Raw genomic sequence first — 72,089 nt, 5'->3', positions numbered from 1 at the left:
AGAAAAACACACACACTACCAGAAACAACCTTACACACCCAGAAACAAACACAGTCACACATACACAGAAACACACACAAAGGCACACACAGACAGAAACAAAGACACAAATACGGAGAAACAATCACACAAACACCCAGAAACACACACACAAACACACCCCCAGAAAAAAAAACAACACACACTCAGAAAGACGCACACATGCACTCAGAAACACACACACACCCAGAAACACACACACAAACACAGACTGAGAAACACACACACAAACACACACCAAGGAACAATCACACACACGCAGAAACACACACACACAACCAGAAACACACACTCACACACCCAGAAACACACACACGCACACACACACACACACACACACACACACACAGCCAGAAGCACACACACACACACACAGGAACCCACCCACAGACACACACCCAGAAACAAACAAACAAACACAGACTGAGAAACACACACACAAACACATACCAAGGAACAATCACACACACGCAGAAACACACACACACAACCAGAAACACACATACACACCCAGAAACACACACACACATTCACAAACACACGCACACACCCAAACAGAAAAACACACCCGGCAAGAAACACTCAAACCCACTCTTGCACTGAAGGAGAAACACACACATACACAGTCAGAAACACATGCACACAGCCAGAAACACACACAACCTCACCCAGAAACACCCCGCAGACACACACACGCACACACACACACACACAGAAACACACACACAAACCCAGAAGCATACACACAAACAAGGAGAAACACATACACACACACCAAAAAGCACACACACACCCAGAAACAAATACACACCCATAAACACACACACACCAGAAACACATAGACACATACAGAAACGTACAAACACAACACAGACACCGAGAATCACAGACACAAATTTACATCAAGGAACACACACACAAACACTCAGAAAAACACACACACAACCAGCAACACACAAACACACACCCAGGAACACACACACACGCAAGAAGAAACACACTTACACTCCCAGAAATAAACACACACACACAAACACACAAACATACACACAGAAACACATACACACACACACACAAACAGACACATACACAGACACAAACACACAAATACGGAGAAACAATCACACACACACACCCAGAAACACACACACAAACACACACCCAGAAAAACACACAACACACAACCAGAAACACTCACACACACACCCAGAAACACACACACACACACCCAAAAAAATACACACACTACCGGAAACACACTTACACATCCAGAAACAAACATAGACACAAACACACAGAAACACACACACACACACACACACACAGACACCCAGAACCAAAGACACAAATACAGAGAAGCAATCACACAGACACCCAGAAACACACACACAAACACACCCCCAGAAAGAAAAGACAACACACACCCAGAAAGATGCACACACACAGACACAAACACACAAATACGGAGAAACAATCACACAAACACCCAGAAACAGTCACACAAACACACACACAGAAAAACACACAACACAAACCCAGAAACACACACACACTCAGAAACTCACACACAAACACAGACCCAGAAACACACACACAAACACACACCAAGGAACAATAACACACATGCAGTAACACGCACACACAACCAGAAACACACACACACACACCCGGAGACACACACACACACACACACACACACACACACACAAACAGCCAGAAGCACACACACACACACACCCGGCCAGAAACACTCAAACAGACTCCTGCCCTGAAACACCCCGCCCCCACACACACACAGTCAGAAACACATGCACACAGCCAGAAACACACACAACCTCACCCAGAAACAAACCCCCAGATACATACACACACACACACACACACACACACCAAGAAACACACAGACAGACACAAACACAAACACACACACACACACACACACACACATACACACTCAGAAACACACACACAGCCACTAACACACACAACCACACCCAGAAACATACACACCCCCAGACACATACACGCACACACACAGAAACACATACACAAAGCCAGAAACATTAACACAAACACGGAGAAAGACATACACACACACACACGCACCAAAAAACACACACACTCACAGAAACAAACACACACCCTGATACACACACACACCAGAATCACACACACACAATCAGAAACACACATACACACACACATACACACAAACACACACATACAGACAGCGAGAATCACAGACTCAAACGTACACCCAGAAACACACACACACCCAGAAAAACACACACACTACCAGAAACAACCTTACACACCCAGAAACAAACACAGTCACACATACATAGAAACACACACAAAGGCACACACAGACAGAAACAAAGACACAAATACGGAGAAACAATCACACAAACACCCAGAAACACACACACAAACACACCCCCAGAAAAAAAAGACAACACACACCCAGAAAGATGCACACACGCACCCAGAAACACACACACACCCAGAAACACACACACAAACACAGACTGAGAAACACACACACAAACACACACCAAGGAACAATCACACACACGCAGAAACACACACACACAACCAGAAACACACACTCACACATCCAGAAACACACACACACACACACACACACACACACACACACACACACAGCCAGAAGCACACACACACACACACACAGGAACCCACCCACAGACACACACCCAGAAACAAACAAACAAACACAGACTGAGAAACACACACACAAACACACACCAAGGAACAATCACACACACGCAGAAACACACACACACAACCAGAAACACACATACACACCCAGAAACACACACACACATTCACAAACACACGCACACACCCAAACAGAAAAACACACCCGGCAAGAAACACTCAAACCCACTCTTGCACTGAAGGAGAAACACACACATACACAGTCAGAAACACATGCACACAGCCAGAAACACACACAACCTCACCCAGAAACACCCCGCAGACACACACACGCACACACACACACACACAGAAACACACACACAAACCCAGAAGCATACACACAAACAAGGAGAAACACATACACACACACCAAAAAGCACACACACACCCAGAAACAAATACACACCCATAAACACACACACACCAGAAACACATAGACACATACAGAAACGTACAAACACAACACAGACACCGAGAATCACAGACACAAATTTACATCAAGGAACACACACACAAACACTCAGAAAAACACACACACAACCAGCAACACACAAACACACACCCAGGAACACACACACACGCAAGAAGAAACACACTTACACTCCCAGAAATAAACACACACACACACAAACACACAAACATACACACAGAAACACATACACACACACACACAAACAGACACATACACAGACACAAACACACAAATACGGAGAAACAATCACACACACACACCCAGAAACACACACACAAGCACACACCCAGAAAAACACACAACACACAACCAGAAACACTCACACACACACCCAGAAACACACACACACACACCCAAAAAAATACACACACTACCGGAAACACACTTACACATCCAGAAACAAACATAGACACAAACACACAGAAACACACACACACACACACACACACAGACACCCAGAACCAAAGACACAAATACAGAGAAGCAATCACACAGACACCCAGAAACACACACACAAACACACCCCCAGAAAGAAAAGACAACACACACCCAGAAAGATGCACACACACAGACACAAACACACAAATACGGAGAAACAATCACACAAACACCCAGAAACAGTCACACAAACACACACACAGAAAAACACACAACACAAACCCAGAAACACAAACACACTCAGAAACTCACACACAAACACAGACCCAGAAACACACACACAAACACACACCAAGGAACAATAACACACATGCAGTAACACGCACACACAACCAGAAACACACACACACACACACACACACACACACACACACACACATACAGCCAGAAGCACACACACACACACACCCGGCCAGAAACACTCAAACAGACTCCTGCCCTGAAACACCCCGCCCCCACACACACACAGTCAGAAACACATGCACACAGCCAGAAACACACACAACCTCACCCAGAAACAACCCCCCAGATACATACACACACACACACACACACACACCAAGAAACACACAGACAGACACAAACACAAACACACACACACACACACACACACATACACACTCAGAAACACACACACAGCCACTAACACACACAACCACACCCAGAAACATACACACCCCCAGACACATACACGCACACACACAGAAACACATACACAAAGCCAGAAACATTAACACAAACACGGAGAAAGACATACACACACACACACGCACCAAAAAACACACACACTCACAGAAACAAACACACACCCTGATACACACACACACCAGAATCACACACACACAATCAGAAACACACATACACACACACATACACACAAACACACACATACAGACAGCGAGAATCACAGACTCAAACGTACACCCAGAAACACACACACACCCAGAAAAACACACACACTACCAGAAACAACCTTACACACCCAGAAACAAACACAGTCACACATACATAGAAACACACACAAAGGCACACACAGACAGAAACAAAGACACAAATACGGAGAAACAATCACACAAACACCCAGAAACACACACACAAACACACCCCCAGAAAAAAAAGACAACACACACCCAGAAAGATGCACACACGCACCCAGAAACACACACACACCCAGAAACACACACACAAACACAGACTGAGAAACACACACACAAACACACACCAAGGAACAATCACACACACGCAGAAACACACACACACAACCAGAAACACACACTCACACATCCAGAAACACACACACACACACACACACACACACACACACACACACACACACACAGCCAGAAGCACACACACACACACACACACACAGGAACCCACCCACAGACACACACCCAGAAACAAACAAACAAACACAGACTGAGAAACACACACACAAACACACACCAAGGAACAATCACACACACGCAGAAACACACACACACAACCAGAAACACACATACACACCCAGAAACACACACACACATTCACAAACACACGCACACACCCAAACAGAAAAACACACCCGGCAAGAAACACTCAAACCCACTCTGCACTGAAGGAGAAACACACACATACACAGTCAGAAATACACGCACACAGCCAGAAACACACACAACCTCACCCAGAAACACCCCGCAGACACACACACGCACACACACACACACACAGAAAGACACACACAAACCCAGAAGCATACACACAAACAAGGAGAAACACATACACACACACCAAAAAGCACACACACACCCAGAAACAAATACACACCCATAAACACACACACACCAGAAACACATAGACACATACAGAAACGTACAAACACAACACAGACACCGAGAATCACAGACACAAATGTACATCAAGGAACACACACACAAACACTCAGAAAAACACACACACAACCAGCAACACACATACACACACCCAGGAACACACACACACGCAAGAAGAAACACACTTACACTCCCAGAAACAAACACACACACACACAAACACACAAACATACACACAGAAACACATACACACACACACACAAACACACACATACACAGACACAAACACACAAATACGGAGAAACAATCACACACACACACACCCAGAAACACACACACAAACACACACCCAGAAAAACACACAACACACAACCAGAAACACTCACACACACACCCAGAAACACACACACACACACCCAAAAAAACACACACACTACCGGAAACACACTTACACATCCAGAAACAAACATAGACACAAACACACAGAAACACACACACACACACACACACACACACAGACACCCAGAACCAAAGACACAAATACAGAGAAGCAATCACACAGACACCCAGAAACACACACACAAACACACCCCCAGAAAGAAAAGACAACACACACCCAGAAAGATGCACACACACAGACACAAACACACAAATACGGAGAAACAATCACACAAACACCCAGAAACAGTCACACAAACACACACACAGAAAAACACACAACACAAACCCAGAAACACACACACACTCAGAAACACACACACAAACACAGACCCAGAAACACACACACAAACACACACCAAGGAACAATAACACACATGCAGTAACACGCACACACAACCAGAAACACACACACACACCCGGAGACACACACACACACAAACACACACACACACACACAGCCAGAAGCACACACACACACACACACCCGGCCAGAAACACTCAAACAGACTCCTGCCCTGAAACACCCCCCCCACACACACACAGTCAGAAACACATGCACACAGCCAGAAACACACACAACCTCACCCAGAAACAACCCCCCAGATACATACACACACACACACACACACCAAGAAACACACAGACAGACACAAACACAAACACACACACACACACACACACATACACACTCAGAAACACACACACAGCCACTAACACACACAACCACACCCAGAAACATACACACCCCCAGACACATACAAGCACACACACAGAAACACATACACAAAGCCAGAAACATTAACACAAACACGGAGAAAGACATACACACACACACACGCACCAAAAAACACACACACTCACAGAAACAAACACACACCCTGATACACACACACACACCAGAATCACACACACACAATCAGAAACACACATACACACACACATACACACAAACACACACATACAAACAGCGAGAATCACAGACTCAAACGTACACCCAGAAACACACACACACCCAGAAAAACACACACACTACCAGAAACAACCTTACACACCCAGAAACAAACACAGTCACACATACATAGAAACACACACAAAGGCACACACAGACAGAAACAAAGACACAAATACGGAGAAACAATCACACAAACACCCAGAAACACACACACAAACACACCCCCAGAAAAAAAAGACAACACACACCCAGAAAGATGCACACACGCACCCAGAAACACACACACACCCAGAAACACACACACAAACACAGACTGAGAAACACACACACAAACACACACCAAGGAACAATCACACACACGCAGAAACACACACACACAACCAGAAACACACACTCACACATCAAGAAACACACACACACACACACACACACACACACACACACACAGCCAGAAGCACACACACACACACACACAGGAACCCACCCACAGACACACACCCAGAAACAAACAAACAAACACAGACTGAGAAACACACACACAAACACACACCAAGGAACAATCACACACACGCAGAAACACACACACACAACCAGAAACACACATACACACCCAGAAACACACACACACATTCACAAACACACGCACACACCCAAACAGAAAAACACACCCAGCAAGAAACACTCAAACCCACTCTTGCACTGAAGGAGAAACACACACATACACAGTCAGAAACACACACACACAGCCAGAAACACACACAAGCTCACCCAGAAACACCCCCCAGACACACACACGCACACACACACACACACACAGAAACACACACACAAACCCAGAAACATACACACAAACAAGGAGAAACACATACACACACACCAAAAAGCACACACACACCCAGAAACAAACACACACCCATAAACACACACACACCAGAAACACATAGACACATACAGAAACGTACAAACACAACACAGACACCGAGAATCACAGACACAAATGTACATCAAGGAACACACACACAAACACCCAGAAAAACACACACACAACCAGAAACACACACACAGACCCAGGAACACACACACACGCAAGCAGAAACACACTTACACTCCCAGAAACAAACACACACACACACACACACATACACACAGAAACACATACACACACACACACAAACACACACATACACAGACACAAACACACAAATACGGAGAAACAATCACACACACACACCCAGAAACACACACACAAACACACACCCAGAAAAACACACAACACACAACCAGAAACACGCACACACAAACCCAGAAACACACACACACACACCCAAAAAAACACACACACTACCGGAAACACACTTACACATCCAGAAACAAACATAGACACAAACACACAGAAACACACACACACAAACACACACCCAGAAACAAAGACACAAATACGGAGAAGCAATCACACAGACACCCAGAAACACACACACAAACACACCCCCAGAAAGAAAAGACAACACACACCCAGAAAGACGCACACACACAGACACAAACACACAAATACGGAGAAACAATCACACACACATCCAGAAACACTCACACAAACACACACACAGAAAAACCAACACAACACAAACCCAGAAACACACACAGACTCAGAAACACACACACAAACACAGACCCAGAAACACACACACAAACACACATCAAGGAACAATCACACACACGCAGTAACACGCACACACAACCAGAAACACACACACACACACCCGGAGACACACACACACACACACACACACACACACACACACACACACACACAGCCAGAAGCACACACACACACACACAGGAACCCACCCACAGACACACACCCAGAAACACACACACAAACACAGACTCAGAAACACACACACAAATACACACCAAGGAACAATCACACACACGCAGAAACACACACACACAACCAGAAACACACATACACACCCTGAAACACACACAACCATCCACAAACACACGCACACACCCAAACAGAAACACACACCCGGCCAGAAACACTCAAACAGACTCCTTCCGTGAAACACACACACACACACACACACACACACACAGTCAGAAACACATGCACACAGCCAGAAACACACACAACCTCACCGAGAAACAACCCCCCAGACACATACACACACACACAGACACACCAAGAAACACACACACAGACACAAACACACACACACACCCACACACACATACACACTCAGAAACACACACACACATTCACTAACACACACAACCACACCCAGAAACATACACACCCCCAGACACATACATGCACACACACAGAAACACATACACAAACCCAGAAACATTAACACAAACACGGAGAAAGACATACACACACACACACACCAAAAAACATACACACTCACAGAAACAAACACACACCCAGAAACACACACACACCAGAATCACACACGCACAATCAGAAACACACATACACACACAAATACATACAAACACACACATACAGACAGCGAGAATCACGGACTCAAACGTACACCCAGAAACACACACACACGCAGAAAAACACACACACTACCAGAAACAACCTTACACACCCAGAAACAAACACAGTCACACATACACAGAAACACACACAAAGGCACACACAGACAGAAACAAAGACAAAAATACGGAGAAACAATCACACAAACACCCAGAAACACACAAACAAACACACCCCCAGAAAAAAAAGACAACACACACCCAGAAAGATGCACACACGCACCCAGAAACACACACACACCCAGAAACACACACACAAACACAGACCCAGAAACTCACACACAAACACACACCAAGGAACAATCACACACACGCAGAAACACACACACACAACCAGAAACACACATACACACCCAGAAACACACACACACATTCACAAGCACACGCACACACCCAAACAGAAACACACACCCGGCAAGAAACACTCAAACCCACTCCTGCCCTGAAGCAGACACACACACACATACACAGTCAGAAACACATGCACACAGCCAGAAACACACACAACCTCAACCAGAAACACCCCCCAGACACACACACACACACACACACACAGAAACACACACACAAACCCAGAAGCATACACACAAACAAGGAGAAACACATACACACACACCAAAAAGCACACACACACCCAGAAACAAACACACACCCATAAACACACACACACCAGAAAAACATATACACATACAGAAACACACAAACACAACACACACACACCGAGAATCACAGACACATATGTACATCAAGGAACACACATACACACACCCAGAAAAACACACACATAACCAGAAAAACACACACACACACAGGAACACACACACACACACACACACACACACACACACACACACAATATACACACAGAAACACATACACACACACACACACAAACACACACATACACAGGCACAAACACACAAATAAGGAGAAACAATCAAACACACACACCCAGAAACACACACACACCAGAAACACATATACACATACAGAAACATACAAACACAACACACACATCGACAATCACAGACACAAATGTACATCAAGGAACACACACACACACACCAAGAAAAACACACACACAACCAGAAACACACACACACACCCAGGAACACACACACATGCAAGCAGAAACACACTTACACACCCAGAAACAAACACACACACACACTCACACACACACACATACACACAGAAACACATACACACACACACACACACACACAAACACACACATACACAGACACAAACACACAAATACGGAGAAACCATCACACACACACACCCACAAACACACACACAAACACGCACCCAGAAAAACACACAACACACAACCAGAGACACACACACACACCCAGAAACACACACCCACTCAGAAACACACACACAAACACACACCCAGAAAGACACACACATACACACCAAGGAACAAACACACACACCAAGAAACACACACACACACAACCAGAAACACACACACACAAACCCAGAAACACAAACACACATACACACTGACACGGCCTGAAGCACACACACACACATACACACACACAGGAACCCACCCAAAGACACATACCCAGAAACACACAGACACACCGAGAAACAAACACACCCACATTAATAAACACAGACAAAAAGAAACTCACACATACAACCAGAAACACACATACACACCCAGAAACACACCCAACACACACAGAAACACACACACATACACACACACAGCACACACTCAGAAACATTCACACACAGCCAGCAACACACACAACCACCCCCAGAAACACACACACCCCCAGACACACAGACACACACACACACTCACACACACGAAAATCCAGAAACATACTCAAAAACATGGAGAAACACATACACAAACACCCAAAAACAGACACGCACACACACACCAATAAAAAAAACACAAACCCAGAAACACATACACGCACACACACACACAGACACACACACAGACACACACCAGAAACACAAACACACACCCAGAAACACGCACAAACACACCCAGAAACACACACACACTCAGAAACACACACACAAACACATACCCAGAAAGACACACACAAACACTTCAGGAACAAACACACACACCAAGAAACACACACACACAACCAGAAACACACACACACACACCCAGAAACACACACACACATACACACTGAAACAGCCAGAAGCACACACACATACATACACACACACAGGAACCCACCCAAAGACACACACCCAGAAACACACAGACACACCGAGAAACAAACACAACCCCATTAATAATCACAGACACCCAGAAACTCACACATACAACCAGAAAGACACATACACACCCAGAAAAACACACACATACACAGACACAGCACACACTCAGAAACAATCACACACAGCCAGAAACACACACAACCACCCCCAGAAACACACACACCCCCAGACACACAGACACACACACACACACACACACACACAAATCCAGAAACATACTCAAAAACATGGAGAAACACATACACACACACCCAGAAACAGACACGCACACACACACCAATAAAAAGCACACACACCCAGAAACACACACACACACACACACACACACACCAGAAACACAAACACACAACCAGATGCACACACACACACCCAGAAACACACATACACACACACACACACGCAGAAACACACACAAACACAGGAACACACACACAAATAAGGAGAAACACACACACACAGAAACTCACGCACAGAACCAGAAACTTACATACAAACCCAGAAACACACCCACTCACACACAGAAACAAATACACATACACACACACAAACACACTCAGAAACACTCACCAACAGCCAGAAACAAACACAACCACTACCAGAAACACACGCTCCCCCAGACAAAAAGAGACACACACACACACACACACACACATACACACACACACAAATCGAGAAACATAAACACAAACACAGAGAAACATATACACACACTCCAAAAAAAAACACACACACACAGAAACAAAATCACACAACCAGAAAGAAACATACACACCCAAACACACACACACCAAGCCACAAACAAACGCACACACACAAACAGAAACACACACACACCCAGAAACACTCAAACACACTCCTGCCCTGAAGCACACACACACCCACACATAGAGTCAGAAACACACACACACAGCCAGAAACACACACAACCACCCCCAGAAACACATACCCTCCCAGACACATACACACACACTCACACACACACACGCAAAGAAACACACACACAAACCCAGAAACAGATACACACAAACATGGAGAAACACATACACACACACCAAAAAGCACACACACACCCAGAAACAAACACACACCCAGAAACATCCAGAAACGTAAACACACACCAATATCCAGAAACATAAACACACACACACAGAAACACACACACAGAAACACACGCACACACACACACACACACACACACCAAGAAACACACACAGACACAAACACACACACATATAAACACTCAGAAACACACACACGTAGCCACTAACACACACAACCACCCCCAGAAACATACACACCCCCAGACACAAACATGCACACACACAGAAACACATACACAAACCCAGAAACATACACACAAACACGGAGAAACACATACACACACACCAAAAAACACACACACTCACAGAAACAAACACACACCCAGAAACACACACACCAGAATCACACTCACACAATCAGAAACACACATACACAAACAGATACACACAAAAACACACACACACAGAAGATCACAGACACAGAAATACACCCAGATACACACACACACACACCCAAAAAAACACACACACTACCGGAAACACACTTACACATCCAGAAACAAACATAGACACAAACACACAGAAACACACACACACACACACAGCCAGAAACAAAGACACAAATATGGAGAAGCAATCACACAGACACCCAGAAACACACACACAAACACACCCCCAGAAAGAAAAGACAACACACACCCAGAAAGACGCACACATGCAGACACAAACACACAAATACGGAGAAACAATCACACACACACCCAGAAATACTCACACAAACACACACACAGATAAAAACAAAACACACACCCAGAAACACACACACACACACTCAGAAACACACACACAAACACAGACCCAGAAACACACACACAAACACACACCAAGGAACAATCACAAACACGCAGTAACACGCACACACAACCAGAAACACACACACACACACCCGGAGACACACACACACACACACACACACACAGCCAGAAGCACACACACACACACACAGGAACCCACCCACAGACACACACCCAGAAACACACACACAAACACAGACTCAGAAACACACACACAAATACACACCAAGGAACAATCACACACACGCAGAAACACACACACACACAACCAGAAACACACATACACACCCTGAAACACACACAACAATCCACAAACACACGCACACACCCAAACAGAAACACACACCCGGCCAGAAACACTCAAACAGACTCCTGCCCTGAAACACCCACACACAAACACACACACACACAGTCAGAAACACATGCACACAGCCAGAAACACACACAACCTCACCCAGAAACAACACCCCCCAGATACATACACACACACACACACACACACACACAAACACCAAGAAACACACACACAGACACAAACACAAACACACACACACATACACACTCAGAAACACACACACAGCCACTAACACACACAACCACACCCAGAAACATACACACCCCCAGACACATACACGCACACACACAGAAACACATACACAAACCCAGAAACATTAACACAAACACGGAGAAAGACATACACACACACACACGCACCAAAAAACACACACACTCACAGAAACAAACACACACCCAGAAACACACACACACCTGAATCACACACACAGTCAGAAACACACATACACACACACATACACACAAACACACACATACAGACAGCGAGAATCACGGACTCAAACGTACACCCAGAAACACACACACACCCAGAAAAACACACACACTACCAGAAACAACCTTACACACCCAGAAACAAACACAGTCACACATACACAGAAACACACACAAAGGCACACACAGACAGAAACAAAGACACAAATACGGAGAAACAATCACACAAACACCCAGAAACACACAAACACACCCCCAGAAAAAAAAGACAACACACACCCAGAAAGATGCACACACGCACCCAGAAACACACACACACCCAGAAACACACACACAAACACACACCCAGAAACACACACACAAACACACACCAAGGAACAATCACACACACGCAGAAACACACACACACAACCAGAAACACACACTCACACACCCAGAAACACACACACGCACACACACACACACACACACACACACACACAGCCAGAAGCACACACACACACACACAGGAATCCACCCACAGACACAAACCCAGAAACAAACAAACAAACACAGACTGAGAAACACACACACAAACACATACCAAGGAACAATCACACACACGCAGAAACACACACACACAACCAGAAACACACATACACACCCAGAAACACACACACACACATTCACAAACACACGCACACACCCAAACAGAAAAACACACCCAGCAAGAAACACTCAAACCCACTCTTGCACTGAAGGAGAAACACACACATACACAGTCAGAAACACACGCACACAGCCAGAAACACACACAACCTCACCCAGAAACACCCCGCAGACACACACACGCACACACACACACACACAGAAACACACACACAAACCCAGAAGCATACACACAAACAAGGAGAAACACATACACACACACCAAAAAGCACACACACACCCAGAAACAAACACACACCCATAAACACACACACACACCGGAAACATATAGACACATACAGAAACGTACAAACACAACACAGACACCGAGAATCAAAGACACAAATGTACATCAAGGAGCACACACACAAACACTCAGAAAAACACACACACAACCAGAAACACACACACACACACCCAGGAACACACACACACGCAGGAAGAAACACACTTACACTCCCAGAAACAAACACACACACACACACACACACACACACACAAACATACACACAGAAACACATACACACACACACACAAACACACACATACACAGACACAAACACACAAATACGGAGAAACAATCACACACACACACCCAGAAACACACACACAAACACACACCCAGAAAAACACACAACACACAACCAGAAACACTCACACACACACCCAGAAACACACACACACACAAACCCAAAAAAACACACACACTACCGGAAACACACTTACACATCCAGAAACAAACATAGACACAAACACACAGAAACACACACACACACAGACACCCAGAACCAAAGACACAAATACGGAGAAGCAATCACACAGACACCCAGAAACACACACACAAACACACCCCCAGAAAGAAAAGACAACACACACCCAGAAAGATGCACACACACAGACACAAACACACAAATATGGAGAAACAATCACACAAACACCCAGAAACAGTCACACAAACACACACACAGAAAAACACACAACACAAACCCAGAAACACACACACACTCAGAAACACACACACAAACACAGACCCAGAAACACACACACAAACAGACACCAAGGAACAATAACACACATGCAGTAACACGCACACACAACCAGAAACACACACACACACACCCGGAGACACACACACACACACACACACACACACAGCCAGAAGCACACACACACACACACACACACACACAGGAACACACCCACAGACACACACCCAGAAACACACACACAAACACAGACTCAGAAACACACACACAAATACACATCAAGGAACAATCACACACACGCAGAAACACACACACACAACCAGAAACACACATACACACCCTGAAACACACACAACCATCCACAAACACACGCACACACCCAAAAGGAAACACACACCCGGCCAGAAACACTCAAACAGACTCCTGCCCTGAAACACCCCCCCCACACACACACAGTCAGAAACACATGCACACAGCCAGAAACACACACAACCTCACCCAGAAACAACCCCCCAGATACATACACACACACACACACACCAAGAAACACACACACACACACAAACACAAACACACACACACACACACATACACACACACAAACACACCCCCAGAATGAAAAGACAACACACACCCAGAAAGATGCACACACACAGACACAAACACACAAATATGGAGAAACAATCACACAAACACCCAGAAACAGTCACACAAACACACACACAGAAAAACACACAACACAAACCCAGAAACACACACACACTCAGAAACACACACACAAACACAGACCCAGAAACACATACACAAACACACACCAAGGAACAATAACACACATGCAGTAACACGCACACACAACCAGAAACACACACACACACACCCGGAGACACACACACACACACACACACACACACAGCCAGAAGCACACACACACACACACACACACACACACAGGAACACACCCACAGACACACACCCAGAAACACACACACAAACACAGACTCAGAAACACACACACAAATACACATCAAGGAACAATCACACACACGCAGAAACACACACACACAACCAGAAACACACATACACACCCTGAAACACACACAACCATCCACAAACACACGCACACACCCAAAAGGAAACACACACCCGGCCAGAAACACTCAAACAGACTCCTGCCCTGAAACACCCCCCCCACACACACACACAGTCAGAAACACATGCACACAGCCAGAAACACACACAACCTCACCCAGAAACAACCCCCCAGATACATACACACACACACACACACACCAAGAAACACACACACACACACAAACACAAACACACACACACACACACATACACACTCAGAAACACACACACAGCCACTAACACACACAACCACACCCAGAAACATACACACCCCCAGACACATACACGCACACACACAGAAACACATACACAAAGCCAGAAACATTAACACAAACATGGAGAAAGACATACACACACATACACGCACCAAAAAACACACACACTCACAGAAACAAACACACACCCAGAAACACACACACACCAGAATCACACACACACACCCAGAAACACACACACACCAGAATCACACACGCACAATCAGAAACACACATACACACACACATACATACAAACACACACATACAGACAGCGAGAATCACGGACTCAAACGTACACCCAGAAACACACACACACCCAGAAAAACACACACACTACCAGAAACAACCTTACACACCCAGAAACAAACACAGTCACACATACACAGAAACACACACAAAGGCACACACAGACAGAAACAAAGACACAAATACGGAGAAACAATCACACAAACACCCAGAAACACACACACAAACACACCCCCAGAAAAAAAAGACAACACACACCCAGAAAGATGCACACACGCACCCAGAAACACACACACACCCAGAAACACACACACAAACACAGACTGAGAAACACACACACAAACACACACCAAGGAACAATCACACACACGCAGAAACACACACACACAACCAGAAACACACACTCACACACCCAGAAACACACACACACACACACACAGCCAGAAGCACACACACACACACACACAGGAACCCACCCACAGACACACACCCAGAAACAAACAAACAAACACAGACTGAGAAACACACACACAAACACATACCAAGGAACAATCACACACACGCAGAAACACACACACACAACCAGAAACACACATACACACCCAGAAACACAAACACACATTCACAAACACACGCACACACCCAAACAGAAACACACACCCGGCAAGAAACACTCAAACCCACTCTTGCACTGAAGGAGAAACACACACATACACAGTCAGAAACACACGCACACAGCCAGAAACACACACAAGCTCACCCAGAAACACCCCCCAGACACACACACGCACACACACACACAGAAACACACACACAAACCCAGAAGCATACACACAAACAAGGAGAAACACATACACACACACCAAAAAGCACACACACACCCAGAAACAAACACACATCCATAAACACACACACACCAGAAACACATAGACACATACAGAAACGTACAAACACAACACAGACACCGAGAATCACAGACACAAATGTACATCAAGGAACACACACACAAACACCCAGAAAAACACACACACAACCAGAAACACACACACAGACCCAGGAACACACACACACGCAAGCAGAAACACACTTACACTCCCAGAAACAAACACACACACACACACACACATACACACAGAAACACATACACACACACACACAAACACACACATACACAGACACAAACACACAAATACGGAGAAACAATCACACACACACACCCAGAAACACACACACAAAAACACACCCAGAAAAACACACAACACACAACCAGAAACACGCACACACACACCCAGAAACACACACACACACACCCAAAAAAACACACACATTACCGGAAACACACTTACACATCCAGAAACAAACATAGACACAAACACACAGAAACACACACAAACACACACACACACACCCAGAAACAAAGACACAAATACGGAGAAGCAATCACACAGACACCCAGAAACACACACACAAACACACCCCCAAAAAGAAAAGACAACACACACCCAGAAAGACGCACACACACAGACACAAACACACAAATACGGAGAAACAATCACACACACATCCAGAAACACTCACACAAACACACACACAGAAAAACACACAACACAAACCCAGAAACACACACAGACTCAGAAACACACACACAAACATAGACCCAGAAACACACACACAAACACACATCAAGGAACAATCACACACACGCAGTAACACGCACACACAACCAGAAACACACACACACACACCCGGAGACACACACACACACACACACACACACACACACACACACACACACACAGCCAGAAGCACACACACACACACACAGGAACCCACCCACAGACACACACCCAGAAACACACAAACAAACACAGACTCAGAAACACACACACAAATACACACCAGGGAACAATCACACACACGCAGAAACACACACACACAATCAGAAACACACATACACACCCAGAAACACACACAACCATCCACAAACACACGCACACACCCAAACAGAAACACACACCCGGCCAGAAACACTCAAACAGACTCCTTCCCTGAAACACACACACACACACACACACACACACACACACAGTCAGAAACACATGCACACAGCCAGAAACACGCACAACCTCACCGAGAAACAACCCCCCAGACACATACACACACACACAGACACACCAAGAAACACACACACAGACACAAACACACACACACACCCACACACACATACACACTCAGAAACACACACACACATTCACTAACACACACAACCACACCCAGAAACATACACCCCCCCAGACACATACACGCACACACACAGAAACACATACACAAACCCAGAAACATTAACACAAACACGGAGAAAGACATACACACACACACACACCAAAAAACACACACACTCACAGAAACAAACACACACCCAGAAACACACACACACCAGAATCACACACGCACAATCAGAAACACACATACACACACACATACATACAAACACACACATACAGACAGCGAGAATCACGGACTCAAACGTACACCCAGAAACACACACACACGCAGAAAAACACACACACTACCAGAAACAACCTTACACACCCAGAAACAAACACAGTCACACATACACAGAAACACACACAAAGGCACACACAGACAGAAACAAAGACACAAATACGGAGAAACAATCACACAAACTCCCAGAAACACACAAACAAACACACCCCCAGAAAAAAAAGACAACACACACCCAGAAAGATGCACACACGCACCCAGAAACACACACACACCCAGAAACACACACACAAACACAGACCCAGAAACACACACACAAACACACACCAAGGAACAATCACACACACGCAGAAACACACACACACAACCAGAAACACACACTCACACACCCAGAAACACACACACACACACACACACACACACACACACACAGCCAGAAGCACACACACACACAGGAACCCACCCACAGACACACACCCAGAAACACACAAACAAACACAGACTGATAAACACACACCAAGGAACAATCACGCATACGCAGAAACACACACACACAACCAGAAACACACATACACACCCAGAAACACACACACACATTCACAAGCACACGCACACACCCAAACAGAAACACACACCCGGCAAGAAACACTCAAACCCACTCCTGCCCTGAAGCAGACACACACACACATACACAGTCAGAAACACATGCACACAGCCAGAAACACACACAACCTCACCCAGAAACACCCCCCAGACACACACACACACACACACACACACACACAGAAACACACACACAAACCCAGAAGCATACACACAAACAAGGAGAAACACATACACACACACCAAAAAGCACACACACACCCAGAAACAAACACACACCCATAAACACACACACACCAGAAAAACAGATACACATACAGAAACATACAAACACAACACGCACACCGAGAATCACAGACACAAATGTACATCAAGGAACACACACACACACACCCAGAAAAACACACACACAACCAGAAACACACACACACACCCAGGAACACACACACACACACACACACACACACACACACACACACACATACACACAGAAACACATACACACACACACACACACACAAACACACACATACACAGGCACAAACACACAAATACGGAGAAACAATCAAACACACACACCCAGAAACACACACACACCAGAAACACATATACACATACAGAAACATACAAACACAACACACACATCGACAATCACAGACACAAATGTACATCAAGGAACACACACACACACACCAAGAAAAACACACACACAACCAGAAACACACACACACACCCAGGAACACACACACACGCAAGCAGAAACACACTTACACACCCAGAAACAAACACACACACACACTCACACACACACACATACACACAGAAACACATACACACACACACACACACAAACACACACATACACAGACACAAACACACAAATACGGAGAAACCATCACACACACACACCCACAAACACACACACAAACACACACCCAGAAAAACACACAACACACAACCAGAGACACACACACACACCCAGAAACACACACCCACTCAGAAACACACACACAAACACACACCCAGAAAGACACACACATACACGCCAAGGAACAAACACACACACCAAGAAACACACACACACACAACCAGAAACACACACACACAAACCCAGAAACACAAACACACATACACACTGACACGGCCTGAAGCACACACACACACATACACACACACAGGAACCCACCCAAAGACACATACCCAGAAACACACAGACACACCGAGAAACAAACACACCCACATTAATAAACACAGACAAAAAGAAACTCACACATACAACCAGAAACACACATACACACCCAGAAACACACCCAACACACACAGAAACACACACACTTACACACACACAGCACACACTCAGAAACATTCACACACAGCCAGAAACACACACAACCACCCCCAGAAACACACACACACCCAGACACACAGACACACACACACACACTCACACACACGAAAATCCAGAAACATACTCAAAAACATGGAGAAACACATACACAAACACCCAAAAACAGACACGCACACACACACCAATAAAAAAAACACACACCCAGAAACACATACACACACACACACACACACAGACACACACACAGACACACACCAGAAACACAAACACACACCCAGAAACACGCACAAACACACCCAGAAACACACACACACTCAGAAACACACACACAAACACATACCCAGAAAGACACACACAAACACTTCAGGAACAAACACACACACCAAGAAACACACACACACAACCAGAAACACACACACACACACCCAGAAACACACACACACATACACACTGAAACAGCCAGAAGCACACACACATACATACATACACACAGGAACCCACCCAAAGACACACACCCAGAAACACACAGACACACCGAGAAACAAACACAACCCCATTAATAATCACAGACACCCAGAAACTCACACATACAACCAGAAAGACACATACACACCCAGAAAAACACACACATACACAGACACAGCACACACTCAGAAACAATCACACACAGCCAGAAACACACACAACCACCCCCAGAAACACACACACCCCCAGACACACAGACACACACACACGCACACACACACACACAAATCCAGAAACATACTCAAAAACATGGAGAAACACATACACACACACCCAGAAACAGACACGCACGCACACACCAATAAAAAGCACACACACCCAGAAACACACACACCCAAACACACACACACCAAGCCACAAACAAACGCACACACACAAACAGAAACACACACACACCCAGAAACACTCAAACACACTCCTGCCCTGAAGCACACACACACCCACACATACAGAGTCAGAAACACACACACAGCCAGAAACACACACAACCACCCCCAGAAACACATACACTCCCAGATACATACACACATACTCACACACACACACACACAGAAACACACACAAAAACCCAGAAACAGATACACACAAACATGGAGGAACACATACACACACACCAAAAAGCACACACACACCCAGAAACAAACACACACCCAGAAACATCCAGAAACGTAAACACACACCACCATCCAGAAACATAAACACACACACACACCCAGAAACACACACACACAGAAACACACGCACACACACACACACACACCAAGAAACACACACAGACACAAACACACACACACACATAAACACTCAGAAACACACACACACACAGCCACTAACACACACAACCACCCCCAGAAACATACACACCCCCAGACACAAACATGCACACACACAGAAACACATACACAAACCCAGAAACATACACACAAACACGGAGAAACACATACACACACACCAAAAAACAGACACATTCAAAGAAACAAACGCACACCCAGAAACACACACACCAGAGTCGCACCCACACAATCAGAAACACACATACACACACAGAAACACACAAAAACACACACACACCGAAGATCACAGACACAAAAATACACCCAGAAACACACACACACACACCCAAAGAAACACACACACTACCGGAAACACACTTACACACCCAAAAACAAACATAGACACAAACACACAGAAACACACACACACACACACACACACACACAGCCAGAAACAAAGACACAAATACGGAGAAGCAATCACACAGACACCCAGAAACACACACACAAACACACCCCCAGAAAGAAAAGACACCACACAACCAGAAAGACGCACACACGCAGACACAAACACACAAATACGGAGAAGCAATCACACACACACCCAGAAACACTCACACAAACACGCAAACAGAAAAACACACAACACACACCCAGAAACACACACACACTCAGAAACACACACACAAACACAGACACACAGAAACACACACACAAACACACACCAAGGAAAAATCACACACATGCAGTAACACGCACACACAACCAGAAACACAAACACACAAACCCGGAGACACACACGCACACACACACACACACACACACACACACACACACACAGCCAGAAGCACACACACACACACAGGAACCCACCCAGAGACACACACCCAGAAACACACACACAAACACAGACTCAGAAACACACACACAAAGACACACCAAGGAACAATCGCACACACGGAGAAACACACACACACAACCAGAAACACACATACACACCCTGAAACACACACAACCATCCACAAACACACGCACACACCCAAACAGAAACACACACCCGGCCAGAAACACTCAAACAGACTCCTGCCCTGAAACACCCACACACACACACACACAGAGTCTGAAACACATGCACACAGCCAGAAACACACACAATCTCACCCAGAAACAACCCCCCCAGACACATACACACACACACACACACAAACCAAGAAACACACATACAGACACAAACACATACACACACACACATACACACTCAGAAACACACACACACAGCCACTAACACACACAACCACACCCAGAAACATACACCCCCCCAGACACATACACGCACACACACAGAAACACATACACAAACCCAGAAACGTTAACACAAACACGGAGAAAGACATACACACACACACACACCCCAAAAAACACACACACTCACAGAAACAAACACACACCCAGAAACACACACACACCAGAATCACACACACACAATCAGAAACACACATACACACACACATACACACAAACACACACATACAGACAGCGAGAATCACAGACTCAAACGTACACCCAGAAACACACACACACGCAGAAAAACACACACACTACCAGAAACAACCTTACACACCCAGAAACAAACACAGTCACACATACACAGAAACACACACAAAGGCACACACAGACAGAAACAAAGACACAAATACGGAGAAACAATCACACAAACACCCAGAAGCACACAAACAAACACACCCCCAGAAAAAAAAAGACAACACACACCCAGAAAGACGCACACACGCACCCAGAAACACACACACACCCAGAAACACACACACAAACACAGACCCAGAAACACACACACAAACACACACCAAGGAACAATCACACACACGCAGAAACACACACACACAACCAGAAACACACACTCAGAAACACACACACACACACACACACACACACACACACACACAGCCAGAAGCACACACACACACACACTGGAACCCACCCACAGACACACACCCAGAAACACACAAACAAACACAGACTGAGAAACACACACACAAACACACACCAAGGAACAATCACACACACGCAGAAATACACACACACAACCAGAAACACACATACACACCCAGAAACACACACACACATTCACAAACACACGCACACACCCAAACAGAAACACACACCCGGCAAGAAACACTCAAACCCACTCCTGCCCTGAAGCAGATACACACACACATACACAGTCAGAAACACACGCACACAGCCAGAAACACACACAAGCTCACCCAGAAACACCCCCCAGACACACACACACACACACACACACACACACACACACAGAAACACACACACAAACCCAGAAGCATACACACAAACAAGGAGAAACACATACACACACACCAAAAAGAACACACACACCCAGAAACAAACACACACCCATAAACACACACACATCAGAAACACATATACACATACAGAAACATACAAAGACAACACACACACCGAGAATCACAGACACAAACGTACATCAAGGAACACACACACACAGAAACACACACACAAACCCAGAAGCATACACACAAACAAGGAGAAACACATACACACACACCAAAAAGCACACTTACACACCCAGAAACAAACACACACCCATAAACACACACACACCAGAAACACATATATACATACAGAAACATACAAACACAACACACACACCGAGAATCACAGACAGAAACGTACATCAAGGAACACACACACACATACCCAGAAAAACACACACACGCAAGCAGAAACACACTTACACACCCAAAAACAAGCACACACATACACACACACACACACACACATACACACAGAAACACATACACACACACAAACACACACCCAGAAAAACACACAACACACAACCAGAAAGACGCACACACACACCCAGAAACACACACGAACTCAGAAACCCACACACAAACACACACCCAGAAAGACACACACATACACGCCCAGGAACAAACACACACACCAAGAAACACACACACACAACCAGAAACACACACACACAAACCCAGAAACACAAACACACATACACACTGACACAGCCTGAAGCACACACACACACATACACACACACAGGAACCCACCCAAAGACACATACCCAGAAACACACAGACACACCGAGAAACAAACACATGCCCAGAAATAAACACAGGCACCCAGAAACTCACACACACAACCAGAAACACAAATACAAACCCAGAAACACACACACACTCACACACACACACACAAACACACACCAAGAAACACACACACAGACACAAACACACAAATACACACATACACACTCAGAAACACACACACGCAGCCACTAACACACACAACCACCCCCAGAAACATACACACCCCCAGACACAAACACACACACACACAGAAACACATACACAAACCCAGAAACATACACACAAACACGGAGAAACACATACACACACACCAAAAAACACACACACTCACAGAAACAAACACACACCTGCAACACACACACCAGAGTCACACTCACACAATCAGAAACACACATACACACACAGAAATACACAAAAACACACACACACCGAAGGTCACAGACACAAAAATACACCCAGAAACACACACACACACACACTCAGAAAAAACACACACCCAGAAACACACACACAGCAGAAACACACACACACAACCAGAAACACACATGAACACACAGAAACACACAAACACATCCACACACACACACACACACACACACACACACTGAGAATCACAGACAGAAACACACACCCAGAAACACACACACAAACACGCCAAGGAACAAACACACACACCAAGAAAAACACACACACAACCAGAAACACACACACACACACACACAGAAACACACACACACACTCACACTGACACAGCTAGAAGCACACACACACTTATACACACACACACAGGAACCCACCCAAAGACACACACCCAGAAACACACAGACACACCGAGAAACAAACACATGCCCAGAAATAAACACAGACACCCAGAAATTCACACACACAACCAGAAACACACATACAAACCCAGAAGCACACCCACCCACACACAGAAACAAATACACATACATGCACACACACACACACACACTCAGAAACACTCACAAACAGCCAGAAACACACACAACCACTCCCAGAAACACACACTCCCCCAGACAAAAAGAGACACACACACACAGACACACACACACACACAGACACATACACACAAACACAAATCGAGAAACATAAACACAAACACAGAGAAACACATACACACACTCCAAAAAAAACACACACACACAGAAACAAAATCACACAACCAGAAAGACACATACACACCCAAACACACACACACCAAGCCACAAACAAATGCACACACAAAAACAGAAACACACACACACCCAGAAACACTCAAACACACTCCTGCCATGAAGCACACACACACCCACACATACAGAGTCAGAAACAAACACACACAGCCAGAAACACACACAACCACCCCCAGAAACACATACCCTCCCAGACACATGCACACACACACACACACACACACACACACACACAAGCACAGAAACACACACACAAACCCAGAAACAGATACATACAAACATGGAGAAACACATACACACACACCAAAAAGCACACACACACCCAGAAACAAATACACACCCAGAAACATCCTGAAACGTAAACACACACCACCATCCAGAAACATAAACACACACACACCCAGAAACATACACACACAGAAACACACGCACACACACACACACCAAGAAACACACACAGACACAAACACACACACACATACACACTCAGAAACACACACAAACAGCCACTAACACACACAACCACCCCCAGAAACATACACACCCCCAGACACAAACACGCACACACACAGAAACACATACACAAACCCAGAAACAGACACACAAACACGGAGAAACACATACACACACACCAAAAAACACACACACTCACAGAAACAAACACACACCCAGAAACACACGTACCAGAATCACACTCACACAATCAGAAACACACATACACACACAGAAACACACAAAAACACACACACACCGAAGATCAAAGACACAAAAATACACCCAGAAACACACACACACACCCCCAAAAACACACACACACTACCGGAAACACACTTACACACCCAGAAACAAACATAGACACAAACACACAGAAACACAAACACACACACACACACACACACACACACACCCAGAAACAAAGACACAAATACGGAGAAGCAATCACACAGACACCCAGAAACACACACACAAACACACCCCCAGAAAGAAAAGACAACACACACCCAGAAAGACACACACACCCAGAAACACTCACACAAACACACACACAGAAAAACACACAACACAAACCCAGAAACACACACACACACTCAGAAACACACACACAAACACAGACCCAGAAACACACACACAAACACACACCAAGGAACAATCACAAACACGCAGTAACACGCACACACAACCAGAAACACACACACACACACCCGGAGACACACACACACACACACACAAACACAAACACAGCCAGAAGCACACACACACACACACACAGGAACCCACCCACAGACACACACCCAGAAACACACACACAAACACAGACTCAGAAACACACACACAAATACACACCAAGGAACAATCACACACACGCAGAAACACACACACACAACCAGAAACACACATACACACCCTGAAATACACACAACCATCCAAAAACAAACGCACACACCCAAACAGAAACAAACACCCGGCCAGAAACACACACACACACACACACACACACACACAGTCAGAAACACATGCACACAGCCAGAAACACACACAACCTCACCCAGAAACAACCCCCCAGACAGATACACACACACACACACACACACACCATGAAACACACACAGACGCAAACACACACACACACACACACACACACACTCAGAAACACACACACACAGCCACTAACACTCACAACCACACCCAGGAACATACACCCCCCCAGACACAGACACGCACACACACAGAAACACATACACAAACCCAGAAACATTAAAACAAACACGGAGAAAGACATACACACACACACACACACACACCAAAAAAAACACACACTCACAGAAACAAACACACACCCAGAAACACACACACACCAGAATCACACACACACAATCAGAAACACACATACACACACACATACACACAAACACACACATACAGACAGCGAGAATCACAGACTCAAACGTACACCCAGAAACACACACACAAACACACACCAAGGAACAATCACACACACGCAGTAACACGCACACACAACCAGAAACACACACACACACCCGGAGACACACACACACACACACACACACACACACACACAGCCAGAAGCACATACACACACACAGGAACCCACCCACAGACACACACCCAGAAACACTCACACAAACACAGACTCAGAAACACACACACAAATACACACCAAGGAACAATCACACACACGCAGAAACACACACACACAACCAGAAACACACATACATACCCTGAAACACACACAACCATCCACAAAGACACGCACACAACCAAACAGAAACAAACACCCGGCGAGAAACACACACACACAAACACACACACAGTCTGAAACACATGCACACAGCCAGAAACACACACAACCTCACCCAGAAACAACACCCCCAGACACATACACACACACACACACACACACCAAGAAACACACACAGACGCAAACACACACACACACACACATACACACTCAGAAACACACACACACAGCCACTAACACACACAACCACACCCAGAAACATACACCCCCCCAGACACATACACGCACACACACAGAAACACATACACAAACCCAGAAACATTAACACAAACACGGAGAAAGACATACACACACACACACACACCAAAAAACACACACACTCACAGAAACAAACACAAACCCAGAAACACACACACACCAGAATCACACACACACAATCAGAAACACACATACACACACACATACACACAAACACACACATACAGACAGCGAGAATCACAGACTCAAACGTACACCCAGAAACACACACACCCAGAAAAACACACACACTACCAGAAACAACCTTACACACCCAGAAACAAACACAGTCACACATACACAGAAACACACACAAAGGCACACACAGACAGAAACAAAGACATAAATACGGAGAAACAATCACACAAACATCCAGAAACACACACACAAACACACCCCCAGAAAAAAAAGACAACACACACCCAGAAACACACACACAAACACAGACCCAGAAACACACACACAAACACACACCAAGGAACAATCACACACACGCAGAAACACACACACACAACCAGAAACACACACTCACACACCCAGAAACACACACACACGCACACACACACACACAGCCAGAAGCACACACACACACGCAGGAACCCACCCACAGACACACAGCCAGAAACAAACAAACAAACACAGACTGATAAACACACACACAAACACACACCAAGGAACAATCACACATACGCAGAAACACACACACACAACCAGAAACACACATACACACCCAGAAACACACACACCCATTCACAAACACTCGCACACACCCAAACAGAAACACACACCCAGCAAGAAACACTCAAACCCACTCCTGCCCTGAAGCAGACACACACACACATACACAGTCAGAAACACACGCACACAGCCAGAAACACACACAATCTCACCCAGAAACACCCCCCAGACACACACACGCACACACACACACACACAGAGAAACACACACACAACCAGAAACACACACAGACACCCAGGATAACACACACACGCAAGCAGAAACACACTTACACACCCAGAAACAAACACACACACACACACACACACACATACACACAGAAACACATACACACACACACACAAACACGCACATACACAGACACAAACACACAAATACGGAGAAACAATCAAACACACACACCCAGAAACACACACCCAGAAAAACACACAACACACAACCAGAAACACGCACACATACACCCAGAAACACACACACACTCAGAAACACACACACAAACACACACCCAGAAAGACACACACATACACGCCAAGGAACAAACACACACACCAAGAAACACACACACACAACCAGAAACACACACACACAAACCCAGAAACACAAACACACATACACACTGACACGGCCAGAAGCACACACACACACATACACACACACAGGAACCCACCCAAAGACACATACCCAGAAACACACAGACACACCGAGAAACAAACACACCCCCATTAATAAACACAGCAACCAGAAACTCACACATACAACCAGAAACACACATACACACCCAGGAGCATACACACAAACAAGGAGAAACACATACACACACACCAAAAAGCACACACACACCCAGAAACAAACACACACCCATAAACACACACACACCAGAAACACATATACACATACAGAAACGTACAAACACAACACACACACCGAGAATCACAGACACAAACGTACATCAAGGAACACACACACACACACCCAGAAAAACACACACACAACCAGAAACACACACACACACCCAGGAACACACACACACGCAAGCAGAAACACACTTACACACCCAGAAACAAGCACACACATACACACACACACACAAACACAGACATACACAGACACAAACACACAAATACGGAGAAACACACACACAAACACACACCCAGAAAGACACACACATACACGCCAAGGAACAAACACACACACCAAGAAACACACACACACAACCAGAAACACACACACACAAACCCAGAAACACAAACACACATACACACTGACACGGCCTGAAGCACACACACACACATACACACACACAGGAACCCACCCAAAGACACATACCCAGAAACACACAGACACACCGAGAAACAAACACATGCCCAGAAATAAACACAGACACCCAGAAACTCACACACACAACCAGAAACACAAATACAAACCCAGAAACACACACACAGTCACACACACACACACACACACCAAGAAACACACACACAGACACAAACACACACACACACATACACACTCAGAAACACACACACACAGCCACTAACACACACAACCACCCCCAGAAACATACACACCCCCAGACACAAACATGCACACACACAGAAACACATACACAAACCCAGAAACATACACACAAACACGGAGAAACACATACACACACACCAAAAAACACACACACTCACAGAAACAAACACACACCCAGAAACACATACACCAGAGTCACACTCACACAATCAGAAACACACATACACACACAGACACACACAAAACGAAGATCACAGACACAAAAATACACCCAGAAACACACACACACACACAAAAAAACACACACACTCACAGAAACAAACACACACCCAGAAACACACACACACCAGAATCACACACACACAATCAGAAACACACATACACACACACATACACACAAACACACACATACAGACAGCGAGAATCACAGACTCAAACGTACACCCAGAAACACACACACAAACACACACCAAGGAACAATCACACACACGCAGTAACACGCACACACAACCAGAAACACACACACACACCCGGAGACACACACACACACACACACACACACACACACACACACAGCCAGAAGCACATACACACACACAGGAACCCACCCACAGACACACACCCAGAAACACACACACAAACACAGACTCAGAAACACACACACAAATACACACCAAGGAACAATCACACACACGCAGAAACACACACACACAACCAGAAGCACACATACATACCCTGAAACACACACAACCATCCACAAAGACACGCACACAACCAAACAGAAACAAACACCCGGCGAGAAACACACACACACAAACACACACACAGTCTGAAACACATGCACACAGCCAGAAACACACACAACCTCACCCAGAAACAACCCCCCCAGACACATACACACACACACACACACACACCAAGAAACACACACAGACGCAAACACACACACACACACATACACACTCAGAAACACACACACACAGCCACTAACACACACAACCACACCCAGAAACATACACCCCCCCAGACACATACACGCACACACACAGAAACACATACACAAACCCAGAAACATTAACACAAACACGGAGAAAGACATACACACACACACACACACCAAAAAACACACACACTCACAGAAACAAACACAAACCCAGAAACACACACACACCAGAATCACACACACACAATCAGAAACACACATACACACACACATACACACAAACACACACATACAGACAGCGAGAATCACAGACTCAAACGTACACCCAGAAACACACACACCCAGAAAAACACACACACTACCAGAAACAACCTTACACACCCAGAAACAAACACAGTCACACATACACAGAAACACACACAAAGGCACACACAGACAGAAACAAAGACATAAATACGGAGAAACAATCACACAAACATCCAGAAACACACACACAAACACACCCCCAGAAAAAAAAGACAACACACACCCAGAAACACACACACAAACACAGACCCAGAAACACACACACAAACACACACCAAGGAACAATCACACACACGCAGAAACACACACACACAACCAGAAACACACACTCACACACCCAGAAACACACACACACGCACACACACACACACAGCCAGAAGCACACACACACACACAGGAACCCACCCACAGACACACAGCCAGAAACACACAAACAAACACAGACTGATAAACACACACACAAACACACACCAAGGAACAATCACACATACGCAGAAACACACACACACAACCAGAAACACACATACACACCCAGAAACACACACACCCATTCACAAACACTCGCACACACCCAAACAGAAACACACACCCAGCAAGAAACACTCAAACCCACTCCTGCCCTGAAGCAGACACACACACACATACACAGTCAGAAACACACGCACACAGCCAGAAACACACACAACCTCACCCAGAAACACCCCCCAGACACACACACGCACACACACACACACACAGAGAAACACACACACAACCAGAAACACACACAGACACCCAGGATAACACACACACGCAAGCAGAAACACACTTACACACCCAGAAACAAACACACACACACACACACACACATACACACAGAAACACATACACACACACACACAAACACGCACATACACAGACACAAACACACAAATACGGAGAAACAATCAAACACACACACCCAGAAACACACACCCAGAAAAACACACAACACACAACCAGAAACACGCACACATACACCCAGAAACACACACACACTCAGAAACACACACACAAACACACACCCAGAAAGACACACACATACACGCCAAGGAACAAACACACACACCAAGAAACACACACACACAACCAGAAACACACACACACAAACCCAGAAACACAAACACACATACACACTGACACGGCCAGAAGCACACACACACACATACACACACACAGGAACCCACCCAAAGACACATACCCAGAAACACACAGACACACCGAGAAACAAACACACCCCCATTAATAAACACAGCAACCAGAAACTCACACATACAACCAGAAACACACATACACACCCAGGAGCATACACACAAACAAGGAGAAACACATACACACACACCAAAAAGCACACACACACCCAGAAACAAACACACACCCATAAACACACACACACCAGAAACACATATACACATACAGAAACGTACAAACACAACACACACACCGAGAATCACAGACACAAACGTACATCAAGGAACACACACACACACACCCAGAAAAACACACACACAACCAGAAACACACACACACACCCAGGAACACACACACACGCAAGCAGAAACACACTTACACACCCAGAAACAAGCACACACATACACACACACACACAAACACAGACATACACAGACACAAACACACAAATACGGAGAAACACACACACAAACACACACCCAGAAAGACACACACATACACGCCAAGGAACAAACACACACACCAAGAAACACACACACACAACCAGAAACACACACACACAAACCCAGAAACACAAACACACATACACACTGACACGGCCTGAAGCACACACACACACATACACACACACAGGAACCCACCCAAAGACACATACCCAGAAACACACAGACACACCGAGAAACAAACACATGCCCAGAAATAAACACAGACACCCAGAAACTCACACACACAACCAGAAACACAAATACAAACCCAGAAACACACACACAGTCACACACACACACACACACACACCAAGAAACACACACACAGACACAAACACACACACACACATACACACTCAGAAACACACACACACAGCCACTAACACACACAACCACCCCCAGAAACATACACACCCCCAGACACAAACATGCACACACACAGAAACACATACACAAACCCAGAAACATACACACAAACACGGAGAAACACATACACACACACCAAAAAACACACACACTCACAGAAACAAACACACACCCAGAAACACATACACCAGAGTCACACTCACACAATCAGAAACACACATACACACAGACACACACAAAACGAAGATCACAGACACAAAAATACACCCAGAAACACACACACACACACAAAAAAACACACACACTCACAGAAACAAACACACACCCAGAAACACACACACACCAGAATCACACACACACAATCAGAAACACACATACACACACACATACACACAAACACACACATACAGACAGCGAGAATCACAGACTCAAACGTACACCCAGAAACACACACACACGCAGAAAAACACAAACACTACCAGAAACAACCTTACACACCCAGAAACAAACACAGTCACACTTACAAAGAAACACACACAAAGGCACACACAGACAGAAACAAAGACACAAATACGGAGAAACAATCACACAAACATCCAGAAACACACACACAAACACACCCCCAGAAAAAAAGACAACACACACCCAGAAAGACGCACACACGCACCCAGAAACACACACACACCCAGAAACATACACACAAACACAGACCCAGAAACACACACACAAACACAAACCAAGGAACAATCACACACACGCAGAAGCACACACACACAACCAGAAACACACATACACACACCCAGAAACACACACACACAAACACACACACACACACACCCAGCCAGAAGCACACACACACACACACACACAGGAACCCACCCACAGACACACACCCAGAAACACACAAACAAACACAGACTGATAAACACACACACAAACACACACCAAGGAACAATCACACACACGCAGAAACACACACACACAACCAGAAACACACATACACACCCAGAAACATACACACCCATTCACAAACACATGCACACACCCAAAAAGAAACACACACCCGGCAAGAAACACTCAAACCCACTCCTGCCCTGAAGCAGACACACACACACATACACAGTCAGAAACACACGCACACAGCCAGAAACACACACAACCTCACCCAGAAACACCCCCCAGACACACACACACACACACACAGAAACACACACACAAACTCAGAAGCATACACACAAACAAGGAGAAACACATACACACACACCAAAAAGCACACACACACCCAGAAACAAACACACACCCATAAACACATACACACCAGAAAAACATATACACATACAGAAACATACAAACACAACACACACACCGAGAATCACGGACACAAACGTGCATCAAGGAACAGACACACACACACCCAGAAAAACACACACACAACCAGAAACACTCACAGACACCCAGGAACACACACACACGCAAGCAGAAACACACTTACACACCCAGAAACAAACACACACACACACACAAACACACACATACACACAGAAACACATACACACACACACACACACAAACACACACATACACATACACAAACACACAAATACGGAGAAACAATCACACACACACCCAGAAACACACACACACTCAGAAACACACACACAAACACACACACAGAAAGACACACACATACACGCCAAGGAACAAACACACACACCAAGAAACACACACACACAACCAGAAACACTCACACAAACCCAGAAACACAAACACACATACACACTGACAAGGCCAGAAGCACACACACACACATACACACACACAGGAACCCACCCAAAGACACATACCCAGAAACGCACAGACACACGGAGAAACAAACACACCCCCATTAATAAACACAGACACCCAGAAACTCACACATACAACCAGAAACACAATTACACACCCAGAAACACACCCAACACACACAGAAACACACACACATACACACACACAGCACACACCCAGAAACATTCACACACAGCCAGAAACACACACAACCACCCCCAGAAACACACACACCCCCAGACACACAGATACACACACACACACGCACACACACACACGAATCCAGAAACATACTCAAAAACATGGAGAAACACATACACAAAGAGCCAGAAACAGACACACACACACACACCAATAAAAAAAACACAAACCCAGAAACACATACACACACACACACACACACACCCAAACACACACACACACCAGAAACACAAACACACACCCAGAAACACGCACAAACACACCCAGAAATACATACACACTCAGAAACACACACACAAACACATACCCAGAAAGACACACACAAACACGCCAAGGAACAAACACACATACCAAGAAACACACACACACAACCAGAAACACACACACACACACCCAGAAACACACACACACATACACACTGACACAGCCAGAAGCACACACACATACATACACACACACAGGAACCCACCCAAAGACACACAGCCAGAAACACACAGACACACCGAGAAACAAACAGACCCCCATTAATAGAGACAGACACCCAGAAACCCACACATACAACCAGAAACACACATGCACACGCAGAAAAACACACACATACACACACACAGCACACACTCAGAAACAATCACACACAGCCAGAAACACACACAACCACCCCCAGAAACACACACACCTCCAGACACACAGACACTCACACACACACACACACAAATCCTGAAAAGTACTCAAAAACATGGAGAAACACATACACACACACCCAGAAACAGACACGCACACTCACACCAATAAAAAACACACACACCCAGAAACACACACACACACACACACACACACACACACACACACACACACCAGAAACACAAACACACACCCAGATGCACACACACACACCCAGAAACACACATACACACACACACACACACGCAGAAACACACACAAACCCAGGAACACACACACAAATAAGGAGAAACACACACACAGACACAGAAAAACACAACCAGAGAAACACACAACACAGACCCAGAAAAACGCACACACAGCCAGAAAAACACACACACACACCCAGAAACACACACAAAAACACGAACACTGAAACACACACACAAACTCATAACCAGAAACACACACCCAGAAACACACACACAAACACACACCCAGAAACACACACACATGCGCATCCAGAAATGTAAACACACACCACCATCCAGAAAGATAATCACACTCACACACACCCAGAAACACATGCACACACAGAAACACACACAGTCACACACTCACACACACACAAACTTACGAAACACACACACACAGAGCCAGACACACACAGAACCACCCCCAGAAACACACACAAACCCAGACACATACACACACAGAAACACACACACAAACCCAGAAACATACACAAAAAAAGGAGAAACACATATAGACACACACACCAAAAAACACACACACACCCAGAAAAAAACACAGACCCAGAAACACACACACAGCAGAAACACACACACACAACCAGAAACACACATGCACACACAGAAACACACAAACACATCCACACACACACACACACACACACACACACACACACACACACACACCGAGAATCACAGACACAAACACACATCCAGAAACACACACAAACACGCCAAGGAACAAACACACACACCAAGAAAAACACACACACAACCAGAAACACACACACACACACCCAGAAACACACACACAAACAAACACTGACACAGCTAGAAGCACACACACACACATACACACACACACAGGAACCCACCCAAAGACACACACCCAGAAACACACAGACACACCGAGAAACAAACACACACCCAGAAATAAACACAGACACCCAGAAACTCACACACACAACCAGAAACACACATACAAACCCAGAAACACACCCACCCACACACAGAAACAAATACACATACACACACACACACAAACACACACTCAGAAACACTCACAAACAGCCAGAAACACACACAACCACTCCCAGAAACAGACACTCCCCCAGACAAAAAGACACACACACACACACACATACACACACACACAAATAGAGAAACATAAACACAAACACAGAGAAACACATACACACACACCAAAAAAAAAAACACACAAACAGAAACAAAATCACACAACCAGAAAGACACATACACACCCAAACACACACACACACCAAGCCACAAACAAACGCACACACACAAACAGAAACACACACACACCCAGAAACACTCAAACACACTCCTGCCCTGAAGCACACACACACCCACACATACAGAGTCAGAAACACACACACACAGCCAGAAACACACACAACCACCCCCAGAAACACATACCCTCCCAGACACATACACACACACTCACACACACACACGCACAGAAACACACACACAAACCCAGAAACAGATACACACAAACATGGAGAAACACATACACACACACCAAAAAGCACACACACACCCAGAAACAAACACACACCCAGAAACATCCAGAAACGTAAACACACACCACCATCCAGAAACATAAACACACACACACACACCCAGAAACACACACACACAGAAACACACGCACACACATACACACACACCAAGAAACACACACACAGACACAAACACACACACACATACACACTCAGAAACACACACACGCAGCCACTAACACACACAACCACCCCCAGAAACATACACACCACAGACACAAACACGCACCCACGCAGAAACACATACACAAACCCAGAAACATACACACAAACACGGAGAAACACATACACACACACCAAAAAACACACACACTCACAGAAACAAACACACACACCAGAATCACACACACCAGAATCACACTCAAACAATCAGAAACACACATACACACACAGAAACACACAAAAACACACACAGGCCGAAGATCACAGACACAAAAATACACCCAGAAACACACACACACACACACCCAAAAAAACACACACACTACCGGAAACACACTTACACACCCAGAAACAAACATAGACGCAAACACACAGAAACACACACACACACACACACACACACAAACACACCCAGAAACAAAGACACAAATACGGAGAAGCAATCGCACAGACACCCAGAAACACACACACAAACACACCTCCAGAAAGAAAAGACAACACACAACCAGAAAGATGCACACACGCTGACACAAACCCAAAAATACGGAGAAACAATCACACACACACCCAGAAACAGTCACACAAACACACACACAGAAAAACAGACAATCGTCACCCAGAAACACACACACACTAAGAAACACACACACAAACACAGACCCAGAAACACACACACAAACACACACCAAGGAACAATCTCACACACGCAGTAACACACACACACAAACACCCGGAGACACACACACACACACACACACACACACACACACACACACACACAGCCAGAAGCACACACACACACACAGGAACCCACCCACAGACACACACCCAGAAACACACACACAAACACAGAATCAGAAACACACACACAAATACACACCAAGGAACAATCACACACACGCAGAAACACACACACACAACCAGAAACACACATACACACCCAGAAACACACACAGGCATCCACAAACACACGCACACACCCAAACAGAAACACACACCCGGCCAGAACCACTCAAACAGACTCCTGCCCTGAAACACACAAACACACACACACACACACACACACAGAGTCAGAAACACATGCACACAGCCAGAAACACACACAACCTCACCCAGAAACAAACCTCCCCAGACACATACACACACACACACACACACACAGAAAAACACACACAAACCCAGAAGCATACACACAAACAAGGAGAAACACATACACACACACCAAAAAGCACACACACACCCAGAAACAAACACACACCCAGAAACACACACACACCAGAAACACATATACACATACAGAAACATGCAAACACACACACACACACCGAGAATCACAGACACAAACGTACACCCAGAAACACAAACACACACACACAGAAAAACACACACACAACCAGAAACACACACACACACCCAGAAACACACACATGCAACCAGAAACACACTTACACACACAGAAACAAACACACACGCACGCACACATACACACAGAAACACACACAAACACACACCCAGACACAAACACACAAATACGGAGAAACAATCACACACACACCCAGAAACACACACACAAACACACACCCAGAAACACACACACAAACACGCCAAGGAACAAACACAGACATCAAGAAACACACACACACAACCAGAAACACACAGACACACACCAAGAAACACACACAAACACACACACACACACACACACACACACAGACACACACACACACACACACAGGAACCCACCCACCGACACACACCCAGAAACACACAGACAAACCAAGAAACAAACGCACCCCCAGAAATAAACAGAGACACCCAGAAACACACCCACCCACACACTCAGAAACACACACACATACACACACACACACACACATACACAGTCAGAAACACACGCACAAAGCCAGAAAAACACACAACCGCACCCAGAAACCCCCCCCAGACACACACACACACACACAAACTGAAACACACACACAAATGCAGAAGCATACACACAAACAAGAAGAAACACATAAACACACACCAAAAAGCACACACACACACAGAAACAAACACACACCCAGAAACACTCACACACCAGAACACATATACACACACAGAAACATAAAAACAATCACACACACACCGAGAATCACAGACAGAAACGTACACCCAGTAACATATACACACAAACTCAGAAAAACACACACTCAACCAGAAACACACAAACACACCCAGAAACAGACACACACAACCATAAACACAATTACACACCCACAAACAAACACACACACACCCACACATACACACAGAAACACTTACACACACACACACACACACATATACACACACACCCAGACACAAACACACAAATACGGAGAAATATTGACACACACCAGAAACACATACACAAGCACACACCCAGAAAAAGACACAACACACACCCAGAAACACGCACACACACAACCAGAAACACACACACATGCAGAAACACACAAACAAACACACACCCAGAAACACACACAAAAACACACCAAGGAACAAACACACACACCAAGAAACACACACACACAACCAGAAACACACACATACGCACACAGAAACACACACACACACTGACACAGCCAGAAGTGCGCGCACGCACACACACACACACACACACACACACACACACACACAGACACACACACAGGAACCACCCCACAGACACAAACCCAGAAACACACAGACACACCGAGAAATACACCCCCATTAATAAACACAGACACCCAGAAACGCACACATACAACCAGAAACACACATACACACCCAGAAACACACCCAACACACACAGAAACACACACACATACACACACACAGTACACACTCAGAAACACTCACACACAGCCAGAGACACACACAACCACCCCCAGAAACACACACACCCCCAGACACACAGACACACACGCACACACACACACAAATCCAGAAACATACTCAAAAACATGGAGAAACACATACACACAGACCCAGAAACAGACACGCACACACACACCAATAAAAAACACACACACCCAGAAACAGACAAACACACTCACACACACACACACACACACCACACCAGAAACACAAACACACACCCAGAAGCACACACACACACCCAGAAACACACATACAAACACACACGCAGAAACACACACAAACCCAGAAACACACACACAAATACGGCGAAACACACACACACAGACACAGAAACACACAACCAGAGAAAAACACAACACAGTCCCAGAAAAACGCACACACACCCAGAAACACACACACACACACACACAGAAACACACACACACACACAACAAGAAAAACACAGAAGCACACACACCCAGAAACACACACACATGCGCATCAAGAAATGTTACCACACACCACCATCCAGAAACATAATCACACTCACACACACCCAGAAACACACACACTCACAGAAACGCACACAGTCACACATTCACACACACACACACACACACTTAGAAACACACAAACACACAGCCAGAAACACACAGAACCACCCCCAGAAACACACACAAACCCAGACACATACACACACACACAAACCCAGAAACATACACAAAAAAACGGCGAATCACATACACACACACACACACCAAAAAACACACACACACCCAGAAAAGAACACACACCCAGAAACACACACACAGCAGAAACACACACACACAACCAGAAACACACATGCACACACAGAAACACACAAACACATCCACACACACGCACACACACACACACAACGAGAATCACAGACACAAACACACACCCAGAAACACACACACAAACACGCCAAGGAACAAACACACACACCAAGAAAAACACACACACAACCAGAAACACACACACACACACCCGGAGCACAGACACACGCACACTGACACAGCTAGAAGCACACACACACACACATACACACACACACAGGAACCCACCCAAAGACACACACCCAGAAACACACAGACACACTGAGAATCAAACACACCCCCAGAACTAAACACAGACAAACCCAGAAACTCACACACACAACCAGAAACACACATACAAACCCAGAAACACACCCACCCACACACAGAAAGAAATACACATACACACACACACACTCACATACACACACACACACACACACGAATCGAGAAACATACACACAATCACAGAGAAACACATACACAAACACCAAAAAAAAAACACACACACACAGAAACAAAATCACACAACCAGAAAGACACATACACACCCAAACACACACACACCAAGCCACAAACAAATGCACACACACAAACATAAACACACATCCGCCCAGAAACACTCAAACACACTTCTGCCCTGAAGTACACACACACCCACACATACAGAGTCAGAAGCACACACACACAGCCAGAAACGCACACAACCACCCCCAGAAACACATACCCTCCCAGACACATACACACACACTCACACACACACACGCACAAAAACACACACACAAACCCAGAAACAGATACACACAAACATGGAGAAACACATACACACAAACCAAAAAGCAAACAAACACGCAGAAACAAACACACACAGAAACATCCAGAAACGTAAACACACACCACCATCCAGAAACATAAACACACACACACACCCAGAAACACACACACACAGAAACACACGCACACACACACACACACACACCAAGAAACACACACACAGACACAAACACACACACACACATACACACTCAGAAACACACACACGCAGCCACTAACACACACAACCACCCCCAGAAACATACACACCCCCAGACACAAACACGCACACACACAGAAGCACATACACAAACCCAGAAACATACACACAAACACGGAGAAACACATACACACACACCAAAAACCACAAACACTCACAGAAACAAACACACACCCAGAAACACACACACCAGAATCACACTCACACAATCAGAAACACACATACATACACAGAAACACACAAAAGCACACACACACCGAAGATCACAGACACAAAAATACACCCAGAAACACACACACACACACCCAAAAAAACACACACACTACCGGAAACACACTTACACATCCAGAAACAAACATAGACACAAACACACAGAAACACACACACACACACACGCCCAGAAACAAAGACACAAATACGGAGAAGCAATCACACAGACACCCAGAAACACACACACAAACACACCCCCAGAAAGAAAAGACAACACACACCCAGAAAGATGCACACACGCAGACACAAACACACAAATACGGCGAAACAATCACACACACACCCAGAAACACTCACACAAACACACACACAGAAAAACACACGCACTCAGAAATACACACACAAACACAGACCCAGAAACACACACCAAAACACACACCAAGGAACAATCTCACGCACGCAGTAACACACACACACAACCAGAAACACACACACAAACACCCGGAGACACACACACACACACACACACACACACACAGCCAGAAGCACACACACACACACACACAGGTACCCACCCACAGACACACACCCAGAAACACACACACAAACACAGACTCAGAAACACACACACAAATACACACAAAGGAACAATCACACACACGCAGAAACACACACACACAACCAGAAACACACATACACACCCAGAAACACACACACCCATCCACAAACACATGCACACACCCAAACAGAAACACACACCCGGCCAGAAACACTCAAACAGACTCCTGCCCTGAAACACACACACACACACACAAACAGTCAGAAACACATGCACACGGCCAGAAACACACACAACCTCACCCAGAAACAACCCCCCCCAGACACATACAAACACTCACACACACACACACACACAGACACACAGCGAAAAACACACACAAACCCAGAAGCATACACATAAACAAGGAGAAACACATACACACACACCCAGAAACAAACACACACCCAGAAACACACACACACCCAGAAACACACACACACCAGAAACACATGTACACATACAGAAACATGCAAACACACACACACACACACCAAGAATCACAGACACAAATGTACACCCAGAAACACAAACACACACACACAGAAAAACACACACACAACCAGAAACACACACACACAACCAGAAAAACACACACGCAACCAGAAACACACTTACACACCCAGAAACAAACACACACACACCCACACATACACACAGAAGCACATACACACACACACACAAACCCAGACACAAACACACAAATACGGAGAAACAATCACACACACACCAAGAAACACACACACAAACACACAACCAGAAAAACACACAAGATAGGCCCAAAAACACGCACACAAACACCCAGAAACACACACACAACCAGAAACACACAGACACACACTAAGAAACACACACACACACACACTGACACAGCCAGAAGCACACACACACACACACACAAACACACACACACACACACACACACACAGAGGAACCCACCCACAGACACACACCCAGAAACACACACACACAACCATAAACACACTTACACACCCAGAAACAAACACACACACACCCACACATACACACAGAAACACTTACACACACAGTCACACACACATATATACACACACACCCAGACACAAACACACAAATACGGAGAAACAATCACTCACACACACCCAGAAACACACACACAAACACACTCACAAAAAGACACAACACACACCCAGAAACACGCACACACAACCAGAAACACACACACACTCAGAAACACACAAACAAACACACACCCAGAAACACACACACAAACACGCCAAGGAACAAACACACACACCAAGAAACACACACACACAACCAGAAACACACACACACGCACACAGAAACACACACACACACTGACACAGCCAGAATTGAGCGCGCACACACACACACACACACACACACACACAGACACACACACAGGAACCCACCCAAAGACACACACCCAGAAACACACAGACACACAGAGAAACAAACATAGACACAAACACACAGAAACACAAACAAACACACACACACCCAGAAACAAAGACACAAATACGGAGAAGCAATCACACAGACACCCAGAAACACACACATAAACACACACCCAGAAACAAAAGACAACACACAACCAAAAAATACGCACACACACACCCAGAAACACACACACAAACACACACCCAGAAACACAAACACAAACACACACCAAGGAACAATCACACACACGCAGAAACACACACACACAACCAGAAACGCACACTCACACACCCAGAAACACACACACACACACACACACACACACACACACACACACACAGCCAGAAGCACACACACACACACACAGGAACCCACCCACAGAAACACACCCAGAAACACACACACAAACACAGACTCAGAAACACACACACAAACACACACCAAGGAACAATCACACACACGCAGAAACACACACAAACAACCAGAAACACACATACACACCCAGAAACACACCCAACACACACAGAAACACGCACACATACACACATACAGCACACACTCAGAAAAACTCACACACAGCCAGAAACACACACAACCACCCCCAGAAACACACACACCCCCAGACACACAGACACACACACACACACACAAATCCAGAAACATACTCAAAAACATGGAGAAACACATACACACAGACCCAGAAACAGACACGCACACACACACCAATAAAAAACACACACACCCAGAAACAGACAAACACACTCACACACACACACACACCACACCAAAAACACAAACACAGACACCCAGAAGCACACACACACACCCAGAAACACACATACAAACACACACGCAGAAACACACACAAACCCAGAAACACACACACAAATACGGCGAAACACACACACACAGGCACAGAAACACACAACCAGAGAAAAACACAACACAGTCCCAGAAAAACGCACACACACCCAGAAACACACACACACACACACCCAGAAACACACACACACACCCAACAAGAAAAACACAGAAGCACACACACCCAGAAACACACGCACATGCGCATCAAGAAATGTTACCACACACCACCATCCAGAAACATAATCACACTCACACACACCCAGAAACACGCACACACACAGAAACGCACACAGTCACACATTCACACACACACACACACACACTTAGAAACACACAAACACACAGCCAGAAACACACAGAACCACCCCCAGAAACACACACAAACCCAGACACATACACACACAGAAACACACACACAAACCCAGAAACATACCCAAAAAAACGGCGAATCACATACACACACACACACACCAAAAAACACACACACGCCCAGAAACACTCACACAAACACACACACAGAAAAACACACGCACTCAGAAACACACACACAAACACAGACCCAGAAACACACACCAAAACACACACCAAGGAACAATCTCACACACGCAGTAACACACACACACAACCAGAAACACACACACAAACACCCGGAGACACACACACACACACACACACACACACACACACACAGAGCCAGAAGCACACACACACACACACAGGTACCCACCCACAGACACACACCCAGAAACACACACAAAAACACAGACTCAGAAACACACACACAAATACACACAAAGGAACAATCACACACACACAAAAAAACCGCACACACACCCAGAAACACACACACACACACACACCCAGAAACACACACAAAAAAACAACCCAAAAACACACACACAAACACATAACCAGAAACACACACCCAGAAACACACACACAAACACACACCCAGAAACACACACACATGCGCATCAAGAAATGTTACCACACACTACCATCCAGAAACATAATCACACTCACACACACCTCGAAACACACACACACAGAGAAAGGCACACAGTCACACACTCACACACACACACACACACTGTGAAACACACAAACACACAGCCAGAAACACACAGAACCAACCCCAGAAACACACACAAACCCAGACACATACACACACAGAAACACACACACAAACCCAGAAACATACACAAAAAAAAAGAGAAACACATACACACACACACACCAAAACACACACACACACACAGAAAAAAACACACACCCAGAAACACACACACAGCAGAAATACACACACACAACCAGAAACACACATGCACACACAGAAACACACAAACACATCAACACACACACACACACACACACACACCGAGAATCACAGACACAAACACACACCCAGAAACAAACACACAATCACGCCAAGGAACAAACACACACAGCAAGAAAAACACACACACAACCAGAAACACGCACACACACACACCCAGAAACACACACACACACACTGACACAGCTAGAAGCACACACACATACATACACACACACACAGGAACCCACCCAAAGACACACACCCAGAAACACACAGACACACCGAGAAACAAACATAGACACAAACACACAGAAACACACACAAACACACACACACCCAGAAACAAAGACACAAATACGGAGAAGCAATCACACAGACACCCAGAAACACACACATAAACACACCCCCAGAAATAAAAGGCAACACACAACCAAAAAATACGCACACACACACCCAGAAACACACACACACCCAGAAACACACACACAAACACAGACCCAGAAACACACACACAAACACACACCAAGGAACAATCACACACACGCAGAAACACACACACACAACCAGAAACACACACTCACACACCCAGAAACACACACACACACACACACAGCCAGAAGCACACACACACACACACACACAGGAACCCACCCACAGACACACACCCAGAAACACACACACAACCACACACCAAGGAACAATCACACACACGCAGAAACACACACAAACAACCAGAAACAGACATACACACCCTGAAACACACACACACATCCACAAACACATGCACACACCCAAACATAAACACACACCCGGCCAGAAACACTCAAACAGACACCTGCACTGAAACACACACACACACACACAGAAACAGTCAGAAACACATGCACACAGCCAGAAACACACACAACCTCACCCAGAAACAACGCCCCCCAGACACATAAACACACACACACACACACAGAAAAACACACACAAACCCAGAAGCATACACACAAACAAGGAGAAACACATACACACACACCAAAAAGCACACACACACCCAGAAACAAACACATACCCAGAAACACACACACACCAGAAACACATACAGACACAGAAACATGCAAACACACACACACACCGAGAATCACAGACACAAATGTACACACAGAAACACACGCACACACACACACACAGAAAAACACACGCACAACCAGAAACAAACACACATACCCAGAAACACACACACGCAACCAGAAACACACTTACACACCCAGAAACAAACACACACACACACAGACATACACACAGAAACACATACACACACAAACACACACCCAGACACAAACACACAAATACGGAGAAACAATCACACACACCCAGAAACACACACACAAACACACAACCAGAAAAACACACAAGACACACCCAGAAACACGCACACAAACACCCAGAAACACACACACACACAGAAACACACACACAAACACACACCCAGAAATACACAAACAAACACGCCAAGGAACAAACACACACACCAAGAAACACACACAAAAAACCCGAAAAACACACACACACACCAAGAAACACACACACACACACTGACACAGCCAGAAGCACACACACACACTCACACACACACACACACACACACACACACACACAGGAACCCACCCACCGACACACACCCAGAAACACACAGACAAACCAAGAAACAAACACACCCCCAGAAATAAACACAGACACCCAGAAACACACCCACCCACACACACAGAAACACACACACATACACACACACACACATACACAGTCAGAAACACACGCACACAGCCAGAAAAACACACAACCGCACCCAGAAACCCCCCCCCAGACACATACACACACACACACAAACTGAAACACACACACAAATGCAGAAGCATACACACAAACAAGGAGAAACACATAAACACACACCAAAAAGCACACACACACACAGAAACAAACACACACCCAGAAACACTCACACACCAGAACACATATACACACACAGAAACATAAAAACAATCACACACACACCGAGAATCACAGACACAAACGTACACCCAGTAACATGTACACACACACTCAGAAAAACACACACTCAACCAGAAACACACAATCACACCCAGAAACACACACACACAACCATAAACACACTTACACACCCACAAACAAACACATACACACAGAAACACTTACACACACACACACACATATACACACACACCCAGACACAAACACACAAATACGGAGAAACAATCACACACACAGCAGAAACACACACACAAACACACAACCAGAAAAAGACACAACACACACCCAGAAACACGCACACACACAACCAGAAACACACACACACTCAGAAACACACAAACAAACACACACCCAGAAACACACACAAAAACACACCAAGGAACAAACACACACACCAAGAAACACACACACACAACCAGAAACACACACATACGCACACAGAAACACACACACACACTGACACAGCCAGAAGTGCGTGCACACACACACACACACACACACACACACACACACACACACACACACAGGAACCCACCCACAGACACACACCCAGAAACACACACACAAACACACACCAAGGAACAATCACACACACGCAGAAACACACACAAACAACCAGAAACAGACATACACACCCTGAAACACACACACACATCCACAAACACATGCACACACCCAAACATAAACACACACCCGGCCAGAAACACTCAAACAGACACCTGCACTGAAACACACACACACACACACAGAAACAGTCAGAAACACATGCACACAGCCAGAAACACACACAACCTCACCCAGAAACAACGCCCCCCAGACACATAAACACACACACACACACACACACAGAAAAACACACACAAACCCAGAAGCATACACACAAACAAGGAGAAACACATACACACACACCAAAAAGCACACACACACCCAGAAACAAACACATACCCAGAAACACACACACACCAGAAACACATACAGACACAGAAACATGCAAACACACACACACACCGAGAATCACAGACACAAATGTACACACAGAAACACACGCACACACACACACACAGAAAAACACACGCACAACCAGAAACAAACACACATACCCAGAAACACACACACGCAACCAGAAACACACTTACACACCCAGAAACAAACACACACACACACAGACATACACACAGAAACACATACACACACAAACACACACCCAGACACAAACACACAAATACGGAGAAACAATCACACACACCCAGAAACACACACACAAGCACACAACCAGAAAAGCACACAAGACACACCCAGAAACACGCACACAAACACCCAGAAACACACACACACACAGAAACACACACACAAACACACACCCAGAAATACACAAACAAACACGCCAAGGAACAAACACACACACCAAGAAACACACACACAAAACCCGAAAAACACACACACACACCAAGAAACACACACACACACACTGACACAGCCAGAAGCACACACACACACTCACACACACACACACACACACACACACACACACAGGAACCCACCCACCGACACACACCCAGAAACACACAGACAAACCAAGAAACAAACACACCCCCAGAAATAAACACAGACACCCAGAAACACACCCACCCACACACACAGAAACACACACACATACACACACACACACACATACACAGTCAGAAACACACGCACACAGCCAGAAAAACACACAACCGCACCCAGAAACCCCCCCCAGACACATACACACACACACACAAACTGAAACACACACACAAATGCAGAAGCATACACACAAACAAGGAGAAACACATAAACACACACCAAAAAGCACACACACACACAGAAACAAACACACACCCAGAAACACTCACACACCAGAACACATATACACACACAGAAACATAAAAACAATCACACACACACCGAGAATCACAGACACAAACGTACACCCAGTAACATGTACACACACACTCAGAAAAACACACACTCAACCAGAAACACACAATCACACCCAGAAACACACACACACAACCATAAACACACTTACACACCCACAAACAAACACACACACACCCACACATACACACAGAAACACTTACACACACACACACACATATACACACACACCCAGACACAAACACACAAATACGGAGAAACAATCACACACACAGCAGAAACACACACACAAACACACAACCAGAAAAAGACACAACACACACCCAGAAACACGCACACACACAACCAGAAACACACACACACTCAGAAACACACAAACAAACACACACCCAGAAACACACACAAAAACACACCAAGGAACAAACACACACACCAAGAAACACACACACACAACCAGAAACACACACATACGCACACAGAAACACACACACACACTGACACAGCCAGAAGTGCGTGCACACACACACACACACACACACACACACACACACACACACACACACACAGACACACACACAGGAACCACCCCACAGACACAAACCCAGAAACACACAGACACACCGAGAAATAAACACACCCCCATTAATAAACACAGACACCCAGAAATGCACACATACAACCAGAAACACACATACACACCCAGAAACACACCCAACACACACAGAAACACACACACATACACACACACAGCACACACTCAGAAAAACTCACACACAGCCAGAAACACACACAACCACCCCCAGAAACACACACACCCCCAGACACACAGACACACACACACACACACACACACACACACACACAAATCCAGAAACATACTCAAAAACATGGAGAAACACATACACACAGACCCAGAAACAGACACGCACACACACACCAATAAAAAACACACACACCCAGAAACAGACAAACACACTCACACACACACACACACACCGCACCAGAAACACAAACACACACCCAGAAGCACACACACACACCCAGAAACACACATACAAACACTCACGCAGAAACACACACAAACCCAGAAACACACACACAAATACGGCGAAACACACTCACACAGACACAGAAACACACAACCAGAGAAAAACACAACACAGTCCCAGAAAAACGCACACACACCCAGAAACACACACACACACACCCAGAAACACACACACACACCCAACAAGAAAAACACAGAAGCACACACACCCAGAAACACACACACATGCGCATCAAGAAATGTTACCACACACCACCATCCAGAAACATAATCACACTCACACACACCCAGAAACACACACACACACACAGAAACGCACACAGTCACACATTCACACACACACACACACACACTTAGAAACACACAAACACACAGCCAGAAACACACAGAACCACCCCCAGAAACACACACAAACCCAGACACATACACACACAGAAACACACACACAAACCCAGAAACATACCCAAAAAAACGGCGAATCACATACACACACACACACACCAAAAAACACACACACACACCCAGAAACACTCACACAAACACACACACAGAAAAACACACGCACTCAGAAACACACACACAAACACAGACCCAGAAACACACACCAAAACACACAGCAAGGAACAATCTCACACACGCAGTAACACACACACACAACCAGAAACACACACACAAACACCCGGAGACACACACACACACACACACACACACACACACACACACACACACACAGCCAGAAGCACACACAAACACACACAGGTACCCACCCACAGACACACACCCAGAAACACACACACAAACACAGACTCAGAAACACACACACAAATACACACAAAGGAACAATCACACACACGCAGAAACACACACACACAACCAGAAACACACATACACACCCAGAAACACACACACCCATCCACAAACACATGCACACACCCAAACAGAAACACACACCCGGCCAGAAACACTCAAACAGACTCCTGCCCTGAAACACACACACACACACACACACACACACACACACACACACACACAGTCAGAAACACATGCACACGGCCAGAAACACACACAACCTCACCCAGAAACAACCCCCCCAGACACATACACACACTCACACACACACACACACACAGCGAAAAACACACACAAACCCAGAAGCATACACACAAACAAGGAGAAACACATACACACACACCAAAAAGCACACACACACCCAGAAACAAACACACACCCAGAAACACACACACACCAGAAACACATATACACATACAGAAACATGCAAACACACACACACACACCAAGAATCACAGAGACAAACGTACACCCAGAAACACAAACACACACACACAGAAAAACACACACACAACCAGAAACACACACACACAACCAGAAACACACACACACAACCAGAAACACACTTACACACCCAGAAACAAACACACACACACCCACACATACACACAGAAGCACATACACACCCACACACAAACACAGACACAAACACACAAATACGGAGAAACAATCACACACACACCAAGAAACACACACACAAACACACAACCAGAAAAACACACAAGATAGGCCCAGAAACACGCACACAAACACCCAGAAACACACACACAACCAGAAACACACAGACACACACCAAGAAACACACACACACACACACTGACACAGCCAGAAGCACACACACAAACACACACACAAACACACACACACACACACACACACACAGAGGAACCCACCCACAGACACACACCCAGAAACACACACACACAACCATAAACACACTTACACACCCAGAAACAAAAACACACACCCACACGTACACACAGAAACACTTACACACACACACACACACATTTACACACACACCCAGACACAAACACACAAATACGGAGAAACAATCACTCACACACACCCAGAAACACACACACAAACACACTCACAAAAAGACACAACACACACCCAGAAACACGCACACACACAACCAGAAACACACAAACACTCAGAAACACACAAACAAACACACACCCAGAAACACACACACAAACACGCCAAGGAACAAACACACACACCAAGAAACACACACACACAACCAGAACCACACACACACGCACACAGAAACACACACACACTGACACAGCCAGAATTGCGCGCGCACACACACACACACACACACACACACACACACAGACACACAGACACACACACAGGAACTCCCCTAAAGACACAAACCCAGAAACACACAGACACACCGAGAAATAAACACACCCCCATTAATAAACACAGACACCCAGAAACGCACACATACAACCAGAAACACACATACACACCCAGAAACACACCTAACACACACAGAAACACACACACATACACACACACAGCACACACTCACACACAGCCAGAAACACACACAACCACCCCCAGAAACACACACACCCCCAGACACACAGACACACACACACACAAATCCAGAAACATACTCAAAAAGACGGAGAAACACATACACACACACACACACAGAAACAGACACGCACACACACACCAATAAAAAACACACACACGCAGAAACACACAAACACACTCACACACACACACACACACACCTCACCAGAAACACAAAGACACACCCAGAAGCACACACACACACCCAGAAACACACATACACACACACGCAGAAACACACACAAACCCAGAAACACACACACAAATACAGCGAAACACACACACACAGACACAGAAACACACAACCAGAGAAAGACACAACACAGACCCAGAAAATCGCACACACACCCAGAAACACACACACACACCCAGAAACACACACAAAAAAACAAACCCAAAAACACACACACAAACACATAACCAGAAACACACACCCAGAAACACACACACAAACACACACCCAGAAACACACACACACACACAACAAGAAAAACACAGAAGCACACACACCCAGAAACACACACACATGCGCATCAAGAAATGTTACCACACACTACCATCCAGAAACATAATCACACTCACACACACCTCGAAACACACACACACAGAGCAACACACACTGTCACACACTCACACACACACACACACACACTTAGAAACACACAAACACACAGCCAGAAACACACAGAACCACCCCCAGAACCACACACAAACCCAGACACATACACACACAGAAACACACACACAAACCCAGAAACATACACAAAAAAACAGAGAAACACATACACACACACACACCAAAACACACACACACACAGAAAAAAACACACACCCAGAAACACACACACAGCAGAAATACACACACACAACCAGAAACACACATGCACACACAGAAACACACAAACACATCAACACACACACACACACACACACACACACACCGAGAATCACAGACACACACACACACCCAGAAACACACACACACACACTGACACAGCTAGAAGCACACACACATACATACACACACACACAGGAACCCACCGAAAGACACACACCCAGAAACACACAGACACACCGAGAAACAAACATAGACACAAACACACAGAAACACACACAAACACACACACACCCAGAAACAAAGACACAAATACGGAGAAGCAATCACACAGACACCCAGAAACACACACATAAACACACCCCCAGAAATAAAAGACAACACACAACCAAAAAATACGCACACACACACCCAGAAACACACACACACCCAGAAACACACACACAAACACAGACCCAAAAACACACACACAAACACACACCAAGGAACAATCACACACACGCAGAAACACACACACACAACCAGAAACACACACTCACACACCCAGAAACACACACACACACACACACACACACACACACAGCCAGAAGCACACACACACACACACACACACAGGAACCCACCCACAGACACACACCCAGAAACACACACACAAACACACACCAAGGAACAATCACACACACGCAGAAACACACACAAATAACCAGAAATAGACATACACACCCTGAAACACACACACCCATCCACAAACACATGCACACACCCAAACATAAACACACACCCGGCCAGAAACACCCAAACAGACACCTGCACTGAAACACACACACACACACATACACAGTCAGAAACACATGCACACAGCCAGGAACACACACAACCACACCCAGAAACAACGCCCCCCAGACACATAAGCACACACACACACACACACACACAGAAAAACACACACAAACCCAGAAGCATACACACAAACAAGGAGAAACACATACACACACACCAAAAAGCACACACACACCCAGAAACAAACACATACCCAGAAACACACACACACCAGAAACACATACAGACACAGAAACATGCAAACACACACACACACCGAGAATCACAGACACAAACGTACACACAGAAACACACGCACACACACACATGGAAAAACACACACACAACCAGAAACAAACACAAACACCCAGAAACACACACATGCAACCAGAAACACACTTACACACCCAGAAACAAACACACACACACACAGACATACACACAGTAACACATACACACACAAACACACACCCAGACACAAACACACAAATACGGAGAAACAATCACACACACCCAGAAACACACACACAAACACACAACCAGAAAAACACTCAAGACACACCCAGAAACACGCACACAAACACCCAGAAACACACACACACACAGAAACACACACACAAACACACACCCAGAAATACACAAACAAACACGCCAAGGAACAAACACACACACCAAGAAACACACACACAAAACCCGAAACACACACACACACACCAAGAAACACACACACACACACTGACACAGCCAGAAGCACACAAACACACGCACACACACACACACAAACAGACACACACATACACTCACACACACACACAAAGGAACCCACCCACAGACACACACCCAGAAACACACAGACACACCGAGAAACAAACACACCCCCAGAAATAAACACAGACACCCAGAAACTCACACACACAACCAGAAACACACATACACACCCAGAAACACACCCACCCACACACAGAAACACACACACATGCACACACCCATGCAGACAGTCAGAAACACTCACACAAAGCCAGAAACACACACAACCACACCCAGAAACACCCCCCCAGACACATACACACACACACACACAGAGAAACACACACACAAATGCAGAAGCATACACAAACAAGGAGAAATACATACACACACACCAAAAAGCACACACACAACCAGAAACACACAAAAACCCAGAAACGCACACACACCAGAAACACATATACACACACAGAAACATAAAAACACACACACACACCGAAAAACACAGACACAAATGTACACACAGAAACATATACACACACACTCAGAAAAACACACACACAACCAGAAACACACACAGACACCCAGAAACACACACACACAACCATAAACACACTTACACACCCAGAAACAAACAAACACACACACACACACACACCCACACATACACACAGAAACACTTACACACACACACACACACACACCCAGACACAAACACACAAATACGGAGAAACAATCACACACACACCCAGAAAAACACACACAAACACACACCCAGAAAAACACACAACACCCACCCAGATACACGCACACATACAACCAGAAAAAACGCACACTCAGAAACACACCCACAAACACGCCAAGGAACAAACACAAACACCAAGAAACACACACACACACACACCCAGAAACACAAACACACACTGACACATCCAGAAGCACACACACACACACACACACACACACCCCCACACATACACACACACACAGACACACACACAGGAACCGCCCCACAGACACACACCCAGAAACACACAGACACACCGAGAAACAAACACACCCCCATTAATAAACACAGACACCCAGAAACTCACACATACAACCAGAAACACACATACACACCCAGAAACACACCCACCACACACAGAAACACACACATATACACAAACACAGCACACACTCAGAAACACTCACACACATCCAGAAACACACACAACCACACCCAGAAACACCCCCCAGACACATACACACACACAAACACAGAGAAACACACACACAAATGCAGAAGCATACACAAACAAGGAGAAATACATACACACACACCAAAAAGCACACACACAACCAGAAACACACAAAAACCCAGAAACGCACACACACCAGAAACACATATACACACACAGAAACATAAAAACACACACACACAGCGAAAAACACAGACACAAATGTACACACAGAAACATATACACACACACTCAGAAAAACACACACAAAACCAGAAACACACACAGACACCCAGAAACACACACACACAACCATAAACACACTTACACACCCAGAAACAAACACACACACACACACACACACACCCACACATACACACAGAAACACTTACACACACACACACACACACACACACACCCAGACACAAACACACAAATACGGAGAAACAATCACACACACACCCAGAAAAACACACACAAACACACACCCAGAAAAACACACAACACCCACCCAGATACACGCACACATACAACCAGAAAAAACGCACACTCAGAAACACACCCACAAACACGCCAAGGAACAAACACAAACACCAAGAAACACACACACACAACCAGAAACACACACACACACACACCCAGAAACACAAACACACACTGACACATCCAGAAGCACACACACACACACACACACACACACCCCCACACATACACACACACACAGACACACACACAGGAACCGCCCCACAGACACACACCCTGAAACATAAACACACACACAGAAACACACACAGTCACACATTCACACACACACACACACTCAGAAACACACACACACACACAGCCAGAAACACACAGAACCACCCCCAGAAACACACAGAAACCCAGACACATACACACACAGAAACACACACACAAACCCAGAAACTTACACAAAAAAACGGAGAAACACATAAACACACACACACCAAAAACACACACACACACACCCAGAAACAAACACGCACCCAGAACCACAAACACAGCAGAAACACGCACACACAACCAGAAACACACATGCACACACAGAAACACACAAACACACACACACACACACACACACACACACACACACACACACACATACCGAGAATCACAGACACAAACACACACTCAGAAATACATACACATACACGCCAAGGAACAAACACACACACCAAGAAAAACACACACACAACCAGAAACAGACACACACACACCCAGAAACACACATACACACACACACACTGACACAGCCAGAAGCACACACACACACATGCACACACACAGGAACCCACCCAAAGACACACACCCAGAAACACACAGACACACTGAGAAACAAACACACCCCCAGAAATAAACACAGACACCCAGAAACTCACACACACAACCGGAAACACACATACAAACCAAGAAACACACCCACCCACACACAGAAACAAAAACATATATACACACAAACACACACTCAGAAACATTCACACAGACAGAAACACACACACACCCCCAGACACACAGACACACACACACACACACACACACACACACACACACACACACACTCACAAACACAGAAACACAAACACAAATCGAGAAACATACGCACAAATATGGAGAAACACATACTCACACACCAAAAAACTCACACACACAGAAACAAACACACATACACACCCAGAAACACACACACCCAGTCACAAACACATGCACACACCCAAACAGAAACAAACACCCGCCCAGAAACACTCAAACACACTCCTGCTCTGAAGCACATGCACACACAGTCAGAAACAGAGACACACAGCCAGAAACAAACACAACCACTCCCAGAAAAACACATACACCCACATGCACACACACGCACACACACACATGCACACACACACACACAGAAACACACACACAATCCTAGAAACTTACACACAATCATGGAGAAACACATACACACACACGAAAAAGCATGCACACACCCAGAAACCACCAGACACCCAGAAACATCCTGAAACGTAAACACAAACCACCATCCAGAAACATAAACACACACACACAACCGGTAACACACACACACAGAAACACACGCACACACACACACACACACGGACACCAAGAAACACACACACAGACACAAACACACACACATACACACACACACACATACACACGCAGAAACACAAACAGGCAGCCACTAACACGCACAACCACCCCCAGAAACATACACACACCCAGACACATACATGCACACACAGAAACACGTAAACAAAACCAGAAACATACACACAAACACCGAGAAACACATACACACACACACACACCAAAAAACACACACACTCACAGAAACAAACACACACCCAGAAACACACACACACCAGAATCACACACACATAATCAGAAAAACACATACGCACACAGAAACAGACAAACACACACACACAGACACCGAGAATCACAGACACAAACATACACCCAGAAATACACACACACACACCCAGAAAAACACACACACTACCAGAAACACACACACACAAATACATACCCAGAAACACACACACAAACACGCCAAGGAACAAACACACACACCAAGAAACACACAAACACAACCAGAAACACACACACACACACCCAGAAACACACACACACACAGACACACTGACACAGCCAGAGGCACACACTCACACACACACACACACACACACACACACACACACACACACACACACACACAGACACACACACAGGAACCCAACCACAGACACACACCCAGAAACACACCTAGAAACAAACACACCCCCATTAATAAAAACAGACACCCAGAAACTCACACACACAACCGGAAACACACATACACACCCAGAAACAAACCCACCCACACAAAGAAACACACACACATACACACACACAGTACACACTCAGAAACACTCACACACAGCCAGAAACACACACAACCACCGCCAGAAACACAAACACCCCCAGACACACAGACACCCAGACACACACACACACACACACACACAAATCCAGAAACATACACAAAAACTCGGAGAAATACATACAAACACACCCAGAAACAGACACACACACACACACACCAATTAAAAACACACACACCCAGAAACACACACACACACACACACCAGAAACACACACACCCAGAAACACACACACACACCCAGAAACACACATACATACACACACGCAGAAACACACACAAACCCAGAAACACACACACAAATAAGGAGAAACACACACACACATACACACACAGACACAGAAACACACAACCAGAGAAACACACAACACAGACCCAGAAACATGCGCAAAGACAGCAGAAACACACACACACAAACAGAAACACACATACACACACAGAAACACACAAACACACCTAAACAAACACACACACACACACACACACACACACACACACCAATTAAAAACACACACACACCCAGAAACACACACACACACACACACACACCAGAAACACACACACACACCCAGAAACACACACACACACCCAGAAACACACATACATACACACACGCAGAAACACACACAAACCCAGAAACACACACACAAATAAGGAGAAACACACACACACATACACACACAGACACAGAAACACACAACCAGAGAAACACACAACACAGACCCAGAAACATGCGCAAAGACAGCAGAAACACACACACACAAACAGAAACACACATACACACACAGAAACACACAAACACACCTAAACAAACACACACACACACACACACACACACACACACACCGAGAATCACAGACACAAACACACACCCAGAAACACAGACACAAACAGGGCAAGGAACAAACACACACACCAAGAAAAACACACACACAACCAGAAACACACACATACACACCCAGAAACACACACACACACTGACACAGCCAGAAGCACACATACACACATACAAACACACAGGAACCCACTCAAAGTCACACACCCAGAAACACACAGACACACTGAGAAACAAACACCCCTCCAGAAATAAACACAGACACCCAGAAACTCACACACACTACCAGAAACACACATACAAACCCAGAAACATACCCACCCACACACAGAAATAAACTCATATACAAACACATACACACTCAGAAACACTCACACACAGCCAGAAACACACACAACCACCCCCAGAAACACACACCCAGAAAGACGCACACACGCACCCAGAAACACACACACACCCAGAAACACACACACAAACACAGACTGAGAAACACACACACAAACACACACCAAGGAACAATCACACACACGCAGAAACACACACACACAACCAGAAACACACATACACACCCTGAAACACACACACCCATCCAGAAACACACGCACACACCCAAACAGAAACACACACCCGGCCAGAAACACTCAAACAGACTCCTGCACTGAAACACACACACACACATACACAGTCAGAAACACATGCAGACAGCCAGAAACACACACAACCACACCCAGAAACAACGCCCCCCAGACATATAAACACACACACATACAGAGAAAAACACACACAAACCCAGAAGCATACACAAAAACAATGAGAAACAAATACACACACACCAAAAAGCACACACACACCCAGAAACAAACACACACCCAGAAACACACACACACCAGAAACACATACAGACACAGAAACATGCAAACACACACACACACACAAGAATCACAGACACAAACGTACACACAGAAACACACACACGCACACACAGAATAACACACACACAACCAGAAACAAAAACACACACACAGAAACACACACACTCAACCAGAAACACACTTACACACCCAGAAACAAACACACACACACACAGACATACACACAGAAACACATACACACACACACACACCCAGACACAAACACACAAATACGGAGAAACAATCACACACACACCCAGAAACACACACACAAACACACAACCAGAAAAACATACAAGACACACCCAGAAACACGCACACAAACACCCAGAAACACACACACACACACAGAAACACACACACAAACACACACCCAGAAATACACAAACAAACAAGCCAAGGAACAAACACACACACCAAGAAACACACACACAAACCCCGAAACACACAGACACACACCGAGAAACACACACACACACACTGACACAGCCAGAAGCACACAAACAAACACACACACACAGACACACACACACACACACATACACTCTCACACACACACAGAGGAACCCACCCACAGACAAACACCCAGAAACACACAGACACACCAAGAAACAAACACCCCCCCAAAAATAAACACAGACACCCAGAAACTCACACACACAACCAGAGACGCACATACTCACCCAGAAACACACCCATCCACACACAGAAACACACACACATACACACACCCACGCAGACAGTCGGAAACACTCACACACAGCCAGAAACACACACAACCACACCCAGAAACACCCCTCCCAGACACATACACACACACACACACACAGAGAAACACACACACAAATGCAGAAGCATACACACAAACAAGGAGAAACACATACACACACACCAAAAAGCACACACACAACCAGAAACAAACAAAAACCCAGAAATACACACACACCAGAAACACATATACAAACACAGAAACATAAAAACACACACACACACACGGAGAAACACAGACACAAATGTACACCCAGAAACATATACACACACACTCAGAAAACACACACACAACCAGAAACACACACAGACACCCAGAAACACACACACACAACCATAAACACACTTACACACCCAGAAACAAACACACATACACACACACACACACACACATACACACAGAAACACTTACACACACACACACACACATACACATACAAACACACCCAGACACAAACACACAAATACGGAGAAACAATCACACACACACCCAGAAAAACACACACAAACACACACCCAGAAAAACACACAACACCCACCCAGATACACGCACACATACAACCAGAAAAAACGCACACTCAGAAACACACACACAAAACACACACCCAGAAACACACCCACAAACACGCCAAGGAACAAACACACACACCAAGAAACACACACACACAACCAGAAACACACACACACACACCCAGAAACACACAGACACACTGACACAGCCAGAAGCACACACACACACACACACACACACACACACAGAAACACACACAGGGACCGCCCCACAGACACACACCCAGAAACACACAGACACACCGAGAAACAAACACACCCCCATTAATAAACACAGACACCCAGAAACTCACACATACAACCAGAAACACACATACTCACCCAGAAACACACCCACCACACACAGAAACACACACATATACACAAACACAGCACACACTCAGAAACACTCACACACAGCCAGAAACACACACAACCACCCCCAAGAACACACACACCCCCAGACACACTGACACAGACACACACAGACACACACACACAAATCCAGAAACATAATCAAAAACATGGAGAAACACATACACACACAACCAGAAACTCACACACACACCCAACAAGAAAAACACAGAAGCACACACACCCAGAAACACACACACATGCGCATCAAGAAATGTTACCACACACTACCATCCAGAAACATAATCACACTCACACACCTAGAAACACACACACACAGAGAAACGCACACAGTCACACATTCACACACACACACACTTAGAAACACACAAACACACAGCCAGAAACACACAGAACCACCCCCAGAAACACACACAAACCCAGACACATACACACACAGAAACACACACACAAACCCAGAAACATACACAAAAAAACGGAGAAACACATACACACACACACACCAAAACACATACACACACCCAGAAAAAAACACACACCCAGAAACACACACACAGCAGAAATACACACACACACACCCAGAAACAAACATACACACACTGACACAGCTAGAAGCACACACACACACACACACACACACACACACACAGGAACCCACCCAAAGACACACACCCAGAAACACACACACACACCCAGAAACAAAGACACAAATACGGAGAAGCAATCACACAGACACCCAGAAACACACACATAAACACACCCCCAGAAAAAAAAGAAAACACACACCCAGAAAGACGCACACACGCACCCAGAAACACACACAGACCCAGAAACACACACACAAACACAGACCCAGAAACACACACACAAACACACACCAAGGAACCATCACACACACGCAGAAACACACACACACAACCAGAAACACACACTCAAACACTCAGAAACACAAACACACACACAGCCAGAAGCACACTCACACACACACACACAGGAACCCACCCACAGACACACACCCAGAAACACACACACAAACACAGACTCAGAAACAGACACACAAACACACACCAAGGAACAATCACACACACGCAGAAACACACACCAACAACCAGAAACACACATACACACCCTGAAACACACACACCCATCCACAAACAAATGCACACACCCAAACAGAAACACACACCCGGCCAGAAACAATCAAACAGACTCCTGCACTGAAACACACACACACACACACACACATACACAGTCAGAAACACATGCACACAGCCAGAAACACACACAACCACACCCAGAAACAACGCCCCCCAGACACGCAAACACACAAACACACACACACACACACACACACACACCCAGACACAAACACACAAATACGGAGAAACAATCACACACACACACCCAGAAACACACACACAAACACACAACCAGAAAAACACACAAGACACACCCAGAAACATGCACACAAACACCCAGAAACACACACACACACACAGAAACACACACACAAACACACACCCAGAAATACACAAACAAACACGCCAAGGAACAAACGCACACACCAAGAAACACACACACAAAACCCGAAACACACACACACACACCAAGAAACACACACACACACACTGACACAGCCAGAAGCACACAAACACACACACACACACACACACACACACACATACTCTCACACACACACACACACACAGGAACCCACCCACAGACACACACACAGAAACACACAGACACACCGAGAAAGAAACAGCCCCCCAGAAATAAACACAGACACCCAGAAACTCACACACACAACCAGAAACACACATACACACCCAGAAACACACCCACCCACACACAGAAACACACACAAATACACACAGCCACGCAGACAGTCAGAAACACTCACACACAGCCAGAAACACACACAACCACACCCAGAAACACCCCCCGACACATACACACACACACACACACACAGAGAAACACACACACAAATGCAGAAGCATACACACAAACAAGGAGAAACACATACACACACACCAAAAAGCACACACACACCCAGAAACAAACAAAAACCCAGAAACACACACACACCAGAAACACATATACACACACAGAAACATAACAACACACACACACACACACACGGAGAAACACAGACACAAATGTACACCCAGAAACATATACACACACACTCAGAAAAACACACACACAACCAGAAACACACACATACACACAGAAACACTTACACACACACACACACACACACACATACACACACACACACCCAGACACAAACACACAAATACGGAGAAACAATCACACACACACCCAGAAAAACACACACAAACACACACCCAGAAAAACACACAACACCCACCCAGATACACGCACACATACAACCAGAAAAAACGCACACTCAGAAACACACGCACAAAACACACACCCAGAAACACACCCACAAACACGCCAAGGAACAAACACACACACCAAGAAACACACACACACAACCAGAAACACACACACACACACACACCCAGAAACAAACACACACACTGACACAGCCAGAAGCACACACACACACACACACACACACACACACACAAACACACACACCCACACATACACACACACACAGACACACACACAGGAACCGCCACACAGACACACACACCCAGAAACACACAGACACACCGAGAAACAAACACACCCCCATTAATAAACACAGACACCCAGAAACTCACACATACAACCAGAAACACACATACACACCCAGAAACACACCCACCACACACAGAAACACACACATATACACAAACACAGCACACACTCAGAAACACTCACACACAGCCAGAAACACACACAACCACCCCCAGGAACACACACACACCCAGACACACTGACACACACACACACAGACACACACACACAAATCCAGAAACATAATCAAAATCATGGAGAAACACATACACACACAACCAGAAACTCACACACACACCCAACAAGAAAAACACAGAAGCACACACACCCAGAAACACACACACATGCGCATCAAGAAATGTTACCACACACCACCATCCAGAAACATAATCACACTCACACACCTAGAAACACACACACACACAGAAACGCACACAGTCACACATTCACACACACACTTAGAAACACACAAACACACAGCCAGAAACACACAGAACCACGCCCAGAAACACACACAAACCCAGACACATAAACACACAGAAACACACACACAAACCCAGAAACATACACAAAAAAACGGAGAAACACATACACACACACACCAAAACACACACACACACCCAGAAAAAACACACACCCAGAAACACACACACAGCAGAAATACACACACACACACCCAGAAACAAACATACGCACACTGACACAGCTAGAAGCACACACACACACACATACACACACACACAGGAACCCACCCAAAGACACACACCCAGAAACACACAGACACACCGAGAAACAAACATAGACACAAACACACAGAAACGCACACACACACACACACACCCAGAAACAAAGACACAAATACGGAGAAGCAATCACACAGACACCCAGAAACACACACATAAACACACCCCCAGAAAAAAAAGAAAACACACACCCAGAAAGACGCACACACGCACCCAGAAACACACACACACCCAGAAACACACACACAAACACAGACCCAGAAACACACACACAAACACACACCAAGGAACAATCACACACACGCAGAAACACACACTCAAACACCCAGAAACACACACACACACAGCCAGAAGCACACACACACACACACACACACAGGAACCCACCCACAGACACACACCCAGAAACACACACACAAACACAGTCTCAGAAACACACACACAAACACACACCAAGGAACAATCACACACACGCAGAAACACACACCAACAACCAGAAACACACATACACACCCTGAAACACACACACCCATCCACAAACACACGCACACACCCAAACAGAAACACACACCCGGCCAGAAACACTCAAACAGACTCCTGCACTGAAACACACACACACACACACATACACAATCAGAAACACATGCACACAGCCAGAAACACACACAACCACACCCAGAAACAACGCCCCCCAGACACGTAAACACACACACACACACACACACACACACACACACACACACACACACACACACCCAGACACAAACACACAAATACGGAGAAACAATCACACACACACACCCCAGAAACACACACACAAACACACAACGAGAAAAACACACAAGACACACCCAGAAACACGCACACAAACACCCAGAAACACACACACACACACACAGAAACACACACACAAACACACACCCAGAAATACACAAACAAACATGTCAAGGAACAAACGCACACAGCAAGAAACACACACACAAAACCCGAAACACACACACACACACTAAGAAACACACACACACACACTGACACAGCCAGAAGCACACAAAGACACACACACACACACACACACACATACTCTCACACACACACACACACACAGGAACCCACCCACAGACACACACACAGAAACACACAGACACACCGAGAAACAAACACACCCCCAGAAATAAACACAGACACCCAGAAACTCACACACACAACCAGAAACACACATACACACCCAGAAACACACCCACCCACACACAGAAACACACACACATACACACACCCACGCAGACAGTCAGAAACACTCACACACAGCCAGAAACACACACAACCACACCCAGAAACACCCCCCGACACATACACACACACACACACACAGAGAAACACACACACAAATGCAGAAGCATACACACAAACAAGGAGAAACACATACACACACACCAAAAAGCACACACACACCCAGAAGCCA

This window comes from Carcharodon carcharias, chromosome 19 (genome assembly GCF_017639515.1).
Source record: "Carcharodon carcharias isolate sCarCar2 chromosome 19, sCarCar2.pri, whole genome shotgun sequence".
In the NCBI taxonomy this organism is placed as follows: Eukaryota; Metazoa; Chordata; class Chondrichthyes; order Lamniformes; family Lamnidae; genus Carcharodon; species Carcharodon carcharias.
This window is presented reverse-complemented; position numbering follows the sequence as displayed.